This window comes from Artemia sp. Qi Xiang Cuo, chromosome 13 (genome assembly GCF_049724085.1).
Source record: "Artemia sp. Qi Xiang Cuo chromosome 13, ASM4972408v1, whole genome shotgun sequence".
NCBI classification, from domain to species: Eukaryota; Metazoa; Arthropoda; class Branchiopoda; order Anostraca; family Artemiidae; genus Artemia; species Artemia sp. Qi Xiang Cuo.
In genome coordinates, this window is record NC_142806.1 from 36,382,384 (window position 1) to 36,454,472 (window position 72,089).

Sequence of the window (72,089 nt, forward strand, 5' to 3'; positions counted from 1 at the left end):
ATGTTGCTATATCATTATTACTACTACTACTAGCTGTATCGTTAACCAGAATGATGGGGGGGTGACATAGAATTGTCAATAGCACCACGCCTAGTCTGTTCAATTGCATTGGATGGAGGTGGCATGAAATCCTCTACGCCTGTTAGTATGTATTCTAGGGTGTTTGGGGATAGCTGAGCAACCCAGCCTGTATTGTCCTGTGACGGAATTTCTTTATGAGGACCTGGTTCAGATGCACTAGTGCTACTAACAACACCTAAATGCTCTCACATAAATCTATCTGTCCATTCCGGGTCCTCCACCATGTCATTATCACAAGTTAAATCGTCTAGGCTGATCATGTCCCCAAAACAATCATTTAGAAAACCCCTTTGCCCCTCCATATTATCAAAAACTAGTGTAGGCTCATCTTTAAACTCCATTGGTGGTGCGAGGATTGGTTCAGGTCCACTAAAAATTGATGCTTCATGACCTGATGAAGATGCCGATGCTAATTCATTAATCTATAGAAAAAAAGGGTTTATTTTCTATGTGAAAAAACCATTATTTTATAAAGTTTAAAAACCATGTTAATTTTTCACCCCATCCTCAAAACTTAATTCCCCCCCTCCTAGCAATATTTTAACTAAATACTTGCCTCCACCCCTCCCCAGAAAGTTCAGAAAGACGCAATTGTCTAGTTATGCTGAAGCATTTCTAGTCGTATGTTTACCTGCTTATGAAATAAGTACCATTTTTTTTACACCTCCCTCAAAACTTAATTTCCCCCCTCCTAGCTTTATTTAAGTAAATACTTGCCTCCACCCCCTCCCCCAGAAAGTTCAGAAAGAAGCAAAAGAGTGCTTTCTTTGACAATAAAAAAAAATGCATTATATTCAGCTATCTCTGAGGGGAGCAGAGAAATTTAAAACAATGGTTGGGGTGGGGGATTAATATTTTAATATCTCTGACACACACTCTTACAGTGTTGAAAAAATGGCGAAAAGTAAAGACTAAATAAAAGTTGGACAGAAATAGGTAGATATTTCTATAACAGGTAGAAAGTAAAGGTAAAAATGCTACATTTCCAAATTCAGACTGTAGTTGAGTGCCGGATGGTCCTGGCAAAGAATGATGGGGGATAGATGGGACGGTGACATCTGTTTCTTGCATAGATGTAGTGGCGGCTGCAATGTCACTGGCTTGGAGGGTTGGAGCAGCGGGGCTCACCATCATGTGAGCAGTCATCCACTCTCTTTTCAGCTTTCTACCTGGCTGCATAGGGGCTGGCACGGATGGAGCTTGGGCAGGCAGTGCTGGTCTGGAAGGGATGTGGGTGGCTCTCGATGGGCCAGCTACCTCCAGTTGTTGCGTTGGAGTAGCGCCATTAGCCTTAGCTCTCTTTTGAGGGGGAGGCACGCATTCTTCAAAATTGTCCTTAAAAAGAAGACAAAATTTAGTATGGAAAAAAGATTCCCCTTTTTACAGAAGAAAAAATTAGTACCCCCGCTGCATCAAATCCAATACAATAATTTAAAATATAGATCTAAAAATAGTCAGCCATAAATATGGTATAATTAAAAGCTAACCAAACACTAAACTTCAGTGTTGCGTGTCAGAATGACCAAATTAGTTTTCTTGCCAAAGGGTATACGTGTCTGCACAAAGAATCCCACCTCCCCCCTTACTTTTCATGCGAAGAAATAGTTTGTTTTTCACCTTACAACGAAGGTGTTAGAATTGATACATTGCCCCCTTCCCCGCCTTATATTTTTATAAAAACCTCTTAATCATCTATGAAATCCATTTGCTTTCATCAAATACACTTGAAAATAGAATATCTCGTTTAATTTGACAAAAAACAATCTCTTTTTCAAAGTGTCTTGAATTACACAAACGCATGTGGCATTAATCTATTCTGATAAGACAAGCGTGTAAAGTCTGTTTCTGAAACCGTCCTTTTTGTAACAGGATTAAACACAGATGGGTTTATTTAGACCGGAAAAGAAAGCACACTCTATTTTAATAATGGGAAAATGACATTTTTTGAACGAAAGAATTATTTGTAATGAATGAATTAAACAGAGGGGGGGGGGAGGGAAGATGGGGTTTACGTAATGGAAAAAAGAGCGTATTTTACGTTTTCTATCGACTATAATCATCATATTTTAGAGTTTGTATTGTTGGGGGGAGGGGGTGGGGATATGCCTGGAATTTGAATTTACTGGAGGGATGACTATGTAAAATGATTTTATTTGGAAATAAATTAAGAAAATTTAGTAAACTGAACTCACATTATAAATCGATGTAGTCATAGCTTCAAAGTCAATAATATCAAATGTGTTACACATGGTGTGTTAAAACATTATGAAAATTTAATCGTAACGCATGAGCATTATATACAAAATCGCAAGGACGAATGAAAATCACTCCATTTATTTGAATTCAATTAGCAATCAAGTTATCGTATATAGAATAACCTCCACTCTCTCTCTGATTGGCCCTAAAAAAAGGGTGTTGTCTCAAAAACCAGTCTGGTTGTGTTATATAATCGCAATTATACTCTCAAAACATGTTTGACCACTTTATAGGTTTGCCAGCTTTTTAAAATGTCCACGTGAAACTGTACTGTATATTCAGGTGAAATACCATGTAGGTTTGATATATATAGCAATAACCAGTCTGAATGTCTTATACAATCCTGACTGTAGTTTCAAAACGTGTTTGACCCCTTTATAGGTATAAAATGATTGGTCACCTTTTACAATGTGCACGTCAAACTGTAGTGTATATTCATGCCTCAGGCTCGTAATCGTCAATGTAGTCTTCAAATCAGCATATAGATTACTACTTCTGTAGGAAGTAAATTACTTAGTTTGATGATACTTTTCAAACTTATAGATGCTATAGACAAAGTTTTAAGGGAAATCAGTGCGGTTTTAGCATGGTTAGAGGTTGTGTCGACCAAAATTTTACTCTCAGGTTAATAATTGAGATGTGCCCGAGTCATCAAACAGATTTAGTCCTCAGTTTTATATATTATGGACAAAATTTTGATTCAGCTGATAGAAGAGCTTTATCCAAAGTCTTATCCTTGTGTGGTATACCAGTGATTGTGATCATTATAGAGGCATTAGTTTGGTTTCTGTAGGAAGTAAATTATTTAGTTTGATGATACTTTTCAAACTTATATATGCTATAGACAAAGTTTTAAGGGAAAACAGTGCGGTTTTAGCATGGTTAGAGGTTGTGTCGACCAAATTTTCACTGTCAGGTTAATAATTGAGATGTGCCCGAGTCATCAAACATATTTAGTCCTCAATTTTATAGATTATGGACAAGAGTTTGATTCAGCTGATAGAAGAGCTTTAGCCAAAGTCTTATCCTTATGTGGTATACCAGTGATTGTGATCATTATAGAGGCATTAGTTTGGTTTCTGTAGGAAGTAAATTACTTAGTTTGATGATACTTTTCAAACTTATATATGCTATAGACAAAGTTTTAAGGGAAAACAGTGCGGTTTTAGCATGGTTAGAGGTTGTGTCGATCAAATTTTCACTCTCAGGTTAATAATTGAGATGTGCCCGAGTCATCAAACATATTTAGTCCTCAGTTTTATAGATTATGGACAAGAGTTTGATTCAGCTGATAGAAGAGCTTTAGCCAAAGTCTTATCCTTGTGTGGTATACCAAACAAATACATTAAAATGCTATATACAAGAATGACATTGCTGCGGTTAACGTAGGAAGTGAGGTTAGTAACCGGTTTTGTGTTAAATCAGGAGTCAAGCAGTGTTGTATTCTGTGTTTTATCCCCATTTATATGGATTATTTTGATGGAATCTTGTCTTAAAGAGCACATCAAAGACAATTTGAGAACACGGGAGATCAAATGGGAAAGTAAAAGTTTCTTGGACTTGGTTTATGCTGATGATTTAAGCATCCTAGACGAAAGCGTATGTAAAATGAATGAGCTTTTAAGGTTTTGCGAGTTGAAGGTGCTAGAATAGGTTTGAAAATTAATTTGAAGAAGACTAAGTCACTCAAGCTAGAAATAAGTGAAGACGAAAAGGTGACGTTGGGTAACGAAAAGATCGATCAAATAGACACTGGTAGACAGTTGGTGCAGTTATGGTGTTGGAAGTAGAATAGCCAAGGCATGGGGTGTTTTTCACAGTTGAAAAAAGTTAGGAAGAATTGGAAGATAAGTCTGTGAGCCAATATTAGAATATAGGAAGTATCAGAAGTGGTTCTAGATGAAGTAGTTGCGGTAGGAATCTTTAGTAGAAGCAGACGTTGTATGAACTGCCGTGTAAAGGTAATCTTGGGGATATTAGTCATTCAGTAACAGTAGCAGAAGAAGTCGTGATAGAAGTAGCCATTACTAGAAGGACTAATTATGGTAAGAATAGTCACAGTAAGCGTAGTCTTATTAAGAGTATTGGAAGGATTAAATGGTAAATTTGTAAAATGGTAAAATGGCCACGTGCTAGGAAGATAGTAGAAGTAGTTCTGCAGGTTTGGATGAGAGGGGTCATTTGGGATTAGTCATGGTGAGATATCGGCAAAAGATTTCATTTTTGTTACCAGATTTCTCCCAAGTTTTTACAATAATCAATTTTGCAAAATTAGGCTGGTAAAAAAGAACAATAAATTCAACAATAGGAACTAAACAAGAGAGACAATTTGTTCTCTATTTAGTATACGCTATTCCGTAAGTTATGATCAAAAATCTTTTGCCAACTTAAAAAATAAGACAGTTTACATATTTTGAACCTGTAATATTTGCTGATCCTAAACTAATTCCTTAAGCATCTCAAGTGTTTCAAGCGTTTCAAACGTAAAAAGCACGTTTTTCTCAACTTAAACAAAGGAGCAACATTAATAGTTAAAACGAAATGAAGCTTATTGTGTTTCAAAAGCTTCATATCCAATTCAACAGCCCTTGTGTCTCAGCCCGTCACTCTTAAAGAATTGGGACAAACATAAAACTTTAACTGGAAGAGCAGAAGGTCGAGGGAAGGGCTATCCTCCTTTATATATGGAATAACATATGTTATTTTTCAGTTTTGACGTTGTTTCTTTCAGCTGACATTTTTTTATATCATATTTAGTTTTTGATCAATTTTCAAATCATACCCAGGTTTAATCAAGATACGATGTGGGCTACCAGCCCCTCATTTGTTGATGCTAATTTCTATATGTCAATAATTGTAAATTGATTGGTAGCGTCCTGCTTTTTCAATTTTTTCGCTTAAGAATCCTAATTAAAATTTTAGACAAAACTTGGATATTTTGAAATAGTAGGTTTGTTGAATAAGTCCTTATTAATATTTCTACTGGTGAATGTCAAGTGGACGAAGAGGGGTATTATTGTTAGTATAGATGGAAATTCTGCGTACATTTTGATCTTCTACGGGTTTGAAGCTTTTGCAACCCTAAAATAGGGTTCTCTGATCTTTGAAACATTTTATTAATTTTTAATTATTAATTAATTTTTTATTTCAAAATTCAGACATGTAAATGGGATTTTTTCAAAGTCACAAACCTGCGAACCAGATTTTTTTGAAAAAGTTAGAAAAATATGCAAATAAATTTTTTTTTCAAAAATCAGAGACACGTGACCGGTGTTTCAAAAGTGAGAGCCACACGAACCAGATTATTAAAAAAAGTCAAAAATTAAAAGACGTGTGAACGGGATTTTCAAAAGTTAGAGACACGTCAACGGAACTTTCATAAGTCTGAGACACATAATTTCTTATGAGTCAGACACAGATAAATGGGATTTTCCGAAAGTCAGAAAACGCAAAACGAGTTTTTTTCAAAAGTTTTAGAAACATGCAACCAATATTTATTTTCTAAAGTTAGGGATATGCAACCGAATTTTCAAAAGTCTGATTGTTTCAAGAGTCTGAAACAGGTGAATGGGATTTATTCATAGTGGGAAATGTGCAAACCAAATTTTTTAACAAAAGGTTATGAACATACAAACATAATTTTTTTGAAAAGTCGCAGGCAAGGGAACAGCATTTTCAAAAGTTAAAGATACATACACGGGATTTTCTAAAAGTCAAAGACCAGCAAACGGGATTTTTTTCAAAATTCAAAAACGTGCGAGCTAGATTTTTGTGAAAAAGTTGTATTTTTGTGAAACATAGTTATTTTTCAAACATTAGAAACACCTGAACGGGAATTTGCAAGTGTTTGGACGGGAATTTGTTTGTTCATGTGTTTACACATGAAAAAGGTTTTTCAAGAGTCAGAGACTGGTGAATTGGATTTTTCCAAAGTCACACATGTGTGAACCAGATTTTTTTTCAAAAAGTTAGAAAAACATGCAAACCGATTTTTGTCAAAAGTCAGAGATACTTGAACAGGGTTTTCAAAAGTCGGCGACACGCGAACGGGGTTTTTCAAGAGTAGGAGACAGGTGAACGGGATTTTTCCTAAGTCAGAATCGTGCGAACCAGATTTTTTTCCTGAAAGGTTAGTAACATACAAACCAGAATTTTATTGTTCAAAAGTCAGAGACACGTGAACGAGATGTTCATAATACAATGTAAGCTGTTTGATAATATCAGACAAGATTTTGCTAATACCATACCAGATTTTGGTAGTAATTGGAAAGGTTTTGATAATGCCAGACACAGTTTTGATTGCAGCATGCTAGAGTTCGATAATATTAGACAAGTTTTATGTTGTACCACTACTACCAGTCAATATTTTGTTATTACCTTGTATTATTTTATAACACCATGTAAGCTTTTGATATACCGTAAAAGATAATCATAATATTGGGCAAGATTTTGATAATACATATCAGTCTCTAAAGTGTTGTTTTAATGTTCTAAAACTTAAAAATAATAATAGCATAATGCGCAGGAATTTTGTAATGAAATATTGTCACTTACAATGTTAAATATTATTAATAAAATTTAACAACTTTGGATTTTTAAACCCATTCCAAAAAATAATTCATCATATTCTCTCTGGACAAGGCAGTTATTCTATTCTCTTAGTTCGTAGCCAGTACCATATTCTTTATTTCATTTTGGATCATTCACAATTAATATTGTAGTTTCACCTACAAGCTCATTATGTGTTTCATCATTTATATTATTAGGTTCAATGATTTCATCGTCGGATTCAACGAGTGCAACTGTTGGTGCACCCTAGCTCTATTAAAATTTGCAGGTGCTTTACTTTTCACCAATTCGTCTCTACACTCGTTATAGATATTATCCGCCAATGCCCTTTTAATGTTACTTGTGATTTCATTGTCTATTCCTACATTATTTTTACATAGGACACGATTCCGGAACGCAGACAATATAAGGCTTGTGAAGTTGTTACAGCAGCAGCCCTGTCTTAATCTTGCTTTCTTTCGAATGCTAATATTAGAAAGCTAATGATACAATCTAGTAGTCACTAACTTGGTCGACAAGCTCTAACAAGAAGCTTGTTTTTGTTGTCAACCATTAGTCTTAGGCTTGCAGTATCTTTGAACAATAGCTTTTTTGGAAATGTTATTCTTGCATATCTACAATTATGACATTTGAAATTTTTTGGAGCTCCAAAGAAGTTGGTCCTCTCGCTCTCATGACAAAAACGCAAACATTTTCAATGATGTCTCCAGTAGTCCTTTTTTCATAGTTCAGATACTAATTATGATCATTCAATGGTAGGATAACTCTATCATGTACAGAAACTTTTTTGAGGTATCCATCTACACTTTTACAATAAGACATAAGTATTTATTCTACAAAGGGAATAATAGTGCTGATCAAAAACTATAAAATAAACTAACTAGTGCCCTTGACCAAAAGTAATCTTTTACTTCGATTACCCACTGAAGGTGGTTGCCTATTGACTCCTCAGAGAGATGGGGTGGAGTAGTATCATGACAACCATGCATTGTCTTGGAGTACTAGCTTCTCCGGAAACGTTACTCTTGCATAACTACCAGTATAACACTTAAATTCTTTTGACACTCCAAAGGAATTTAATATCTCACTTTTATAACAATGCACATATACGTTTCCCATGATCCCTCCAGTAGTTTCATATTTTCATATTTTCATATGTTTCATATTTTAGATATTCGTGTTTATCGGCATTCAATGCTACTATAATTCCACCATGTGCATATACTTTCTTGATATAATTCAAAACCGTTTTTTAAGTCTAGGTAATTTCCAGCAAATGTACAATGTCATTTAGTTTTGTCTCAATTAGCGCATCAATAAAATGATTAAATGCTTTGGGACCACGATACCTAAGCCTCATAAAATGATCCAAGGCTAGAGAGTTAGGTCCTATGATACTGCAGTCATTCTTTGACTGACTATTCTCTTCTGTACCAACAACCTTTGAAACTGGTCTTTTAGATTCAACCCTTTTTCCAACGTAACAAGATGCTCTGTGATTTTTTGTGTAACCACTCCGTCCGTTTTTTTAAAAAAAGTGTAAAACCACGCATTTCATTCATACTTGAAGAATTTATAAATTAAAAAATCTAACTCCTGAGAAAAAATCGATTTCCTGAAAAAAAATATCCCTAGAAATTTTTTTTTTATAAAAGAAAATATCGCAACTAACATACGTATACCATTTCCATCGCACATCCCCCAAAAATTTCGTAATAAAATCTTTTGTTGCAAGTATACACAATATCTTTTAAAAACGTGAAAAGAAAGTTGACAAAATTTCTAAGTTCAAAAAAGTTGGGGCGGGAATACTGGGCCATGGAGGGCAAAGAAGCTCAGGGAAGCTTGGAGGGGGAGGAAGGGGATGTTGCAGAGGAGTGGGGGTGATTCTTGGAGGACCAGGGGCTATTAAGAGCCATTCACCAACTAGCACTTCATAAAATTTTATACCTTCGCTCAAGGTCAAAGCAATCTGTTGCGTAGTACCAAGTACGTATGTGAAATCTTGTGACCTTCGCTGAAGGTGAAAAAATTCTGTTACGCAACTAGTACACGAGCCAAGTAAGAGGTCATTGACCCCAACAGAGTGTATTGGTACATAGGATCGTCATAATTCATTACGATGCCGGATGTGAAATCGTGTGACCTTCACTGAAGGTCACGAAATCTACAACGAAACTAGTATACGAGCCACTTAAGAGTTCATTGCTCCCAAGAGTGACCTGGGGAGGTGACCTTGGGTATCAGGAACCACTTAATTCATTACGCTATATCTGCTCCTGAAACATAATGCTTTATGTTATTTAGTAAAAGATTGTCTTAATGGGAGGCACACTATTACCACTCACCCCGAACATCAAGAATAAAGGCATAGACCAAAAATATTTCTCGGAATCAAGAGGGATTAGATATTAATTTCTACCCCACCCCCGGCTATCCAAATAATTTTGTATTTATTTGGAGGCGCGATTAAAGTTAGGATAGTTTGGATATTTTGGTATTGAAATGTACTCTTTAAGGCATTTGGACCCTACCCGCCTACAAATTGACCAAACTTGCCTTTCTAATAGTTGATGCACACCAACATATCACTGAATGTAATTTTATGAAATATCGCAGCTAATCAGTTTAGTTGAATTTGTCTGGAATAATATGGGAGGTAACAAACCGCAGCAGCTTTTATCAGGCTCAACCTAAATAAATGGAGGTGGTGATTATTTCCTACACACCCACACCGTTGTCTACATTTAATTGAAGGCTCATGCAAAGTTGGCCAGATCGGGCATTTAAAAGCACTCTTCTAGGCATCTGAAAAACCCAATCTTTTGGTGACTTAAAGGGAGTACTAGAACTTTTAATTTGCATTCCAATGATTCTTCTCCCGATCTTTTAGGACTATCGATTGCATACGATTATCCCTGGGGAAAAAGAATAAAAACGAAAAAATAAACCCACAAACAAACACGCATTCGTGCTCTTTCTTCTGGGAAAAGTTTCAAAATTCCACACTGTTGTAGATAGGAGCTTGAAACCTCTGCAGTGAGGTTTTCTGATATGCAAATTTAATGGTGCAGCTTTTGTTAAGACACTTGCCTTTTGGGGGGTGTTTCTTCCTTTTTTGAAAATCAGGCAGATTTCTTCAGGTTTGTAGTTTTCAAGTGTAACATAAAGACTCGATGAATTTGATATAGTTGTAATCAGCCTAAAAAGACAATTCTTTCGATGTTTGAATTGGTCAACCAAACTTCAATCAAAATTTTTTTAAAGGGTTTGGATAACTATTGGGCCAAGTCACTCCTTACTTATAGTTCGTTACCACGAACTCTTTGACAGAGTGTATTATGCCTCTCAATCAGTTAAATTGAAACACCATAGTACAAAGAATAAAATTTTATTGCAAAGATTTCTATTGGGAAAGGCTACAGCAGGGATAGGGACATTTGCTACAATGATTGTCAGACTTCTTTGAAATACAGCTTCGCTCAATAGTAATACTTTTCTGGCTTACTAGGATGGCCTTGGAATTTTGATTAAAGGCTCCTGTTGAGGCTGTAGACTTCTTCTTTTTTGTCATTATAATCACGGCAGAATTGTACAGAAAAAACAATTTATAGCTGATAGCTCACAATTTTCCATACATCCTTTCGAAATCGTACGTGGAAGTTTCCGCATCGCTTTCAGTTTGGAGATAACAGGGAGTTCGGGGTATGGGCAGTGCATAGATTTAAAATTTCAATGACAGACTTGTTTAAAAATTCCCTGGAAGGATGAGGTCTTCAACGGTGTCATCAATAGGACTGAGGCAAGCCGAAATAAACTTCTCCAGTGTACTGTACAAATGTTTCTTCGACCTCTCAAATGTTTCTGTTTCATCTGGATACACCTGGAAGGTAATTTTTTATATGAATTTCATATTGACCCTCAGTAGTATGTTAACTTATACTTTGCTCGGGGGTATAGCAATTCCCATGTTATTTGGTCACGGGTATAGCAATTCCCATGGCACCTTTCCAAGGCAGATTACCAGATTGGTTATTTGGCAGTGTATAATGTAGTCAAACAGGTTTTTTCTGTTATTAATAAGAATGTACGTCATGAGTTCATGTGCACATTTTTCTTTCTTAAAAAAACCGTTATGATATAAAGTAGTCAAACATGTTTTGGGACCACGCAGGAAATTATGTAACTCAACATCCGTTTTTTATTCGTCCTTGAAAATCTGTATAAAATGTTCATGCACTACAATTTAATTTTCATTATGTATTGGCATATTGAGCATAATACACTGCATATTATTAACTTTGAAAACAATGGATCCGTCAATTGCCAATGTGAGTACAGCTTATTAAAATTTTTAATTTATTTCCAGATAAAAAGCATTTACCAGTAAATTCGAATTTCAGGGGGACTTAGCCCCCTCCCCCCCAACAATACAAAACCTTAAAATATGATGAGTATATTCGATAGAAAACGCTAAGTATGCTTTTCTCTATTATGCAAAACAAAAACCCCCTCCCCCATTGTTTTGTTAGGAGCATACTTCTGTACTTTTACATATCTCGTTCAAAAAGTGGCTTTTCCCAATTGTGTGTGTTTAAGATATTCCGTCTTTTTCCGATCTACCTAAAGGCATTGGTGTCTTATCTTGTTAGCGAGAGTGACAATTTCCAAACAACCTTTTATATGTTCATTATCTAGAATTATAATTATTACCATATGCCAAAGCATAGTGCCAATAATTTCCTTGAGAAAATAGATTCTTGTTGTGGTCAATTAGGCGAGAATGAAGTCTTTGAAATGTGATATGTGAGTGATGTTTGAACAATGTCATCAATTTAAAATAGGGTCTAGCCTTACCGTACACTAAATTCGGAATTGACTTTATAAGGCAAATTATTTTATGGCAAGATGTTTTTTGAAATCTCCCTTCCCCCAAACTCAAAATTTTCCTAAATTTTACTTTAGAACTCTTTTTTTAAATATTTCTAAAGTGCTAATAGATATACACTCCTACAAATATCAGAATCGGCTTTATAGGCCAAATTATTTTACGGCAAGATGTTTTTGAAATCCCCCTTCCCTCCAAACTCAAAATTTTACTTTAGAGCCCTTTTAAAATATTTCTAATGGGCTAATAGATATAGACTCCTACAAATATCAGAATTGACTTTATAGGCCAAATTACATTATGGCAAGATGTTTTTGAAATCTCCCATCCCCCGAAACTCAAAATTTTCCAAAATTTTACTTTAGAACCCTTTTTTTTAAATATTTCTAAAGTTCTTATAGATATGGACTCCTACAAATATCAGAATCGGCTTTATAGGCCAAATTATTTTATGGCAAGATGTTTTTGAAATCCCCCTTCCCCCCAAACTCAAAATTTTACTTTAGAAGCCTTTTAAAATATTTTTAAAGTGCTACTAGATATAGAGTGCTAGAAATATCAGAATCGGCTTTATAGGCCAAATTATTTTATGGCAAGATGGTTTTGAAATCTCCCATCCCCCAAAACTCAAAATTTTCCAAAATTTTACTTTAGAACCCTTTTTTTAAATATTTCTAAAGCGCTAATAGATATAGACTCCTACAAATATCAGAATCAGCTTTATAGGCCAAATTATTTTATGGCAAGATGTTTTTGAAATCCCCCTTCCCCCCAAACTCAAAATTTTACTTTAGAAGCCTTTTTAATTATTTCTAAAGTGCTAATTGATATAGAGTGCTAGAAATATCAGAATTGACTTTATAAGGCAAATTATTTTATGGCAAGATGTTTTTGAAATCCCCCTTCCCCCCAAACTCAAAATTTTATTTTAGAAGCCTTTTTAATTATTTCTAAAGTGCTAATAAATATACAACGCTAGTAATATCAGAATTGACTTTATAGGTCAAATTCTATTATGGGGAGATGTTTTTGAAATCCCCCTTCCCCCCCAAACTAAAAATTTTCCAAAATTTTACTTTAAAAGTTTTTCTTTTTAAATACTTCTAAAGTGCTAATAGTTATAGCACTACAAACATCAGAGTAAACTTTAGAGGGCAATTTAGCTGTAAAAGAGGGCTTATTATTTCCTTACTAAATTTTTCTTCTTTTTTAAGGATGTGGAGGTGGATTCATACAATTACCCTCCCTCCGAAAAGAGACCAAGATGGGGTGATATCACATCAATGCAAGCTGCAAGACCATCAATCATCAGATATGCTAGCTCCATTACAAGTTCTCTGGACCAGCCAGGAGCCTCTCAAGCCAGTGTCAACTCTGCACAAACCTCTATGCAACCTGGCAGGAAATTCAAGAGGGAATGGATAGATTCTCATAATGCATCAGCCTCATCTAGTCAAGATCGGGAGGTCACCCCCTATCAAGCATTGCCGGGCCCTTCATGACCAATGCAAGGCGAGAATGATGTGGCCCTTACAGCTCTCGACATGCAAGCTGCAAATTTAAATGTGAGTTTTCAAATATTATTTCTCGCTAATGATTCTTTTTCCCAAGTCAATTTGAAGGAGTGTGTGAGCGGTACATGTGCCGCTTATTTTTCTGTATATCCGATAATTCATGGAGATAATATAATGCATATTACAAATGCAATAGCGTCGTAATGATTTTCATTATTTTATTGTGTGTTTGTGTGTGTGTGTGTGTGTGTGTATGAGCGTTGCATGCGCCGCGTCTACTCGATAATTCATTGAGATAGTGCAAATTCAATATCGATGTAATGATTGAATGGCATATATTTCCATATCATTATTTTTTATGTTTGATCGGAGCGCTGAAATTTTTTCATTATACATATCAACTGAATTGTATTTTAATGCTGATTTTGAATATCTTTAAATTATTTTGTTTACCTTAATCCATCAAAAGTTATGAGAAAATTAAGAATTTTTGAAGTAGAAATTCAGACGTCGCATAAATTGTTTCCACAGCGCATTTCTATCTGACGCTGTTTCCGCAGCACGTTATAGGCTAATGGAATATAGACTAAGGGGTTAGAAACACAATTTCAACCTGTAAGAATATTTCAGCGTGTGTGTGCGCGTTTGTGTGCGTGTGTGCGTGTGTGTATGTGTGTGTGAGTGTGTGTGTGTGTGTGTGTGTGTGTGTGTGTGTGAGTGTTTGCGCATGTGTGAGTGTTTATGTGTGTTATTAACAAAATTTGTAATTTATTATGCATTGTTTTGTAAATAATGCTATAAGCAAAAATTTTTAATTTATTATGCATTTGTTTGATAAATTCGAATCCAATTAAGAAAAAAAAATTTGAAAAAAAAGTTTGCTATAATTGTGATAAAACTTTCGTCATAGAAAAGAAAACTTAATCCATACATTTTCTAGTTTCAGGGGGAAGCTGTGAAAACTTCTGCCTTCCCTGGCCCGGGACTTCAAAGTATCATGGGAAATTGTCCCCTCTCGCCGGATGATATTAGTGAAGGTATGCCATTTAATATCCCCCTGGATTGTCAATTTATAGCTCAAGAAATGGACAGTTTTATTCAAATTGTTGGACCTAATTTTTCTAGGGAAAGTTTTGACGATAGTTTTATAATTAGTGAATTGGGTCCTGTGCAAATAGGTGCAGGATATGAAGATAGTGTCACGTCCCTGGAATTACGTGAATCTAATTTGTTAGAGTCTGCTCTAGGTCACTTACAAACATATAGGGTAGATTTTAACCCTCCCGAGGAAAACATGATTGACGGGAGCATTATTTTAACAGATGCAGTAAATGTTCTTCATAGCTACATCGACAGAATTCGAGCACAAATTGATATTCAGAGTCAGACATGGGAGAGTCAAGGGGGGATTAAGTCTGTGGTAAATCAAAAAGTTCATGTACGAAAGAAGACATACGAGAAAACTTGGTTTTTTAACTCTTCAACAATCCACCAGATTTCTTACTCTGGTCTAAGTGAACTGGGAGACTAATCTTTCATCTCAATCTATAAACAAATTTTGGATTTGGACACGTTTAACAAGAGGGGAAGTGGGTCCACCATTTTAGACATTGAACACATGGATCTGAATCTCAGTACATTATAAAAAAAATTTATTTTAAGGGGGGCAGAGCCTGGTTGACGAAAAAAATGCCTCCCGGATTTGTTTGCTACAGGAGTGGCTCAGGGCTTTAATTTTGACACGGGGCTGTAACGTTTTAAATACGAATTTTTAGCAGCAGCCCAAAAAACATTAAAAAAAGAGTCAACAATAGAAAATCTCTATAGCTTTGCTCGTAAGAGTAGAAAAAGTTTCCCTAAAGTAAATTTTGATTGTTTAGAAGGAAAGTATCTTGTGTCTTTGAACGAGATAACGTTATTTGGAAAAGCAAATGAAAATCTTGGGTTGGGGGTGGTTGTTCTCCAGTATGACATTGCCTTTGTAGATGGGGGAAAGAAACCAATTAAAAAAGGGGTTTTGTATTCAGTTAGGACACCGATGATAGATAATTTTAAAAAATGGGTTTGGACTATTTATGTACCTCCCAAAGATGTAAATTTCCATGGTCATTTTTTCTCTTTTAAGGCAACACGTCGACTCCTTTCTCTATTCAAGAATAAATGAGATTTTTACTATTGTCCCTAGTGCCTTTCTCCATTTAGATCTGTATGTACAGTTACGGTTTACATGAGGCATTGCAAAATTCATGAGAATCAAAGAATTGAAATGCCTCATGTGGTCTGAGAATGCTCGCTCAGACGTGAATGGGGAAAGGCACATGGGGCGATAGAGATATTCTCCTTTCTTCACGCCTTGGGATAGGGGTCGACTTATTGCTGTAACGGGGAAAAAATGACCATAGGAATTTACATCTTTGGGGGGCTCGTAAATAACCCAAACCCAATTTTAACATTATCCACCATCGGTGTCCTCACTCAATACAAGACCCCTTTTTTATTTGGGTTCATCTCCCAGTCTAAAAATTCCGATTCGTACTTAAGAAGAACCACCCCCAACCAATGATTGTTATTTTCTTTTTCGAATAAGGTTATTTCCTTCAAGGCCATCGGATACTCCACCTCTAAGCAATCAAAATTTATCTTTGGTAAATTTTTCCGACTATTACGTGCAGGGTTATTGAGATTTTTTATTGTCGAATCTTTTTTTAATGACTATTGGGCCACTGATAAAAACACGTATGTTAAACTTTACAACCCTGGTTCAAATTTAAAACCTTGAACTCCTCATATAGCCGAAAAATCTGGGTGGTATTTTATTCGTCGATTACCTCTCCCCAGCCCCCTTAAACTATAGATTTTTTAATTCTACGGAGATTGAGATCCATGTGTTCAATGTATAAAATGGTGGAACCGCTTCCCCTCTCGTTAAACGTGTCCAAAGTCGAAATTAATTTATTCATCCAGTTGAAAAAGTTGCTCTCAAACTCATTTAGACCAGAGTAAAAAGTTTGATTGCCAGTTGATAAATGAAAATAAAAAATTTTCTCGGATGTTCTCATGTGTACATAAAGTTTTTGATTCACCGATACTTTAATCCCCCCTTGGCTCCCCCAATTCTGAATATGAATATCTATTTTTGCTTAAGGTATGTCAAGGTAACTATGACGAGTATTTACTGCGTCTCTTGAAATAATACTCTCTTCAGTCGTTTTTTTTTCGAGAGGAGTAAATTCTAACCTATATGTATGCAAGTGATCTAGAAATTACGCTAACAAAGAAAATTAAAATAATTCCGGGGACGTGACACTATTTTTATGCCCTGCACCTATTTGTACAGGATTACATTCACTCATTATAAATTTATCGTAAACAATGTCCCGGGAACGTTAGGTCCAACAATTTGTATAAGACTGTCCATTTCTTCAGTTGTAAATTGAAAATCAAGGTGGATATTAAATAGATTAGCTTCACTAATATTGTCCGGCGGGAAGGGGCAATTACCCTTGAGACTTTGAAATCTCAGACCAGAGAAGGCAGCAGTTTTCACAGCTTCTCCTTGATACTATAAAAGGAATAGATTAAATTTTTTTTTTCTTTGATGAAAGTTTTATCCCAATTATAACAAACTTTTTTCTTCAATTTTTTTTTCTTAATTGGATTCAAATTTATCAAACAAATGCATAATAAATTACAAATTTTTGCTTATAGCATTATTTACAAAACAATGCATAATAAATTACAAATTTTGTTAATAACACACATACACACGCACACATGCGCACACACTGACAGACACACACACACACACACACACTCACATGCACACACACACACACGCACACACGCACACACACGTACACACACGCTGAAATATTCTTACAGGTTGAAATTATGTTTCTAACCCCTTAGTCTATATTCCTTTAGCCTATAACGCGCTGCGGAAACAGCGTCAGATAGAAATGCGCTGTGGAAACAATTTATACGACGTCTGAATTTCTACTTCAAAAAGTCTTAATTTTCTCATAACTTTTGATGGATTAAGGTAAACGAAATACTTTAAAGATATTCAAAATCAGCATTAAAATACAATTCAGTTGATATGTATATTGAAAAAATTACAGCGCTCGGATCAAACATAAGAAATAATGATATGGAAATATATGCAATTCAATCATTACATCGATATTGAATTTGCACTATCTCAATGAATTATCGAGTAGACGCGGCGCATATAACGCTCACACACACACATACACACACACACACAAACACACAACAAAATAATGAAAATCATTACGACGTTATTGAATTTGCAATATTCATTATACTATCTCCATGAATTATCGGGTAGACAGAAAAATAAGCGGCGCTTGCACCGCTCACACACTCCATCGAATTGATTTGGGAAAAAGAATCATTAGCGAGAAATAATATTTGAAAACTCACATTCAAATTTGCAGCTTCCATGTTGAGAGCTGTAGGGGCCACATCATTCTCGCCTTGCATTGGTTGTGAAGGGCCCAGCAATGCTTGATAGGGGGTGACCTTCCGATCTTGACTAGATGAGGCTGATGCATTATGAGAATCTATCCATTCCCTCTTGAATTTCCTGCCAGGTTGCATAGAGGTTTATGCAGAGTTGACACTGGCTTGAGAGGCTCCTGGCTGGTCCAGAGAACTTGTAATGGAGCTAGCATATCTGATGATTGATGGTCTTGCAGCTTGCATTGATGTGATATCACCCCATCTTGGTCTCTTTTCGGAGGGAGGGTATATGTATGAATCCACCTCCACATCCTTAAAAAAGAAGAAAAATTTAGTAAGGAAATAATTAGCCCTCTTTTACAGATAAATTGCCCTCTAAAGTTTATTCTGATGTTTGTAGTGCTATAACTATTAGCACTTTAGAAATATTCAAAAAGAAAAACTTTTAAAGTAAAATTTTGGAAAATTTTTAGTTTGGGGGGGAAGGGGGATTTCAAAACATCACCTCATAATATAATTTGACCAATAAAGTCAATTCTGATATTTCTAGCACTGTATATCTATTAGCACTTTAGAAATAATTAAAAAGGCTTCTAAAATAAATTTTGAGTTTGGGGGGAAGGAGGATTTCAAAAACATCTTGCCATAATATAATTTAACCTATGAAGTCTATTCTGATATTTTTAATACTATATTTCAAGTAGGACTTAAGATATAATTTGAAGGGATTATAAAGTAAAATTGCGAGTTTGGGGGGAAGGGGAATTTCAAAAACATATAACCATAAGATACTTTGCCACACGAAACCGATTCTTATATGTTTAGTATTATATATCTATTAGAGCCTTAGAAATATTTAAAAAAAAGGGTTCTAAAGTAAAATCTTGGAAAATTTTTAGTTTGGGTGGAAGGGAGATTTCAAAAACATCTTGCCATAAAATAATTTGACCTATAAAGTCAATTCTGATATTTCTAGCACTATATATCTATTAGCACTTTATAAATAATTAAAAAGGCTTTTAAAGTAAAATTTTGAGTTTGGGGGGAAGGGGGATTTCAAAAACATCTTGCAATAAAATAATTTGGCCTATAAAGCCGATGCTGATATTTGTAGGAGTCTATATCTATTAGCGCTTTAGAAATATTTAAAAAAAGGGTTCTAAAGTAAAATTTTGAAAAATTTTGAGTTTGGGGGGAAGGGATATTTCAAAAAACATTTTGCCATAAAATAATTTGGCCCATAAGGCCGATTCCGATTATTCTAGCACTTTATATCTATTAACACTTTAGAAATATTTTAAAAGGCTAATATAGTGAAATTTCGAGTGTGGGGAGACGGGGGATTTGAAAAACATCTTGTCATAAAATAATTTAGCCTATAAAATTGATTCTAATATTTGTAGGAGTCCATATCTATAAGCACTTTACAAATATTAAAGAAAAAAAGTTCTAAAGTAAAATTTTGGAAAATTTTGGGTTTGGGGGGATGGGAGATTTCAAAAACATCTTGCCATAATATAATTTGGCCTATAAAGTCAATTCTGATATTTGTTGGAGTCTATATCTATTAGCACTTTAGAAATATGTTAAAAGGGTTCTAAAGTAAAATTTTGAGTTTGGGGGGAAGGGGGATTTCAAAAACATCTTGTCGTAAAATAATTTGGCCTATTAAGCTGATTCTGATATTTGTAGGAGTCTATATCTATTAGCACTAAGGAAATATTTAAAAAGGCTTCTAAAGTAAAATTTTGGAAAATTTTGAGTTTGGGGGGAAGGAGATTTCAAAAAACATCTTGCCATAAAATAATTTGCCTTATAAAGTCAATTCCGAGTTTAGTGTACGGTAACGCTAGACCCTATTTTAAATTGATGACATTGTTCAAACATCACTCGCATATCACATTTCAAAGACTTCATTCTCGCCTAATTGACCAAAACAAGAATATCGTTTCTCAAGGAAATTATTGGCACTATGCTTTGGCATGTGGTAATAATAATAATTCTAGATAATCAACATATGAAAGGTTGTTTGGAAATTGTCACTCTCACTAACAAGATAAGACACCAATGCCCTTAGGTAGATCGGAAAAGGACGGAAAATCTTACACACATACAAGAGGGAAAAGCCATTTTTCAAACGAAATATATAAAATTACAGAATTATGCGTCTAAAAAAACAATGGGAGGAGGGGGTTTTTGCTTTTCACAATAGAAAAAAACATCCGTAACGTTTTCTATAAAATATACTATTTATATTTTAAGGTTTTTTATTGTTTGTGGGGAGGGGGGCCAAGTCCCCCTGAAATTTGAATTTACTGGTAAATGCTTTTTATTTGGAAATAAATTAAAAAATTTAATAAGCTGTACTCACATTGACAATTGACGAATCCATTGTTTTCAAAGTTAAAAATATGCAGTGTACTATGCTCAATATGTTAAAACATAATGAAAATTAAGTTGTAGTGCATGAACATTTTATACAGTTTTTCAAGGACGAATAAAAAACGGATGTTGAGTTACATAATTTCGTGTGTGCTCCCAAAACATGTTTGACTACTTTATAACATACCAGTTTTTTTAAGAAAAAAAATGTGCACGTGAACTGACGACGTACATTCATTGTGCAATTCTTATCAAAAACAAAAAAAAACCTGTTTGACCACATTATATTATTACGACCATACTCTCAAAACATGTTTAACTACATTATACACTGCCAAATAACCAGTCTGGTAATCTGCCTTGGAAAGGTGTCATGGGAATTGCTATACCCGTGAGCAAATAACATGGGAATTGCTATACCCCCGAGCAAAGTATATGTTAACATACTACTACCCTCAATGACCCAGAAAGACAAAAGACGACAAAATTCAAGTGCTTATAAGTAAGACCCAAGTAGTTCCAAGGCCTTAGCAGGGTTTAATCAGAATTAAGAGACAGCAAAGTAGATAAAGAGAAACCTGATATGACATTGCTTTTTTGAATACTTTTCAAAAACCTATTCATCTGAAACCTATTTATGTAAAGTTAAAATATTTACTAGTTATGAAATAGAAATAGCTTTAGAATGCACACAACAAAACTAATCATTTGTAAAACCCTTGAAACTACAGCTTGTTCTAAATAGTTCTACATGGTCATCTAATCAAAGACGGTATATACGTGGTTTTTTTTATAAAAATCTCATCAATTATTATTATAAGAAACAATTTAATTGGAAATAACATATCAATTAAAATTAATTCAATTTTAATGAAACTAATTTCGATTGGTTTTTGAAACCTATATATAAGTAATGCTGACGTCCAGGTTTTGTTTTAGCAGATGCCGTAGCTTATCTCTGGGGAGGAGTTAAAGTATGAAAGTTCTTTTTTATAGTGATCGCAGAATCAAACCACACATATTTTTACATAAATTTAAATTTTTTATATATGAGGCTGAAATGGGAGGGCGTTCAACCAGGCATTACCACCTAGAAATGACATTGAGCCAGCCACTGTAAAGCAGAGTAACCTCCATAAAAAATTTTGCAGGATAAAGGGGTTTAGTAGGTTTCAGTATCGGAGGGAGTGCAGCAAGGAGAATCGAGACTCTTTGATTAGAGGGATTCAAATTAGGTTTTTAGCCACTGCATAATATCAAATATGCATTTATGCCGTTTAGCCAATCTATAATTTTCCAGATTTGGAAGGGGTCAAATTACATCCCCTTTTACATAAATCACTTCTTAATTTTCAAGAAATCTTTGAAATTGAACATTTTTTCTCTCTTTTGATGACTAATTTAGGAAAACATTTTTCAAAAAAGAAGTTTGTCGAAGAAAATAGCCATGTACTATTTATTTGTTCGTGATAGGATCCAATCATTCATCTAGAGCAGTATCTGTTATCTTTTTGTTTCTTGTGAATAATTCATTTCAATTTCTGGTTGTTTCAGGTTTTATCTATTCGTTGAAGAAGTTCGAATTATCATAGAACTTTATTTCTACCCAAATTGGGCTTGAGTATAGCTCTTTACTTTTCTTTGAAAAACTTTTTATTTCTACCCAAATTAGGCTTGAATATAGCTCTTTTCTTATCTTGGAAAAACTTTTTATTTCTACCCAAATTAGGCTTGAATATAGCTCTTTACTTTTCTTTGAAAAACTTTGTTTTGGAAAACATTACTTGTAATTAATATATGTTTGTTTTAATTGATGTAATTATATAATTGGTTAATGTTATAAACACTTGCTTTTTTTCAGTTTTTATGCTTAAAAATTTTAAATGTTTGATTCTAATTCAAAAATGTGAACGAAATTTCAGCATTCAGTCAAAATTATCGATCAGCAGTAATTTTGGGCTGTAAATTTATAAATAAGAATTTTACTTTAGAATTTTGGATGCATGGAGAAAGGATTAGGATGTAATTGAATTGAAAATCTGCCCAAGTTTTGGTCTCCTATACAGCTAAAGCCATTTTGAATCTAATCATACAGACGTTATAATATAGTGTAACAGTTCATTTGTTTAAATATGTGGATGTCAATATTATTTATTAAGATAAAAAAAGTTCAGTTTTTTCGGTTTAAAAGAAAAACTACTTCACGAATTAGCACAACCAGGTTTAATTTCCTGTTGTCTTTTTGTCTGTCTCAATTAAATTTCTTCTTGTCCTGAAATTTTAGTTGAGATGTTGAAATTGCAGAACATTTTAGAGCAGGTCAGGCCTAAGAAAACTAATTCGTGAATCATGAAAAGACAACTCATGAACTCGCAATAAAAATATATATTATAATATTTTCCTTCCAAAACTTATTGTCCTTGTTAGGGATTGCTTAATAAAGTATGCTTACCCTAAAAGTTCCACATCGATCGGATAAAAACAGGGTTTGGCCCATTTTGTGATTTCACAAACCCTTACTGCCCATCTTTTTCAATATATCTTTTTCCTCTTAGGTTTGTTTAGCCCAGTATACATGCTTTGCAAGTTAATAGCCAATAGGCGACGAAATAAACATGGGCCAATTTTGTGCGTCTTGAATCAACGCAACAATTTTTCTGGTGACATTTGTCTTCATTAAGGTTGCCTTGTCACTGTCTGCTTGCCCTGTAAGTCTAAGCCAACCTAGCTTTAGATTTGATATAAATACAGTCAATCTTCAAAACTTTTTTGTTTTTATTCAGGCCTACTTGGCCTGTGAGCTACCAGCCTATTAAAGACGAAAGAAAAGTTAGACCCATTTTCGGGTTTCACGAACGGATACTGCCTAACTTATTTTCAATTTGTTTATTTCTTCATAAACATTCATCTAGCGAAGGAATTTAGGAACTGTCATTTTTAAGCCAATAAAAGAGACTGAATTTAACGTCCCGTTTCTGTGCGTCTCAAGTATTTTAGTCTTTTGGTCTGGAATCATCAAATATTCAAAGGCAAGCAGCTGGGGCTGAACAAAAGTCTTAATTGAACTTAATTGACTGGGAAAAGTTTGGGCCGTGAAAAAACTTTAATTTTTAAAAGTATTTTTGGTGCATAAAGTCTCCTTTACTCATTAGTCTGCGTATACAAGTTTCAAACTCTTTAGAAGAAACTGTCGGTCCTTTTTCCACGCGATTCAATATTTGGAAGACAAAAATATTTTTCAATTATTTTTCCTTTCCTTACATATAATATTTTGAGCCCAAAATTTTTACTTACAAAATTTTTAGCTCTTTCCCTACCTGCGTCGTTTCAGAAATATTTTACAGGTACGATAGTTTGATAGCCCAAGTGAATGTTCTGTCTTTTGATGTACCTTACTACTTCATCGTGACCAGATTCAATGTTTCACTTGGGCTACAAATGCTGAATTTTTAAGCGGTTCGGAGAATCATATTTTTTAGTCCCCAGTGGCCCTCCTTCCAAACACAAAATATAAAATACCTTTCCTTCTCCTCCTCCAAAGCTTCAAAAGTTACTGATCGGTCCTCACAAATCGTCCCCGACATCATTTTGATAGCCAGTATATATTATTTCTTTCAAGTAACCTTTGCCCCTCAACCAAATTCAAGTCTCGAGGTCATTAGTACCCCTACTCTGCTTTCAAACACACATATAGGAAAATTAACATAGATAAATTAACAAGTGGAGTTCCTAGCCCCTTGCACCTGTTTCTAGCTGGCAATATTCCTGCCCAGGCAAGATTTAGCATGTCCAGGCAAGATTAGGCATGTCCAGGCAAGGATCTCTACGACATCAATAGGGAAAATAGCAATGGATTTCTACGGCATGCCCTCTGACGTCGCACCATCGCACTTGTGCAATTCGATCAGCTGTTCCTAGCCCCTCACAACTGTCTCTAGTTGGCGTGATTCCCGCACAGGCAGGATTTTGCATGTCCGGGCAAGAGTTCAAGGACACACCCTCGTCCCTGTTACTAAGTGAAATCATGTCTTGACACGTTCCCAGTGGTTGAAACTATTGATCGAGGATCAGTTTCTTTCTGGAAGTGGGAAAGTCAACATTGAAATGGATGATTATACACTATTGAATATTGAAAGTGTTGATGAAACGGGACCTAGAGTGCCTAAAGTATCGGTAGAAATTACAAGGGGTTCTCGACCAACCCTAGAATGGGACAAGATGTATAAAGGAAATGTTATAACATTAAACAAATTCAAGTCGGAAGAACAATTGTGTTTCGCGGCTAAAATCTATAGAAAACAGTCTGTGTTTGGCACTGAGGGTGTTAAAATTGGTAGATTTGAAAAATTGGAAATTATCTCCAATATAGTAAAATTAGAAATGTAGCTAGTTTTGGATCACTAACCTCTGAAATTATTCATTGATAGAAAGATATTTTCTATAGAAAGTCATGACGATAATACGTGAACTAATTCCCTTTCTTCGGACTATTGTATGAAGCTTTTTCGTTGAGGTCTCCAAGTGTTTGTTCAATTTACGGGTATTTTAATTGGGACAAAAAAAAATAATATTGTGGTTTTGCCCTTAACCCCTACATAGACGGCCCTTTTGTAACGCTCCTAGGAGACATTTTCTAGTTTGAGAGTCAGTTTGTTTTTGGAAGTAGAGCAATCAACATCGACATTTTTTTTAGACATGCCAATAATGCTTGTATACTTTGGGTAGATGGTCATCCTGGGATAATTGTACTTTTGCTGATGACTGTAATGAAAAGTGTAAATCATGCAATCCATGCAAATTGCATAGAGGATATGCAGTGCAAATTACAGACTGTAATTCTTGTCTTGAAGAGATTTGTTACTCTCATAATAGATGATTCTTATGCTCCAATTGTCACTATGATAAATGTAATCAATTGGAAAATACTTATCCTGGCCTGATTGCGAAAAACCCTAAACGTGAGTTCAGTTTCTTTTTAAGAGACTGGTATGGTCATGGTTTTAAATTATTTTGGGAAGAAGAACCTGGTCTACGCTTCAATTGCTGGAATAATAAAAGAGTCTTGTTCTTACGACATCGCTATGAAGATACTGGCAATTATGATTATCAACCTATAGACTTTTATTTGGCTGTTACAAAAAGTGATTCTTCATATGTGAATTGTGTATGTGACATTGCTTCAAATAAGCAAATTGAAACACTTGAACTTTATAATATGAATCAGAGTAGTATTATTGACTTTACAAAGAGATCTAATATAAATGAAGTTACCCTATATTGTAGAAAATGTGATCCTAACTTTGCACGTCAAGACGAATACAAGTTGAATCCTGACGAGCTGTTACCACTTATCGTTTCTGATGATTACCTATACGTAGAAGAAGAAATCTAAAGGACACAGTGTTTTGTATACAAATTTTATTAATAAACAAATTTATATACATTCTTAAGGCATTTTACTTTTAGGGCACCAAAATTTATATTATAGAGGTAAGAAAGAGTATTTTCAACTAGAAAGTCGTTCAATCTAGGATGTTCACCATAAATCTCGATAAATTCTATGTCAGTGTTTCCACGACTTCGAAAGATAAAGTAAAGTAGGGCATGAAAACCACAGCTTTTCTTTAATAAATCTTTTACCCGCTTCCGATTTTGAATAATAGATTTTCTACTCTGCGCAAGAAAATTATTAATATGAGCTGTGTAGAATGTATACGGCAAGCCAAAAGGATCAAAAAATTCTTTACTGTTCTTGTTTGAAATATGCATAACCAATGCCCTGTCTGTACACTTGATGGCCTACAATTAACAATAATAAGGGTATTGTCAACATGTTCAAGATGCCCCTGAAAACCTGAAGATATACAATAAGACTTGTGTTTCGATATGCGTAGATCTATATTAAATAAATCAATCATTTTTTTCATGCTCTTGGTACCAAGTTTAGCAAAACCCTGACGTCAGGAGTAATTTTTAGAACAGTTTCAAATTCATTTAGTAAGATTAATGCAAAATTTTCCTCCAATGGCTCGGCAAATGTACACTCTAACCGTACATTCCCTGTCCGGACAATACTCATATCTTGAGTACCAGACAATTCCAACACAATGATGCCATGCGTTTTCGCAAACATTTCTTCACTTATACCATTTTCGAACAATTGAGAATCCCGATCTAGGGATTGCATTGTCATTTCATAGAGGATCCTGGAGGATTTATCAAAGAATAAATTCTAGAGTATGATTCCATTTACTTTACATACAAGCGATGAAAGTCCAAATAATTCAAATTTATGCGGGGAATCTGTCCAGGATCCAACAGCACTAGCACTTTTTACAATAGCCAATGCCAGTTTCGAAGGTATTTTGCCATTGATAAATGAAGAATCGGTATAGGTAAGCGTACCTCTAGCAATATGGCGTTGATTCGTGATTGTATGAGGCATGTGCAATTTGATATTACTTCAAAGCAGCTCTTAACTTTTCAATTGCCATGGCAACAGAAGTCATATCTTGTTTTTTTCTTACATGAAGTATAGCCGACGTAAGAGAGACTGATACATCGGGTGCAGCGTCCAGTAATTTTCACATAATATAATTGGACGGTGCAAGTTGTAGTTTTGTATCAATCTTTACATTAGTAGGCAACCATTGAGGTATATTACATATCTCATGATTTAGTTTCCCAACTAAATGTAAATCTTTAGTTGGTGCCTCTCAGAGAATATTGATAGTATCGGTATTTGTTTTATATTCTTATCCAATAGTCATACCCCTCAACTGCTTATAGAACATAAATGTCATCAACATAAATTGTATTTAACTTCCATAATTTTAAAGATTATTGCTCGTGCTTACCAATGTTCCATTTATGTAGACGCTTATTTGTCGAAATAAATTATGTAGTACACAAATTTCGTAAGATAATTTTTCGGCGGCGCTTGGTTTTTCATTGTTTGATTTTTTAACAATGACATTTAAATCTATAAATGTCAAATTCAAATCAATAAAGTAGTCTTCATTGGAATGAATTTGAAAATGGAAATTTTCAGAGAGCGGTTGTTGTGGGTAGAATTGTTCATAGTATCAATGTTTTAAACTGACACCAACAGTTTACGCATTGAAAAGATTTAGAGCTGAGGTGAATGAAGGATGAGAATCTTTATTTGGTAGATATGCCATTTTTTATAGGAAAAAAATCCTTTTTGAATCTTTTTTCTTTCTTTGATGCTTTACGCACCCCGAGCTGGCTTGAGACTGGTGAGTGAGGGGGTATTTCTATTAGTTTTTAAACCTATTCCCCGTTGTTTCAATCGCTCACCGAGGAATCATGCGCTCGACCTGAGATTTTGCGAAACACTTTCTTGAATATCTTTCCCAGAGCCCCAATCATGTAATGTAGAGGATGCAAAAACCACTGCAACCGGTGCAATATATTTTTTAGCCAAGGGTAGTGCAGGGCGAAAAAGCTTAGAAAACCAACTGCCGAGAACGTACCCGGACATTGACGAATGACCTCTATAATAGTTCATTCCACGGCCAAACTGCCGTGGTCCAAGAGTAGCAACATAGCAATCAATATCAGGACATATAAACTGAGTTCTATTAGCCATTCCACTGAATGGGTCGAAAATGAAATGTAATTACAGCCAAAACTTTTGTTATTAATAGTGGATCACCCAATTAACTTCTTAATGTTAACTGACAGAGCTCCAAATACGAAGTGTTGACTGGAATGTATTGATGGTGCTTTATATTGTAGTGGTGAATATGGTCATTAGAGGTTTTTTGTTCAAGAACGCGTAGGAGGGGGACATTGGTTTTACCAGCTCTTGATCTCTCGACAAAGGATGCATAGAGAAATAAAAAACTGTCTGAAGAGAAGGCAGGCGGATACTCTGCGAAAATGACAGGATTCATGCCACTAGGGCTTCCTGCACTATTGCCGTTGATTACATTATGTTAAAAGCAAGCACTTCTCTTAGTTTATCATTGAGAATAACTTTTAATTGTTGATGGGCGAACTAATGTAGATTTTTCCCTCTTCCTTTGAATAATTGAATTGAAAGGCCCCATTTTTACGATATGAAATTTTTTTGTTGATAACATGACACAATTTGTTCATAGTCCCAAACTCGTTATATGATAATGTGGTATAGCGGTATTCAAATGAATTCATGTTTTCAATCACATATTGATCGCTAACAATTGGCCAATCTTGGGGTCTAATTTTTATGTCATATGTACGATCCTTACTTAGGATATCATAGGTATTTTTAAGAATACAATCTACAGAAGCCACTTCATACATTTCCTTAAATTTAATGGCAGGGGAAATATTTTTCCAAAAATCGCTTGTTTTATTCAAATCATTATATCAAGGATCAGATACATTGGACATGAATGTCACATAAAAACCTTCAGACATTATGAACGTCTTCAGCAGTTATCCACGCATCAAAATCAGAGTTGTATCATAGCCAGCAAACAAGCAACTGTCGCTTACCCTGGCGAGTACGAGTCTTTAATACCTTTTCGATCTGATAAATTCCACTATTTCCAACTTTTTGTAATTCATAATCCTAAATACTGCCAAGAATCTCTTCATCTTTCATATCACAAAGCCGATACCTTATAGGCTTAGTGTCCAGGATTTTGACACTTTAAAAAGTTCAGTAGACCAAAAGTAATTTCCCTTTTCAAAAATATTTCTTGTACGATCAAGTCGAACAGTATCACCAAAATTGAATTTTCTCTTTCCTGCCTCTTCATTAGAACATTGTTTAAGGAAATATGTATCGTCACTATGATGAACTTCCTGAGGGCTAGCATTGAACAAGCATCGATGAGGACGTTGATTATAATTCAACATAATTTTATCTAAACCATGAACAAATGCAGCTGTATTTTTCAATTTACAATATCTTGGAATTAAAAGTCGAATGGTTTGTATTTAACGTTCAGCCAATGTCGCTTTTATACGACTATGACTATGGTGGAGCATTGTATTATATTTCAGTAAAACCTTCATTACATTGGGATTAACAAATTAACTTCTAAGGTTTGTTTGAATTTTTTTATATGAATCTTGTTCAAAGACTGGATTCAAGAGCTTTAGGAACTTCATTGCTTCTTTTTGGCAGCAATAGAAGTGCAAACGCATATCGCATAAAAAGACTTATTGCGAGTAAAATATACTTGTAGGGTTTATTATGACGTCTTTGAATCGCGTCTAGAGTTAAAAAATCTGCTTGTAATATATGCCAAGGTTAAACGGCTTTAGTGTCTTCATCGTGACGGCCCCTAGTCTTATGATTTTAATAAAGATTATTACTGAGTCCCTTTTGTAAATACTCTTTTGCTAGCTTCTGCTTAATTCCGGTAACCTGAGCAAGTGTAGTTGGAGAGCTTAAACTTCCTGTTTCTACGATATTGTCATAAACACTTTTCAAAATTTGATCCATTTTGATCGTAACCGTCCGCTGCCCTTTTGTATACTAACGGTTGTATCGATACGTCTTCACTTTTGTCTAGTTACCGGTGTCAATTAGCCACTAGTTGTGCTTTCCAAGAATGATTTAAAATCATGTTCTACCTTTAACTGACCATTTTATTTTAATTTTTTTTAGAATTTGCTTTTTACCGATAAGACTTTTATGAAAATGTGACGACTTTAAAAAACTATATAAACGACAATCAAAAGAATCAACTCTCTTACGAATCGCAATCAGATCAAATGACAAATCAATTAAATTGTAAGGCTCGCCCTGGATTATAACTTCATTCTTTTTCTTATCAATTTGTCTATTTTCAACGAGATACGTGAAGAGTCTTTTACTTTGTTCAGATAGGATTGAGGCAACAAGTCTACAACACTTGTTAATAAACCTTCTTTTCTCAGTTTTTCCAAACTTTCAGAAGATTGATCAATGACATTGACTTTTAGCGGTTATTCGCGATATGGTTTATGTTTGTTAACACGACGAAGGGCATTTTGAAGCAAAACTAATTTTCATCATCGGCAATTGTTTCACTCCTAATAAATTTATCAAGATTATCTTCAAAATGTTCTTTTGGTGAAAGAGCAATTTCAATTGGTGTCAATTTATATTGTTTAGCCATTTCTAGAGAATAGTGTTTACAAATCTGGTGATTATCGGTAGTAACACTGAAATGATACAACCACCCGCTTGAACAAGACGTTTTCTCTTACAATTGGCTTTCTTTTTGCAAGCTAGAGCACGTACAAGTGATTGATGTTGCTTTGTCTGTTGCTTAACAGGATATAACAGTTGAACATTACCTTCCGTTTAATTTAAACAAAGTTCCGACAAGAGATTAATAAATTCCTTGTAAACACCATGCTTGAGTATTGCTTTTCTAAGTCGTGGTTTTGAATTGGCTAGCACGGAAAACAGATGCGGATGCTCGTGTAGCTTCTTCAGTGTTATGATTGGGAATAATAACCTTTTTTACTATTCACGGGTAGATGTACTGTAATTTCATTATAAAAAACATCAGTGACTACACGTAACTCTACTTGTGTGTTTTGACTCAGGTCCAATAATATGTAATCATAAGGTTTATTAGTAACTTGATTGTATGCGGAAAGTAAAAATTTAGGTTTACCAGGGTAGATTTTTTTTGTTTAGAGTTATAAGAGAACTTGAATTGCGAACAATTCTATAGATGATATAGTAGGTACAATTCAAAGCAAGTGTTTGCATATATTTACTCTGATGAAAAAGACTATGGAGAACAATAGTTACAGAACTTTTTTCGTGATGGACCTGACAGTAAACAGTTGTAACAATTCCTGTGACCATTCTTCAATAGATTCACCTAAATCATCAACAATCATCCACGAGTTTGGCACAATAATAGTAAACACGTCAAGTCCTTGTATGAATTTTATGCCTGGATCAATTTTCTTTATTTTATCATAAGATTCTTGCCATATGCTATACCAATAATAGATTTTTTTGGGTTCTCTAAAAAAAATTTATCGCGGTTTTGAATTATTTTTATTGAAAGTGTTGTTTTACCAGACATGAACGGTCAGCAAAGAAACGATCTAAAGGATGTTTTAAATTGATACATACTCTTCTAATGCCAAAATGCAACTAAACTAACCTAACCTCAATCTCTTGACTAAATACTCAAGAAATAGAATACATGGTTTCTTTGATTCACATACAACAAAAAAATATATATTTACAACACTAAGAAATAAGCACTTGAAAGTTTTAAAACACTTGGCGTACACGGCGTCTTGGGGGTGGCACCCTTGGTGGCCAGGGGCCGAGCCGGCACCCTTGGCGGCTAGCGGCCGAACCGCCACCCGTGGTTGGTGGGATACCCAGGTGATAAAAGATAAATAAACACTTGAAAATTACCGCTTCGTGCAATGAAAAAAAATATATAAATAACAAGGCAGTGTCGAAGTGGTGAATAAATTATATATAAATAAATGTAAATATAAATTACTAGATATAAAAAAAAGCAGTGCCAAGCTTTTGACGAAAAAACGGCCCCCTTCCCCCAACAGACGGTCCCCCCTCCCACTACTCTAGTGCTTTATCCAGACCGAGTTGATTCCTATAATTTACACATTCAACTCGGTCTGACGTAAGATAATGGCCATGTGGTAGTACTTTCACACCACCCTCGAGTAAATAGACTTTGTCCGATATGGTGGACATGACACTTTCTATACTCGAACTGTATAGTTTTTATATTTTAAAGAGCAAATGGCCATGACACTCGCTGTTGGAACTAAATTTTACTCTATACAGTTCCTATAAACACTCATGTTGAAATTTTCCGTTACATAGTATGCAGTCACCCATTTGTAGACTTTTTTGGTAGTCTCATAATGCGTTTCTACGTAGTACACCTTCGGACCGGGAAATACACCATGCGGCACCAAGTTACTTCCCTTTTCTGATTTTAATTTTAACAACTGATTTGAGGCCTGGCGTTTCACCATTTCCGGATAGCGGAACTCATCCCAGTTCGTATAATCCATCCGAGAACTAATGTACTCTCCATTTTCCAAATCATCTAATAAATTATCTGTCTTAACTTTTAACAATAATGAATCTGTAACATTGCCAGCGGCAATGTTTAAGATTACATTTCTTTTTTCCTATATAAAAGGACCAAATTCGAGTCTATGATCGTGAATCATCGTGAAGTCTGGATCCGCAATGATTCGGGCACATTCTTTTGAGTCAGTCACAACGTCATAACGACTCCCATTTCGCACACTCTCACACATTTTACCAAAGGCCGAATTTAAAATGAGTCTAAAGGTCTCTTTTTCGACCTTTGTTTTTGCTTGAGACCGTTTGTTAACGAAAGTGTCGACAAACTTATTCATGTATGGTTTCTGATCAAACTGGAGCGCTCTATGAATGCTTGTGACATTGAAACCGTTGGCAAGCATCCACTGCATAAGAACATAGTGTAAAACAATATTCCGTTTCGGCTCCAGATCGGCAATAAGCTTTTATTTTGAATATGTCCAATGCATACCTTTATTCTCTACTAATGATAAATTGTAGGGACTCAAGGAGTCCCTAGCCACCGGTCTAATGATGCAGGGGAAATTAGAGTCTTTTACCGAGTCATGAAGTTCCCAAGGAATTCCACTGTCAATTCCGGAAAACCATCCTTGTGGTCCATTTTCCTCAATAGTGTGAATATAAATAGTGTGAATACCTCAATAGTATTGCTCACACGGCAAATAAAAGTGAGACATTGCCGACGGATAAAGGGAATTTAAATCCAAGAAAACGGCGTCCGAAGTTTAACCAGGGCGTTGTCAAGTCGGGTCGGTTTCAAAGATACATTCCCCTTGGAAAACATACTCTCCCCGCATGGATCTTTCTGCAAACAGGTGCTGATCCACGTCGGTGATCACACTTATTTTTGCTCAACTGATTTTAAGAATTAAATCCATCACCAAATAAGGAGTGGAAAAATAATAACCCAAATCCAACCCAAATTCTTCATAAACTTTGTCCGTGTTTTTACAGACAATATCCAACAAAGTCAAAATATCACTTGTCAGGTACATTTTACAATAATCCAACCCATATTCACTCCCTCCCTTTGTCCAAACCCTCTTGGCAAATACATAATAGGCAGTGGTGCATTGAAAATCGCGAAATGAATCATAAAACTCTGCGATGGGCGGTAATTTTTCCTAGCTTCGAGGCAGAGCTGTAGTACTCATGAGGGCCTTACACGTTAACAAATCATACAGTTCCTCATCTAGAAAGCGCTATTTCATGAAGGTCAAACGTCAGTTTTTTGTACCTGAATCAACTGACTTAGAGGTTTAGGAGAAAACTATAGGAACATAAGAAACGGATTCTATACAAGCACCTTTTACCATTATAATTTGTTTGCCATTTAAATTCTAAGACTAGCAACTTTTCAGATGATTTTGATATGATGTGATATGAATAAGAACCATCTACCCATGCCCCATCCACAACTTTACCTTTCTGCAATCGTGCCAACGCTGGTAATATGAATTTAAAATCACAGTCGGAATTGTGCATGTAAACCGGTAAAAGTATTGTTGCTTAGCATTTAAATTACACGATTTATGTGCGACCCCCCCGAAAGTTACTTCCCCTTGATGAAATCTCTTGCCGTAAATGAACATGATCGCGGGTTTTCACATCCCCTCATAATTTTTTTTCTTACAAACCCAAAAAATGTTGTGATTTAAATAGCCAGCTCGTCTTCTGGTGATAGATTCATTAGATAAGGTGTATGGCGCAGCCGTGAAATTGCCTCATTTACTTTTTAAATGAGAGCAACCATAGCTGTGCCAACACAATCTTCTCCACCCAAAGTCTCACAAAAATCTACCAATTGCATGGCATTACCTGAATCTCTCCGCGCATGTACAAAAGAAATTGCAATGACTTTATGTTTTTATAAACTATTTAAATTTGATAGATCTGCCAAACTAGTGAGTGAAGACTCACCTTCTATCTACATTAGGCAGCTCTACAATAGCGTATTATTAGAGCTTTTGAGCAGAATTGGATCATTTGCCCATGACAATTTCTCCACAGACCGGCGACGATGATGGCTTAAGAGTTTCAAATCATTATTGAAATACAAGTCAGTATTAAATCCAGACACACACATTGGGCAGTAATGACAAGTCTTCCTGTGATTAAAATTTTTACCCTCACTTAAAACCCTGCTAAAATGCGGAATAGCAAAGAAATGTTCAAATGATCTTTGGCAGGTTCGTAAAGAAGCCATACCCTGTGTTCCACTTATTCAATGGACGGTGCCCTTACGGAATAAATTACCCCTTTTTTATCACTTAGTTCCCCATCTTCAAATTCTTCATCAAACTGTAAAACTGTTACCCCAACTTTTAAATTTTCATTTGCCCTTTCAAGAATGTCAATCCCCTCAAGCGTTATTTGATACTGTCCCCTTTAACAAGTAAAGATCTACTTCTGGAAAATCTGATCCCTCTTCCCCATTTACTGCCCATTCGTCCAAATCCGTCTTACTAACGTCCTTTGCCTCGGGCTTATGACCCACGATATGGATAGAATACTTGAAATACTCCAAGCTCGTGTCAAAACGAAAATAATGTACACCCCTAATAGCTTTTAAATTACTATTATATTTCTTAAACTCCCTCTCCCTCCTCTTAGTACAAATTCCCTTTTAAATTTAGTTATATTTCATTCTAATTTTTCAATAAATAATACAGATAACCCGCACCCATTCTCATTATAGCCCTCCATCCTATTAAACATTTCATCCACCCAATCCGAAAACACACCCTCAAAATAATGCAAGTCTGGGTGTAGCGTCTGCATTCTTGTTTGAATATGGTGGTCACGCAAAACAACCAAACCTGCATTAAAAAAATAATTTTAAATGTGATAGATACTTTTAAGGAATCCCGTCCTCCCGCCTCTCGTAGATGTTTTTCGAGAAGTGCCCTAATCATGCTGACGCAGAGGTGTGCGGTTTCTATAGGATCCGTTTGAATAATATCACAGGATAGGGAATTGAACGGGTTACAAAACTTGGCCCTATATACGTGAATGTTGCGAAAAGTTGTATCTGATAAATAAACATCAGGCAACAGTAAGGGCGGGCCAGCTCCACTTTGTCCCATATTACTGTGAGGGGCAGTCTCGACCTCACTTGATGGTAACTGATCTACAAATTCATAGCCCATAACGAGGCTGAGATCTTGTACAAAACTATCTAAATTAAATTGTGGTACACTATCCGGACTCGTCCTTGCACTTAAATATCCCTCGTGTTCACTCTCCGTACATAATTTCGATGGTCCCCGTGTAGGTGATGTGTGAACCTAAAAGAATAATAAGAGCATATTAGCTCTCTTGAAGGTATTGCCCTATGAAAAAGAGAACGGTTATAAAAGGGTACTATACCCTCTTTGAAGAATAGACACCCTACTACTCATTATATTATGAAAGGGTACCATAACCTCTTTGAAGTGTAACCCCCCCCTCCCTACTCATTGAAATGTATCATCGTATTATGAAGGATTACCATGCCCCATTTGGAAATATAACCTCCTTTACTACTCATTGAAATGTATTATTATATAATGAAGCCCTGAGAGGTATCCCCACACTTCTGCTATACATGTTACAAGGATTTAAAGACCCTTTTTGGCTGTATTTAAAAAATTGTCTTGTAAAACTTACTGAGGGGTTGTTTGGTTCCGGACATTTGGCTATAAACTCACCAGCCCAAGCTGAACAATTCCTCGGAGGCCTCCTCTGGGGGTGCCAGTCCTCCCGCAATAGATTGCGCCATGAGCCGTTCAATTTCAGCCTGAAAGAAATAGGTATATGAATGGAACTAGCAGGGGCTCTGTAAATTCTTAGTTATAAAAATGAACACCCCCAGGGTATTCTCATATCTCCTCCCTCTCACGCCCACTACACAACTTTTATCTATTTCCTTTTAAGCATATAACTTGTGCCTTTAATATTTAATCAAAAAGGGTTGAACTAAAGAGTAAGCTCTTAAATGAATAAAAAATTTAGAGTAAAAAGCTGACAATGTGAAAAATTGTCCTAAAAAGTTGAAAAAGAGCCTTATTATGGGAAGGCACAGATGACTACCTCCAAAAACTAGCGAGTTAGTGCTAGAAAAGGGGATAAACAGCCTTATTTCTAAGGGGCTGAATCTTAAAACTAGGGGGTTATGGAGCCTGAAAAAAGAAAAAATACTGAAAAAGCCTTCTAATATCTCTGCAAAAGAAAAAAATTGTTTAAATAAATAAAAAATGGATAGATATTTCCATAGCAAAGGCAAGAAAAATGGGGAAAAAAACTTGAAAATTTGGCTAGTCTAGAAAAAAAGGTATGAATAAAGCTAACAGGGGGGGGGGACACAGATGACTCTCTCCAAAAACTAGCGATTAGTTGTTAGAAAAGGGGATAAACAACCTTATTTTAGTGGTTTCTAAGGGGTTGAGTCTTAAAACTAGGGGATTATGGAGCCTGAAAAAAGACAAAAGTAGCGAAAAAGACAGAAGAAGCCTTTTAATGTCTATGACAAGCAAATAAATGGTTTAAAAAAGTTGAAAAACAGTCTTATTTCTGAGGGGTGGGGAAATTTAAAGCTAGTGGGGAGGGAGCTGGAAAGGTAAGAGTAGCCACTTAAACATTAGAATAAGATAGACTAGAAAAGCTAGAAAAAACTTCTTTAATATATCTGACAAGCTTTTACTGTGTTGAAAATAGTTTCGTTTAGATATTTCCATAACCTGATCCTGGTAGAAATTAGAATAAAAAAATGCTCACCTCTTCAAGTCCTGTCGACTATGCTCTTGTGCAGGCTGCACTTGGGTGCCGGATGGTCCTGGTAGTGCGTGTTGGAGGTCAACCTCTCCAACCGGCTACCTCATGATCTTATGTAGGTGGGGCTGCGGCATTGTGAGCAGCTGCCCACTCTCTTTTCAATTTTCCACCAGGTTGCACAGGGGCTTGAGCTGGTATTGGCGGTCTGGTGCAAGCATGAGAGGCTCCGGGCATTACAAGTTGAGTGGTCAATGGCTGGTCCAGAGCATGCGTAAAGGAACCGGCATACCTTATGATGGAAGGCCTTTCAGCTTGCACCGGTGTGGCCTCGTTCCCTCTTGCTTTCTTTGATGGATAATGGAGGGCTTGGAAATTCTGAAAAGGAAAGAAAATTTAGTATCCCCTACAAAAGTCATAGAAAACAGAAGCTATAAATATTCAAACATTGTAATGCTTTTCAAGAAAGCATAAAATAGTCATCAGATAAGCTAGAGCTCGCCCTCAAAAATATCCCCCCTCCTTTCCAGTAATGTAAAACTTGATAAAAACTTTATTAGAACCCATAGTTTCGTTATTGCCCGAAGAAGCCCCTTTCCTTCTTTAAATAAGTCACTTCTTTTCAAGAAAATTAAAATTTGTGAGAAACCATCCAGTAAGCATAGAAATACCCTTATTTTTAGAAAACATTTAAATACACTCCATGCTAGAAATAAACCCGAAAATCCTATTTTTTACCATTTAGAAGCAATATGAAGCTTAAAAATTAGATTTTTGTCTAGAATGTAAATAAATATTTTTTAATGCCCCCCTCCCTCCTAACACATAATTTCAATGTCATAAGAGGCACCCCTTTTTCGCCTTTAAATAAGTCACTCCTTTTCAAGAAAAGTAAAATTTGTGAGAAACCAGCCAGTATGCATAGAAATACCCTTATTTTTTAGAAAACATTTAAATACACTCCATGCGGGAAACAAACCTATAAAGCATAGAAATCTTATTTTTTAGTATCTAGAAGCAATAAACAGCTTAAAAACTAGATTTTTTGTCTAGAATATAAAAAAGTGTTATTTTTGCTCCCCTTTCTTCTTACACTCAATTTCCAGGCCTAAATGTGACTATTACACATTAATTTGCAGAAAAAATTCAGCCTAGAATTATGTAAATGGATCACCTCCCGTAAGCTTTATTGACAAGAACCCTTTACGAGTGTCATACTAAATATCCCTTTTGAGAGGGTTAAAGCCTTATTCACACATATGTTTTGTTTAGACCGCAAAGCTTGTGAGAAGATTTTGATGGTTTTAAACTCATGAAGGCAAAAGACACTTTTTTGAGTAAATATTTCTTTTTGGAAGAAATAATTGGTGAAGAATGGAGGGGGGGGGGAGGGTTACACAGTGAAAAAGAGTATGTTTTAAATAAGGCAAAGTATAAATATTTTTTTGGTGGAGGGGGGAGGGAAAAGCCTAGAGACAGCAAAAATTCTAATAAATAAAGGCACTTACTTGTTCATAGAAATTATCCATTGTTTAAAGTGTTTGTTGCGTCTTCAATTGGTTAAAAGAGACTGATGAGGAATTGTTCCCATTCCGGTTATTTATAGCATACCTTAAAAGGAAAGTTCTCTATGGCTTTTAATAGAAAAGCAACGCGGGGGAGTCTTGCTAGCTGGGAGGCATGATTTTGTCTAGAAAAGCATCACGGGGGAATTTAACCACCTGGGAACGTGTCTAAACATGATTTTGCGTAGAAACAATGCGAGGGACTTTATCCACATGAGAACGTGCCTAGACATGATTTTGCCTAGAAACAACGCGGGGAAAATCAAGCCCTGGGAACGTGTTTAGACATAATTTCACCTAGTAACAGGGACGAGGGTGTCTCCTTGAACTCTTGCCCGAACAAGCCAAATCTTGCCTGGGTGGAAATGACGCCAACTAGAAACAGGTGCGAGGGGCTAGGAACAGCTGACTGCATTGCACAGGTGCGAGGGTGTGACGTCAGATGGCAGCCTTAGATTTCCATTGCTATTTTCCCAATGGGTGTCGTAGAAATCCTTGCCTGGACATGCCAAATTTTGTCTGGGCGGGAATTTTGCCAGCTAGAAACAGGTGCAAGGGGCTAGGAACTCCACTTTTTAATTTCAGTAGGAAGGCCTCTCTAATTCCAGGACAAAGTGACGCCATTGCTATTTCTAGAACAATCAGAGAGCTACAAAACTAACGGGAGTGACACCAGACCTGACTTCCAGGAATTTTTGCATGAATTGGCGTAATAGGCTAGAGCTTCGACTGTGTAAGAATTCATGACAGAAAAATCAAATGGCTTCATGGGAATTGAAATACATCCGAAAATAGTTGTCATTACACAACGGAAGAGACAGAAATTACTTTTAAGCGATTCATTTTAGGGAATTATTCGGGCGAAAAATATTGAGACATTTTAGAAAATTATTTGTGCGAAGCACATTGAGAGAGATTATTTTGACGAAACATATTGAGACATTTTATGGATTATTTGGACAGGAAAAAGTTAGAACTTCTTGGTTGTGGTAGCTTTAATACACAAGTTCCAATTTTCATTATAAAGGCTCCATTAAGAGTTATAAATGTGTAAGAAAAAATATATCAGAACGTCTTTCAGCCCTCATCTTTTGAGAGTTGGACAAGCGAAAAAATTAAACCTTCAATTCTGATAATTTTTTGCTTAACATTATCAAATATGACAATTTATAATGTTATCCTTTTAAATTTCCCCATGGCCTAAATGATTCCTGATTATGACTTCTTTATTTAATAACCTTAGACATTTCCACTTCAGCTGTTTTTGCAAAAATCCAGGAATAAAATCAATATTAAAAAGAAAATTATCACCATCCTTCAATCACTTCATCTTTAAATCTATTCAATGTAGAAAATGCGATACTGACTGAAGACGCTCGTGAAACGTTGAATCGGTCTTAAATAATGGGCGAACTGTTGCTCAGGAAAGATTTTTTTTCGCAGAGTAAGGTTAATTATTCCTAAATAATGTACGAACTATAGACATAGAAAATAAATTTTAGGTGAATCTACAGGGGATTATTTGGACGAAACAGATTGATGATTTCCTTTTCTTTGAATATTCTCGTTTACATATTTAACCCATTTATAGGACTCATGTATCCAACAATAAAGTTTCAAGATATGTCAAATTTTCACTATTTTATTCCTTTTCAGTTATACATGGAAAGGTAGGGTCTTCTTAGGAATTATCTGTGTATAGACTACAAGTGGTAAAAGACATACTTTATTTTTAAATTATTCTTTTTTGAATTTTGGAAAAAAAATATATTAGCATATTTAACCCTTTATGCGACTCATGTATCCAACAATAAAGCTTCAAGATATGTCGGCTTTTCAGAATTTTATTTCCTCTCTGTTATACATGGAAAGGTAGGGTGTTCTCAGGAATTATCTGTGTATATGCTACAAGTGGTAAAAGACAAACTTTATTTTTAAATTATTCTTTTTGTATTTTGGAAAAAGTACTAGCATATTTAACCCTTTATTATTTCCTTTCAGTTAGACATGGAAGGGTATGGTGTTCTTAGGAATTATCTGTGTACAGGCTAAAAGTGATAAAAGACAAACTTTATTTTTAATTTATTTTTTTTGAATTTTGGAAGATATGTCGGCTTTTCAATGTTTTATTTCCTCTCAGTTATACATGGAAAGGTAGTGTGTTCTCAGGAATGATCTCTGTTTATGCTACAATTAGTAAAAGACAAAATTTATTTTTAAATTATTCTTTTTATATTTTGGAAAAAAATATTAGCATATTTAACCCTTTATTATTTCCTTTCAGTTAGACATGGAAAGGATGGTGTTCTTAAGAATTATTTATGTACAGGCTAAAAGTGGTAAAGGACAAACTTTATTTTTAAATTATTCTTTTTTATTTTGGAAAAAATATTAGCATATTTAAATAATATGTTTTTTTACCTCTAGTTATAGATGGCAGCACACCTACTCAGTCACACAGTCATAGTGAGAGAGACAAGCAAAATGTCAGGTTAATTTACATTCAATTAGAGTGGTGCACCACTCTAAGTGAACCTAAATTAACCCAACTTTTTGCTTGTCTCTCTAATATGTTGTCTCTCTAATATCCCACAAAATATGTTGATAAGGAATGTATTCACTCTGATACTTAGATTTTGTCAATGTTATCCGGTGAATCTGAGCAGAGAAGTTTATGAATAATTCAATCACTCTGTTACTTGGATTTCAATAATAAAGAATATATTTACTCTGATACTTAGATTTCGTCCATGTTATCCATTGTACCTGGCAAAAGATGTCGATAAAGAATTTATTCCATCTGATACTTAGATTTTGTCAATTTTATTCGACTTATCCGACAAAAGATGTTGATAACGAATTTATTTACTCTGATACTTGGATTGTGTCAATGTTATCTGACATATCCGACAAAATATGTTGATAAAGAATATATTCGCTCTGATAGTTAGATTTGTCAATGTTATCTGATGTATCTGACCAAAGATGTTGATGAAGAATTTAATCACTCTGATCCTTAGATTTTGATAATGTTATCCGATGTATTCGATAAAAGGTGTTGATAATGAATTGATTCATTCTCATAGTTAAATTTTGTGAATCTTATCCGACTTATCCACAAAAAGGATGTTGATAAGGAATTTATTTACTCTGATACTTAGATTTTGTCAATCTTATCAGACGTATCTATCAAAAGACATTGATAAGGAATTTATTCACTCTGATGCTTAGATTTTGTGACTGTTATCCAATGTATCCGACAAAAGACGTTGATAAATATTTAATCTCTCTGATACTTAGATTTAGACAATGTTATCTGACATATCTGACACTAGATGTTGATAAAGAATTTATTCACTCTGATACTTATATTTTGTCAATGTTATCCAACGTATCCGTCAAATGATATTGATGAAGAATTTATTAACTCTTATACTTGAATTTATTCACTCTTATACGTGAATGTTATCAAATGTATCTGACAAAGTACCTTGATAAAGAATATATTCGCTTTGATAGTTAGATTTTGTGAATGTTATGTGATGTATCCGACAAAAGATGTTGACAACGGATCTATTCACTCTGATACTTAGATTTTGTCAATGTTATCCTATGTATTCGACAAAGGATGTTGATAAAGAATCTATTCAATCTGATTCTTATATTTCGTCCATTTTACCTGACTTATCTTACAACGGATGTTGATAAATGATATATTCACTCTACTACTTAGATTTTGTCAATGTTATCCGTTGTATCAAACAAAAGACGTTGATAAGGAATTAATCGCTGTGAAACTTAGATTTTGATAATTTTATCAAACGTATCTGACAAAGGACGTTGATAAATAATTTATTCATTCTGATACTTAGATTTTGTGAATGTTATGTGATGTATCCGACAAAAGATGTTGATAACGAATCTATTCACTCTGATACTTAAAAATTAAGTTTGTCTTTTACCACTTGTAGCCTATATACAGATAATTCCTAAGAACACCCTACCTTTCCATGTCTAACTGAAAGGAAATAATAAAGGGTTAAATATGCTAATATTTTTTTCCAAAATACAAAAAGAATAATTTAAAAATAAAGTTTGTCTTTTACCACTTGTAGCATATACACAGATAATTCCTGAGAACACCCTACCTTTCAATGTATAACTGAGAGGAAATAAAATACTGAAAAGCCGACACATCTTGAAGCTTTATTGTTGGATACAAGAGTCCTATAAAAAGTTAAATGTGCTAATATTTTATCCGAAATTTAAAAAAGAATAAATTAAAAATATAGGTTTGTCTTTTACCACTCTTAGCCTATATACAGATAATTCCTAAGAGTACCCTATCTTTCCATGTATATCTGAAAAGAAATAAAATACTGAAAAGCCGACATATCCTGAAGATTTACTGTTGGATACATGAGTCCTATAAAGGGTTAAATATGCTAATATTTTTTTTCCAAAATTCAAAAAAGAATAATTTAAAAATAAAGTTTTTCTTTTACCACCTGTAGCATATACACAGATAATTCCTGAGAACACCCTACCTTTCAATGTATAATTGAGAGGAAATAAAATACTGAAAAGCCGACATATCTTGAAGCTTTATTGTTGGATACAAGAGTCCTATAAAAAGTTAAATATCCTAATATTTTATCCGAAATTCAAAAAAGAATAAATTAAAAATATAGGTTTGTCTTTTACCACTTTTAGCCTATATGCAGATAATTCCTAAGAGTACCCTATCTTTCCATGTATATCTGAAAGGAAATAAAATACTGAAAAGCAGACATATCCTGAAGCTTTACTGTTGGATACATGAGTCCTATAAAGGGTTAAATATGCTAATATTTTTTTTCCAAAATTCAAAAAAGAATAATTTAAAAATAAAGTATGTCTTTTACCACTTGTAGTCTATACACAGATAATTCCTAAGAAGACCCTACCTTTCCATGTATAACTGAAAAGGAATAAAATAGTGAAAAGCAGACGTATCTTGAAGCTTTATTGTTGGAAACATGAGTCCTATAAATGGATTAAATATGTAAACGAGAATATTAAAAGAAAAGAAAATCATCAATCTGTTTCGTCCAAATAATCCCCTGTAGATTCACCTAAAATTTTATTTCTATGTCTATAGTTCGTGCATTATTTTAGAACAATTAACCTCACTCGGCGAAAAAAAAATCTTTCCTCAGCCATACTTCACCCATTATTTAAGAACAATTCAACTTTTCCCGAACGTCTTCAGTCAGTATCGCATTTTCTATATTGATTAGATTTAAAGATGAAGTGACTGAAGGATGTTGATAATTTTCTTTTTAATATTTATTTTATTGCTGGATGTTTGCAAGAACAGCTGAAGTGGAAGTGTCTAAGGTTATTAAATAAAGAAGTCATAATCAGGAAACATTTAGGCCATGGGGAACTTTTAAAATGATAACATTCTAAATTGTCATATTTGATAATGTTAATCAAAAAGGTGTTAGAATTGAACATTTAATTTGTTCGCGTGTCCAACTCTCAAAAGATGAGGTCTGAAAGATGTTCTGATAAACTTTTTTCTTACACATTTATAACTCTTAATGGAGCCTCTATATTGGAAATTGGAACTTGTGTATTAAAGCAACCACAACCTAGAAGTTCTAACTTTTTCCTGTCCAAATAAGGCCTAAAATGTCTCAATCTGTTTCGCCCAAATAGTCCCCTAACATTTCTCAATATGTTTCACCCAAATAGTCCCATAAAATGTCTCAATCTGTTTCGCCCACATAATCTCTCTCAATCTCTCTCAGTCTGCTTCGCACAAATAATCCTCTAAACTGTCTAAATCTGTTTCGCCCGAATAATCCCTAAAATGACTCATTCTGTTTCGCCCAAGTAATCCCCTAAAATATCTCAATCGGTTTCGTCCAAATAATCCTCTAAAATGTCACAATCTGTTTCACCCAAATAATCCCCTAAAAGTAAATTATGTCTCTTCCATTGTGTATAGACAACTATGCTCAGATGTATTTAAATTCCCATGAAGCCTATTGATTTTTCTGTAATAAATTCTTAAACAGTCGAAGCTCTAACCTATTACGCAAATCCATACTAAAAATCCTGGAAGTCAGGTCTGATATCACTCCCGTTAGTATTGTAGCTCTCTGATTAGCCTAGAAATAGGCGTATGGCTGTGACGTCACTTCGTCCTGGATTTAGAGAGGCTTTCTTACTAATTTCACTGTGTTAATTTCCCTATCTCTGCGTTTGAAAGTAGAGTAGGGGTACTACTGAGATCTACTTGGCCTCCAGTGTTCTTTGTAAATATAATCTTTATCCCCCAAGCTTAGGTAATACAGACACGATTCTGTGTTTTGCAACAGAGCATATGTGGATACTTTCGATCAACCTCGCTAGTTCGTCTTGAATACATTTTAGTCCAACAGGGGCTCTTAGTGCAAAAATCCTGGACAGATTGGAGAGAAAAATCTTGAGGCCCCGTCCATATGTCTGTTTCTCCAAGTTAAAGCTTTCACTACAATTTAGAGACCATGAAGGACCAGCCCCGTATACCCTTCCTTCTCAGTCAAAATTTGAAATCTACAACCCCCAAACTCCCTGCGACTTGATCTCCCAAGCCGTTCACAAGATGTTGTAGGTGAGTGATTTTGATAGCCCCGAAAAACATAGTGTCTTTTAATTAGCCTTGCTACTTACCCTTGAATAGACTCCAATTCTGATAAAGGACTTTATTTTAAAAGTGTATATGTGGGATCGAAGGTATAAAATATTTAGCCGTTTCTCCAACACCAAATTCTCCCCATCAGGTCTTCAACTTGATACGCCAAGCCGTTCCCGAGATATTGTAGATATATCATTTTCATGACCTGGCAAAGAATAGTTTTTTTTATTTACCTCGATACTTAACTGTGAATAAATTGTAGGTCCCATAGGAGTATTATTATGTATGAAAATATTTTGACGGATCCCAGAAAAAAACTGTTTATCCCCTTCTCCATTTCCCAACACAAAATTTGAAGTTCATTTGTCCCATATCACATCTTCTCTGTAACAGCACCTGAAAGTTTTAAATTCATCCTCAAAGCCATTCCCGATATATTACAGATAAGCTTATTTCAATGGAATGGAAAAACATAGTGTCGTTTTATCTACATTTCCCCATCTCTCTAAGTCAAATTTCGAAACCTACTTGACCCTCCTCCAAACATTCCTTGAAAGTTCAACTCGTTCCTCCGAATCAATCAAAAAATACTGCAAATAATTTTTAAACTCGTATGCACATAATGTTTTTTTTTATTTAAACATGTAAACATATCGTTTCCAGAACTTACCCTTGGGAAGCTTTGAGAGCGTGGCCTAGCAAATGATTTCTAAAATTTCCTTGCTTATCGGACAACCAAACATGGTCGCTATTTCTGCTAAAAAATATCTATGACCAAAGGGAAGTTAAGATATTTATGGGATATTGCCCTTGAGGCAAAGAAAGTCATATCAGCCTCAGATGCCCACTTGTTAGACCTTTCAACGTTTTTGAGTATATGGCGGTTTTAAAAGTTTGATTCAGCATCATCATTGCCAGGAAGGGTTGGGTAGCAGAAAAGAGGATGACAGGGAGGATTGTTTCCCTCTATTACAAAGCAGCTGCAAAGAAATACATTGCAGGTATTTGGCTCTTTATTCAGGCAGCAATAGAGCGATGCCTCTTAAGGCATTTAATGTGATTAAAAGTAGTAATGTATCTATATATTTGACGAGTGATTTCATTTGACGAGTGATTTCAGGAGTATTATAGTCCATATACACCATATACAGTACAGTTTGACGTGCACATTGCAAAAAGCGACCAATCCTTTTATATTTTAGACATATAAAGTGGTCAAACACGTTTTGAGAGTATAATTGAGATTATATAACGCAACCAGATGGGTTTTTGAAGCACATTAAGCATAGCGTGTTTTATTTTTTTTATTTATTTAATTTTTTAAATCGAAAACTAGAAATTGTCAAATTGCGTATTTAGGAATGATTTTGTAGGAAAAGCTGGTTTTTTTTTGTTTTTTTTTTGGCAATTTACATTTTTTTCTGATAACAAGGAGCATTCATTGTGATCGTAGCTCTATGTTGGCTCGTTTTATATACTTCAGCTTGTATATTCATTTGTGTTCAATAAAAATCTTGAAGCTGGAAAATGAAAAAATAAGTATTTAAACAAAATGTACGATGCTGCTAATTAAAGAATAGTAGGCTACACACAGAATTGTTTGATTGACATATACTGTTAAATCACTTTACGTAAAAAGCTAACTATATTTGCAAAAAGGGATAAGGGATTTGCGAATTGGACTGTACGAACGATCTTATTTCAATAATAGGAAAAAAAAAGCCCCGAACTTAATAATTGGGGTTAAAAATAAAGCTAGGAGGGGAAATTCAGTTTTGAAGGATGTGTAAAAATGCTACTTATTTAATATCCCGTAAACATCTGACTTGATTACTGAATATAATGCTAGGAAGGGGAATTAAGTTTTGAGGGGGTGTAAAAATGGTACGTATTTAGTACCCGCTAAACATGTGACTTGAAATGCTTCATTAGAAAGAGGTTATTTCTAATGATACCTCCTCGACCGATATTTTTTTATTGTATTTTATAGCTATTAGCCAAACGTTGCATTGTGTTTGCCACACCAACTAGTAAATATTTATCGGGCTTTTATTTTTTCTGTTCAATTATTTTCAGTGTAAGCCAATATAATGCTAGGAAGGGAATTTAAGTTTTGAGGGGGTGTGTAAATGATACGTATTTAGTACCCATGGGTAAACATGTGACCTTAAATGCTTCATTAGAAATAGGTTATTGCTAATGATACCTCCTCAACTGATATTTTTTATTGTATTTTATAGCTATTAGCCAAACGTTGCGTTGTGTTTGTCACACCAACTAATAAATATTTATCGGGCTTTTATTTTTTCTGTTCAATTATTTTCAGTGTAAGCCAATATACTGCTAGGGGGAAATTTTTTTGGCAATTGAAATTTTTTTCTGATAACAAGTACCATTCATTGCGATCGTAGTTCTATGTTGGCTCGTTTTATATACTTCAGCTTGTATATTCATTTGTGTTAAATAAAAATCTTGAATCTGGAAAATGAAAAAATAAGTATTTAAACAAAATGTACGATACTGCTAATTAAAGAATAGTAGGCTACACTCAGAATTGTTTGATTGACATATGCTGTTAAATCACTTTACGTAAAAAGCTAACTATATTTGCAGAAAGGGATAAGGGATTCGCGAATTGGACTGTACGAACGATCTTATTTGAATAATAGGAAAAAAAGAGCCCGATCTTAATAATTGGGGTTAAAAATAAAGCTAGGAGGGGGAATTCAGTTTTGAAGGATGTGTAAAAATGCTACTTATTTAATATCCCGTAAAATTCTGACTTGATTATTGAATATAATGCTAAGAAGGGGAATTAAGTTTTGAGGGGGTGTAAAAAAGGTACGTATTTAGTATCCACTAAACATATGACTTGAAATGCTTCATTAGAAATAAGTTATTGCTAATGATACCTCCTCGACAGATATTTTTTTATTGTATTTTATAGCTATAAGCCAAACGTTGCGTTGTGTTTGCCACACCAACTAGTAAATATTTATCGGGCTTTTATTTTTTCTGTTCAATTATTTTCAGTGTAAGCCAATATAATGCTAGGAAGGGGAATTAAGTTTTGAGAAGGTGTAAAAATGGTACGTATTTAGTACCCGCTAAACATGTGACCTGAAATAATGCATTAAAAATTGGTTATTGCTAATGATACCTACTCGACAGATATTTTGTTATTGTATTTTATAGCTATTAGCCAAACTTTGCGTTGTGTTTGTCACACCAACTAGTAAATATTTATCGGGCTTTTATTTTTTCTGTTCAATGATTTTCAGTGTAAGCCAATATAATGCTAGGGGCGAAATTAAGTTTTGAGGTGGGTAAAAATGGTACTTATTTTGTACCCGGTAAACATGTGACTTGAAATGCTTCATTAGTAATAGGTTATTGCTAATGATACCTCCTCGACAGATATTTTATTATTGTATTTTATAGCTATTAGACAAACGTTGCGTTTTGTTTGTCACACAAACTAGTAAATATTTATCGGGCTTTTATTTTTTCTGTTCAATTATTTTCAGTGTAAGCCAATATACTGCTAGGGGGGAAATTAAGTTTTGAGGGGGTAAAAATGGTACTTATTTAGTACCCGGTAAACATGTGACTTGAAATGCCTCATTAGAAATAGGTTATTGCTAATGATACCTCCTCGACAGATATTTTCTTATTGTATTTTATAGCTATTAGCCAAACGTTGCGTTGTGTTTGTCACATCAACTAGTAATTATTTAGAGGGCTTTTACTTTTTCTGTTCAATTATTTTCAGTGTAAGCCAATATATTCCTAGGGGGGAAATTAAGTTTTGAGGGGGGTAAAAATGTTACTTATTTAGTAGCCAGTAAACATGTGACTAGAAAAGACTGAAATTGATTTTTATTTCCAGGACTCAGATATTCAGGCGTCAAGTCAAAAACGAGCAAAGCTCAATCATGAGACTGGCAGCACTGACATGAAATGGATGAGAGAAAGCGTGATTCACTATGCCCCACGAACACTTTGTAGCGAGCTAGCTGTAACTTCTATGGTAAGCACCATTTATCAGATAGCTTAGGGGGTTCAGTTGCACAGGGGGTTCAGTTGTATGTGGGTTCGGTTATACAGGGGTTTGATTATACGGGGAGTTCACTTGAACGGAGGGTCACTTGCACGATGGTTCAGTTACACGGGGGTTAGTTAACGGGGGGGGAGGTGCACAGGGGGTTGAGTCGCATGAGGGTTCAGTTAAAGAGGGCTCAGATGCTTAGGGTTCAGATACACCGGGATTCAGTTACAATGGAACCCGCATAAAAACAATGGAGCACACACAATAGTCAAATTAGGCCAGTGGCCTATGAGAAATCATAAAATACTCAAGATAATGAACAATTCCCAATGGGACAAGTATTTAGTGAACATGATGCTAGGAAGGGGAATTAAGTTTTGAGGGGGTGTAAAAAAATGGTACTTTTTTAATATCCCGGTAAACATACGACTAAAAATGCTTCAGGAAAAATAGACTATTGCTTCTTTCTGAACTAATCACAATTCCTTGACAAATATTTTTTTATTTTTACTTTATTGCTATTAGTCAAAACATTGCATCGTCCTTGCCACACCAAACAAGCGAATATTTATAATGGCTTTTTAGGTGTTCATTTTTTTTTACGTATCTTAAAATGACATAAAATATGCTTATGGCTCTAACAGTTGTGCTCTATGCTTGCACAGAGACATGATGCGGCTTTCCCACCCCCTCCCCCATTTTTTTTTAATTTTTTTTATTGGACTAAATTCTTTTTGAACTTAGAAATTATTCAACTTTTTTTTTACGTATCTTAAAATGACATGAAATATGCTTATAGCTCTAAGAATTTTGCACTATACTTGCCCGGAGACACGATGCGACTTTCCCACTGATACTCTATGGCCGGTTATCGACACTAGCTAGTTTATTGCATGCATTAAATCAGTATTTCTTACACAGTGGAACGATGAACACATAACTAATACCTCTAAAAAGTGAAGATGGAGCATTTTGATAAAGTGTGTTCACATGATAGTGTTATTGTATTATTGAATGCTGACAAGGAGAATTATTTAAACTATGAAGTAAGTACAAGTGGTAACACTATCTGAAACGTATGCGTACATTGTCATGACAGTAAAGAATTGAATTTCTTTGGAGTACCAAAAAAATTCGACTCTTATGATGGTGGATATGCTAGATTGAGATCTCCGGAGATGAGTGCAATCAAAGAGAATGCCAACATAAAAATAATAGTTGATAAAGAGGGGCTTCTTCTTGTTAGTGCTTGTGGTAACATGTTACCCAGTGTTAAGCCATATCGTCAGCTTTCGGGTATTAGCACTAAAATGAAATCAAAGACGAAAAGAAAAGCCTACTCTTCTACTAATATCATAAGCCATATCCTGTCTACGTGTCAAAACTGTTACATGTGTAAAAACAGTTTGATAATAGACGGTGAAATTGCTAGAAAAATAAAAAGGGCATTGGCAGAAAATATCACTAAGGAATATAAAGATGAATCGATGAAAAAAAAAGTACCAGCAAACGTTACTGCCATTGATCAAACAGTCAATGAACCAAATAATACCAAAGACGAAAAGCATATTGAGCCTGTCGATGACACACCTATAAAACTTGTGTATGAGTCAAAATGGAATAATGATTATTCTACTGATTACGAACTAAGAGAAGACAATAGCTATAATATCAAGAGAGAACATGGTGAACCATTTTATGGAGACAGATTCAAAATGTCCAAAGTTTTCATTGATATTAATAATGTATAATAATATATATTTTTTGTATTAATATTTTACATGACATTATTTCATTACACATAGATTATACATTACATTGCTATGTGTTCATTATTTTTAGAGTAAGCCAGTATATCAAACGTTTAGAATGTCTATTAAAACATCGGAGATGTAAGAAAAGGAATTTGTATACATCATATGTCGGATAGATAGGTTAACATAGAGAAAATATAAGTATAAGAATGAGTAAATTCTCTATCAACATCTATTGACATATACATGGGATATTATTGACAAAATCTAAGAGTCAGAGTGAATAAATTCTTTATCAATGTCTTTTGACAGATACGTTTGATAACACTGACATAATTTAGGTATCAAATTGAACAAATTCTTTATTAACATTCTTTATCGATATCATTTGTCGGATACGTCAGATAACATTGACAAAATCTATCTATTAGAATGAATAAATTTTTTATCATCATCCGTTGTCGGATTTGTCATTATGAAAAAATTGTAAGTAAGTAAGTAACAAACTCTTTCTTGAATTCACCTCTTGGATACACAGTACAGAAATTAAAAAAAAAATTTAATTTCCAGACTTCATTTGCATGCAATAGATATCAAAAGTTCTATGACTCCTCCTCGCAATGAATTCTAAGGGTTTTATGACTCCTCCCCACAATGAATTCAGATGTTTTTAGGACTCATCCCTCTAGCCATAACTCCATTCAACCTTGAGCGAAGGTATAAAAGTTTGATGAAGTATTTCTCTACTTAACAACTACATTAATAGCTTCCAAGAAGATAGGACTGCATGACACATATTTATTGGTTTGAAAAAATCATCTTGTGGTGTTATATTTGAATGTCCATTTTTATTATTGTATATAGTACTCGAAGAAATTGACTGTTACCATTGGATAGTGAACTATAATATATTTGAGCATGATAAAAGCTAGTGGTGTACTACATTACGTCGTATAAACAGACTTGGGATTCTACGATAGAGTGATTACACCACTTATTAATAGTGGTCAGGAACTGAGAAATGTTCAGGAGGAAGTCAGTGAAATTTGCAGCCTTTTCGGGGTTGAAGCACTCTACGTAAAGGGTAATCTACCTACAGATAAAGTTTTAATTCAAAAGTGTGACCCTAGGATCCTACTTTTCAATCTAGAAGAATTTAAGTGTCCTAAATTTGAGGGGGCTTATCACCGTCTTGAATACGAGGTTAGGTTCTTCGCGCAGTGGATACCTAAGGACATACCTGATCGTGATAAATGCATAAGACACGGTAAAAACTATTCTATATCATGGGACCATCGTTTCTGGATGTTTAAGAGTGAACTCTAAGTACTATTCTTATGTAAATATATGTTTTTTCTCAAAAAATCTGTTAATATGTTTAAGTAATTAATAGGCTGTCTTTAAGCTTAACCCGTCTTTATTCTTTAGAACAGTTCTATTCATTTCATTAAATTATGAAGAAATTGTAAGTAAGTAACAATCGCTTTCTTGAATTCGCTTCCTGGACACAATACAGGCATTTCATTCAAGAAATTAAAAAAGAATAGTAAGTAAGTAACAAACTCTTTATGGATTTCACCTCTTGGATACACAATACAGATATTTCATTCAAGAAATTATGAAAAAATCACAAGTAAGTAACAAATACTTTCCTGATGTCACCGTTTGATTGCACAATACAGAATTTAATTCAAGAATCTATGAAAAGATTGTAAAAAACTCTGTCTTGAATTCATTTCCTGGACATACAGTACGGTAATTTCGTTCAAGATAATTTGAAAAAAAATTGTAAACAAACTCTTTCTGGATTTCTCCTCTAAGATACGCAATACAGACATTTCATCCAAGAAATTATGAAAAAATTCTAAGTAGGTAATAAACTCTTTCTTGAATTTGCCTCATGGACACACAATACAGAATTTTCATTCAAGAAATTATTAAAAATTGTAAGTAAGTAACAAACTCCTTCTTAAATTCACCTCTTGAATACACATCACAGACATTTCATTCAAGAAATTAAAAAAAATGTAAGTAAGTAACAAACTCTTTCTTGAATTCACCTTGTGGATACACAATACAGACATCTCACTCAAAAACTTACGAAAAAAATTGTAAGTAACTAACAAACTCTTTCTTGAATTTTCCTCCTGGATACACAATACAGATATTCATTCAAGAAATTATAAAAAAAATTGTAAGTAAGTAACAAACTACACACACTCATAGTGGGAGAGATATGCAAAAAGTTGGGTTAATTTAGGTTCACATAGAGTGGCGCCACCACAATAGCTTACACTGAAAATAATTGAGCCGAAAAAATAAAAGCCCGATAAATATTTACTAGTTGATGTGACAAACACAACGCAACGTTTGGCTAATAGCTATAAAATACAATAAAAAAATATCTGTCGAGGAGGTATCATTAGCAATAACCTATTTCTAATGAAGCATTTCAAGTCACATATTTACCGGGTACTAAATAAGTACCATTTTTACCTCCTCAAAACTTAATTTCCCCCTAGTATTATTTGGCTTATACTGAAAATAATTGAACAGAAAAAATAAAAGCCCGATAAATATTTGCTAGTTGGTGTGACAAACACAACGCAACGTTTGGCTAATAGCTATAAAATACAATAAAAAATATCTTTCGAGGAGGTATCATTAGTAATAACCTATTTCTAATGAAGCATTTCAAGTCACATGTTTACCGGGTACTAAATAAGTACCATTTTTAGCCCCTCAAAACTTAATTTCCCCCCTAGTTTTATATTGGCTTACACTGAAAATAATTGAACAGAAAAAATAAAAGCCCGATAAATATTTACTAGTTGGTGTGACACACACAACGCAACGTTTGGCTAATAGCTATAAATTACAATAAAAAATATCTGTCGAGGAGGTATCATTAGCAATAACCTGTTTCTAATGAAGCATTTCAAGTGACATGTTTACCGGGTACTAAATAAATACCATTTTTACCCCCCTCAAAACTTAAATTCCCCCCTAGCATTATATTGGCTTACACCGAAAATAATTGAACAGAAAAAATAAAAGCCCGATAAATATTTACTAGTTGGTGTGACAAACACAACGCAACTTGTGGCTAATAGCTATAAAATGCAATAAAAAAATATCTGTCGAGGAGGTATCATTAGCAATAACCTATTTCTAATGCAGCATTTCAGGTCACATGTTTACCGGGTACTAAATACGTACCATTTTTACACCTCCTCAAAACTTAATTCCCCTTCCTAGCTTTATATTGGCTTACACTGAAAATAATTGAACAGAAAAAATAAAAGCCCGATAAATATTTACTAGTTGGTGTGGCAAACACAACGCAACGTTTGGCTAATAGCTATAAAGTACAATAAAAAAATTCTGTCGAGGAGGTATTATTAGCAATAACCTATTTCTAATGAAGCATTTCAAGTCACATGTTTAGCGGGTACTAAATACGTACCATTTTTACACCCCCTCAAAACTTAACTCCCCTTCCTAGCATTATATTCAATAATCAAGTCAGATGTTTACGGGATATTAAATAAGTAGCATTTTTACACATCCTTCAAAACTGAATTCCCCCTCCTAGCTTTATTTTTAACCCCAATTATTAAGTTCAGGCTCTTTTTTTCCTATTATTCAAATAAGATCGTTCGTACAGTCCAATTCGCGAATCCCTTATCCCTTTTTGCAAATATAGTTAGCTTTTTACGTAAAGTGATTTAACAGCATATGTCAATCAAACAATTCTGAGTGTAGCCTACTATTCTTTAATTAGCAACTTCGTACATTTTGTTTAAATACTTATTTTTTCATTTCCAGATTCCAGATTTTTATTTAACACAAATGAATGGACAAGCTGAAGTATATAAAACGAGCCAACATAGAACTACGATCGCAATGAATGGTACTTGTTATCACAAAAAATGTCAATTGCCCAAAAAAATTGCCCCCTTGCATTATATTGGCTTACACTGAAAATAATTGAACAGAAAAAATAAAAGCCCGATAAATATTTACTAGTTGGTGTGACAAACACAACGCAACGTTTGGCTAATAGCTATAAAATACAATAAAAAAATATCTGTCGAGGAGGTATCATTAGCAATAACCTATTTTTAATCAGGCAAATCAGGTCACATGTTTAACGGGTACTAAATACGTACCATTGTTACACCCCCTCAAAAATTAATTCCCCTTCCTTTCATTATATTGGCTTACACTGAAAAAATAATTGAACAGAAAAAATAAAAGCCCGATAAATATTTACTAGTTGGTGTGACAAACACAACTCAACGTTTGGCTAATAGCTATAAAATACAATAACAAAATATCCGTCGAGGAGGTATCATTAGCAATAACCTATTTCTAATGAAGTATGTCAAGTCACATGTTTAGCGGGTACTAAATACGTACCATTTTTACACCCCCTCAGAACTTAATTCCCCTTAAAAACATTATATTCAATTATCCAGTCAGATGTTTACGGGATATTAAATAAGTAGCATTTTTACACATCCTTCAAAACTGAATTCCCCCTCCTAGCTTTATTTTTAACCCCAATTATTAAGTTCGGGGCTCTTTTTTCCATATTATTCAAATAAGATCGTTCGTACAGTCCAATTTGCGAATCCCTTATCCCTTTTTGCAAATATAGTTAGCTTTTTACGTAAAGTGATTTAACAGCATATGTCAATCAAACAATTCTGAGTGTAGCCTACTATTCTTTAATTAGCAGCATCGTACATTTTGTTTAAATACTTATTTTTTCATTTTCCAAATTCAAGATTTTTATTTAACACAAATGAATATACAAGCGGAAGTATATAAAACGAGCCAACATAGAGCTACGATCGCAATGAAGGCTACTTGTTATCAGAAAAAAATGTCAATTGCCAAAAAAAAACAAAAAAAACTGCTTTTCCTACAAAATCTTTCCTAAATACGCAATTTAACAATTTTTAGTTTTCGATTAAAAAAAAAAATAAATAAAATAAAACACGCTATGCTGAATGTGCTTCAAAAACCCATCTGGTTGCGTTATATAATCTCAATTATACTCTCAAAACGTGTTTGACCACTTTATAGGTCTAAAATATAAAAGGATTGGTCGCTTTTTGCAATGTGCACGTCAAACTGTACTGTATATGGTTTATATGGACTATAACACCCCTGAAATCACTCGTCAAATGAAATCACTCTTCAAATATATAGATACATTACTACTATTAAATAGGTACTTGCCCTCTTTAAAGTAAAACTTGTTTTATATTAATGTACACATACATTTGCTTTTTTTGCAAGAAAAATGGAATAGAAATCATTTGGAATGTATCTTATTTGATGTGATACACAACAACATTGAAATATTGATCACCTCCAAACAGGCTTATTGACAGATATCTTACAGCTAAATTTGATCCTGTAGTGTTGAAATAGCGGTCACTTTAAACGTATAAACCTATTATCAATCCTTAAACCAAAATTCATTAGAATAGCAAACTTTATTTATTTATTAGACGTTTGCTCACCTGATGCTGAAATAATATCCCTTGACTTATAAGGGCCTGAGCGAGAATCATTCCTTGCAAGGAATTTGGTGTCAAACCACTTGTTCCATGAGCAAGAAAGATACTATTGACTCCTTCAAGATTGACAATTTTCTTTGTGATATCAACTTCATCATAGCGCCGATTTGCCAATGAGGAATTCGGCATTCCCAGGTATCTCTCAGAGAAGTAGGATACTGAAAAATGAGTTTCCATGTTAATAGTAATTTTTTCGAAAGAAAACTAGAATCGTTATCAAAATTTCGATTTTAGATCTTCGGTTACTATGAGGCCAAGTCACTTGTCACTTACAATTTGTTACCACGAACTGTTTGATGATATTAGCAACTTTATGGATGTAGCAGACCAAGAAGTCGCATTGGACGACAATATCCGTTCATTACGGCCAAACAGCGCTAATCAGTGAAAAAAGCTTGCATCCTTCTGACTGCTATGTTTGGGGGGGGGGGTAGAAACACTTTTCCCGTTTCTATTAATTCATGCCACTTTTAGTTTTAATCGAAATGCAGAAAAAAAAACGCCATTGAACTACATACCGAAGTCTTTCTGAAGACTCGGTCTGAAGGAATTTGTCGGTCAGTCAAATTGAGGTTGGGTATCAGAGAATTCTTTTTTACAAGGAGAGGCGAGTCTGGATCCCAAAGAGTGCTCTAAAGGTCATTGTTAAACTGTTTTTCAAAAAAAAAAAAAAAAAAAAAAAAAAAACAATGGGTTTTCAGACCTGTCGCGAGGGAAATTAGAACTATATTATATGACTATGGAAATTAGAGAGATTTATTTAAGTACTGTTTTTTCAAGAAAAATGCAAGTCATCAATCTTCAGACTAAACAAGTTCTATATATATATATATATATATATATATATATATATATATATATATATATATATATATATATATATAGAACTTGTTTAGTCTGAAGATTGATGACTTGCATTTTTCTTGAAAAACAGTACTTAAATAAATCTGTCTAAGTCATCAATCTTCAGACTAAACAAGTTCTATGTGTGTTTATGTATATATATATATATATATATATATATATATATATATATATATATATATATATATATATATATATATATGTGTATATATATGTGTATGTGTGTGTGTGTGTGTGTATATGTGTATGTGTATATATATATATACTGATGTATATAAAATCATGTCACTCCCATAAATATTGTTTCCCGAAATTAAGGCTCTTGACGAGTTTTCTCAAAGTTCTCACCTATCTAAATCGTTTTTTTAGGCCAGAATAAACCAGAATCATATATCATAGATCATATATATATATATATATATATATATATATATATATATATATATATATATATATATATATATATATATATATATATATATATATATATATATATATATATATATATATATATATATATATATATATATATATATATATATATATATATATATATATATATTTACTGGTGTATATAAAATCATGTCACTCCCATAAATATTGTTTCCAGAAATTAAGGCTCTTGACGAATTTTGTCAAACTTCTCACCTATCTAAATCGTTTTTTTTTAGGCCAGAATAAACCAGAATGAATGTATCCTTGTCAAAATATATACAAATATTAGTGCAAGTACCAGCTTTTTGCTCTTTACGCAATTTAATGTCTTTTCATAATGTGACTTTTAACAGATATTGGATTTTTAAGCAAGTCCAATTTATAGCAACGATTTCTTCTAAGCTTCTAAATTTTGGTTTTATTTTTTAAGGTTTTTGATTTGTTGTAATCCCTTGTTAAAGTATATACAAATATTTTTGCAATTACCAGTTTTTCTTTTTAAGGCATTTTAATGTCTTTTCATACTGCAGGCTATTCAAAGATATTTGATTATTACAGTTTTTTTTTAAAAAGTTAAGGCTTTCAACGAATTTTTTTTAGACTTTTTGTTTTTTTTTTTTTATGCGAGAGTATCCCACAATACCAATGTTCCCGAAAAAATATGAAGCTGTTTTCGAGAATATATATATTTATTTATATATTTATTTGTATGTATATTTATATATATATATATATATATATATATATATATGTATATATATATATATATATATATATATATATATATATATATATATATATATATATATATATATATATATATATATATATATATATATATATATATATATATATATATATATATATATATATATATATATATATATATATATATATATATATATATATATATACCCTGGATCAAGGTATACCGTAATAGGGCTTTACCATATTCTATATTTATGGTACAATATTTGACGCCAGCGAGGCTTTCCCCTCCAATAAGTGGTGCAACACCATTTCCTAGGGAGAGAACACTTTGTCTCTTTAGTAATAGCTTTATGTGGCAATTTCGTGAAGTTAAATAGGCCCACGACACCTTTGGCAGTAATAGAAAATGCTACCTAGTGACCAAGAATTTGTTTAATCAATACAGAGTAAAATCCATTGACTGCTTGATATTTTTTGAATATAATCGATATCAGTTCTCTTGGTTATCCCAAGTTCATTTCTTATCGTTACAAATAAAAATAAAGTAAAATATTGGGATATGAGAGCAACGTATAATACTAGAATGCGATAAATGTACTGATATTGGCCATTTGTTCTCATTTTTAAAGCTATAGTGCTAAGATATTTGCCATATATATATATATATATATATATATATATATATATATATATATATATATATATATATATATATATATATATATATATATATATATATATATATATATATATATAGATAGATGGATAGATAGATAGATATTTATTGCAATAAAAGCCACTTTGGGCCATGGCAAAAAAAGGAAAATAACACAAAATAATAGCACATGATTATAACACTCATAGCAAAGTATGGTAGCCTACATAACAATAACAACGCAAAATTACAAAACATTACAAAAACATAATAAAGCACACGATACCATTAAACTAACATAAATAGATAGATGTATTTTACATCTATCAAGGGCCATGACTACAAAAATAACAAACAAGAAAACAACTTACACACATACAATAATACTTTCCACACTCACCCCACCCCTTTTTACAAAAATCTATCTCTATGTGACATACCCAATTTTATATACTTTGCTATCATTCTTATTGTCCCATAGTTTTTTGATCACATTACTGAAACCAACCACTCACTTGTCCCCACATTAACAAAAAATAAATCTTTCCTTAGATCCTGTAATTCGGGACAAAGGGCCATGAAGTGAAGCAGATCCTCCCCATTTTCTCCGCACATAGGGCATGAGTAAGGACCCTCCTTTACCCTTACCCTCCCTAAATATTTCCTCCTTTCTCCAAGTGCTAGAAAATTACCCATCCCTGATATATACCACTTAATTTCTTCACTATTTAAACCCGCTTTAAAATAATTATCATATCCCCAGACCTCCTTCCATTGCCGGTAAAGGCCGAGGGACACCGAGGCTGCGACTTCACACTGCCATTTCTGAGTCTCCTGATCTTCAAGCACTCCCTTTACTAGTTTTGCTACATTTCCTACTTCCAGCCCTATCCCCTTCCCTTCATTCCAAACACCTGATAACCCAGAACTATTTAAGATTGATTTCACCTGGGAAGCCCATGAACATTTCCTTCTATCCTGCAACACCTCCAGATAAGCTGCATTTACTAACCTATTATTCTGTAAACCAATCACCTTTTCCCAGTATCCTATCATTCTAACCAATCTTTTTATTCTCAATGAAAACAATCCTAGATCACCCTTTAACACCAGATTATTAAATTTCCCGCTTAGCCCTAATAGTCTCCTGAAATGTCCTAAATAAATTCTCTCTATTTTTTCCCCTTTTTCAAAACCCCAAACTTCCCCACCGTAACTCAATGCTGGGCCTACCTTCGTCTCAAAAACTCTCTTCTGTAGTTTAATATCTGCGGGTCCTAGATGCCTAAGGGGACTCTTCAATAATGCCCATGAAGCCTTCTGACCCTTCCAACTCGCTATTTGCCCCTGATCACTCCATTTCCCTGAACTTGTGAACTTACATCCCAAATAAATATAATCATTAACTTCCTTCATCTCTTTCACTTTAAAATAAAACTTATTCTTTTCCCTTTCATCATTTCCAAAAACTAATATAACTGATTTTTCAATATTTACAACTAATTTTTTACTCTCCAGACAACTATCCAAAATCTCTAACATCTTTTGCAAATCCGGAGCCGATTTCGCAAGCAATACTATGTCATCTGCAAATAATAAACAAAACAGCTCCAGCGACATTAATTTTAACATAGGGGCATTTCTATTTCTAAAATACTGCTCAATATCATTAATAAAAAGAGAAAACAAACGCGGTGATAGAGTGCATCCCTGTTTGAGGCTTACATTACTTAAAACTGGCCTAGAATAAGAAATACCTACCTTCACTACTACTTTAACCACCTCATACATTTTCATTATAACTTCTACTAACCTAATTGGCAATCCTAATTTCACCAACACCGCTTTCAACAAACTCCTTGAAACTTCGTCAAATGCTCCCCTAGTGTCCAAAAACGCCGTATATAGACTATTTTTCCTATGCCTCTTATATTTACTTGCTAAAGCCTGTAAACAAAATATTTGGTCAGTTGTACTATAATTTTCCCTAAACCTTGTCTGACATTCAATTAAATATGCCATTATAATGCAACCATTTATCCATCCTACTAGACAGGACTCTACAAAATAGCTTACTGATAGAACTTCCTAAACTTATCCCCCTATAATTCTTGTGCAGGTTTCTTTCTCCTTTCTTAAATAATGGGATCATAATCGATATCTGCCAATTTCTTGGCCATAGAGGTGTACTTAGAATTGCCGAGAATATCAATGCAAGCACTGGCAGTATCCACGCTCTTGACCATTTCAGCAGCTTAGTTGGTACTCCGTCGATGCCCGGAGCTGAATTCCCTCTCATGCTTTTCAAGGCGTGCCATATTTCCTCCTGTCCAACCGGTTCCAGTCGTTTAGCGTCCTCTGAATCCAACTCAAAATCGGCTGTTTCTTCTAAGCTATTCATCTCCTCATCTTCTCTCTCTTCGTCCTCTTCGGTGTATATCTCTTTATATTTTTGTTCTAAGTATTCTGGCCAGGTATCGGCGTGAGGGACTGAATCAGTCAACTTTCTATTTTCTGTTGATTTCCTAATTAACTTCCAGAACTCCGTTGCATCATTCACGCTAAATTTCTCCCGTATTTTTAGGCTCTCTTCCTCTTCAGAACGTCTCTTCTTCAACTTAAGTAGCCTTTTATATCCCCTTCGCTTGTCCCTAAAAACCTGCAAATTATTTTCCAGATCAACTGTACAACTAGTCTTTAGCAATCTAAAAGCTACTAAAACCTCCTTCTTCTTTTCTTCACACTCCTTATCAAAAAAACCCATCAGACAAATACTGCTACAATTTTTCCTCCTACATGCTACCTTAGTTCCAATCTTGTACAAAACCCCCGACAAAAAAACCACCGAACCAGATAGAGCCCCTACACTTGCCATATCCTCACTCTTTTGAATAAATGAATCCAGCCCTCTGTCCTCAACTAGTACCTTTTTCAACTTCTACTCACTATCATTCTCAGACCTTACACCGCACCTTTAATCAAGCTCACTATCCATCTTTCACTTAGCCCCAAACTTCTTTGTTCGGCTATCAGCCACTCCTCCCCCTCCTAATTCTACCCTGCAAGTCATGACGCCCAACCCTGCCAGCACCCACACCTCAAAATCAACACAACCAGAAAGACTTTCCCGACTAACAACCCCATAATCTATAACACTTGGATATCTACCCTAACAACATGTAAAATCCCCCACTCCTTTATCCTTTCCTGTCCTCCCATTCAAAATAACCAAATTCTGCTTACCACAAAAATCCAATAATTTTTCCCCCCAATTAGTCTTTCTCCGATGACCGTCCTTACTCGTCCTCCTCCTAACCAACGGCTCAATCATATCAAATCCCTTAGTTTTTCCTAGTTCGAGTCCCACCTCCTCCTCACGGGCTCCTTCGTCCTCCCCTGTATATCCGTGAAAATCCCCTAGAAAAACAAAATAATCGGACGGAAACTGTTCTAAAAAACGATCCATATCATTTTCTAATATCCCCCAGGTATCCTCATCACTAAAAGTGCTAGTTTCCGGCGGTAAATACACTGAACAAAAGATAAACGAATTACTACCTAAAGGTACTCGCACCCATACTAGATTACATGAAACACTTTTCAACCGAGATAAATTTCGCCATCTATTCGTTATCAATAATGCCAATCCTCCATAAGTTCTACCGTTCTGCGATCGCTTTCTTTGTGATCCAAAATAATAAAAACCTTCTATTCTCTCCCCTTTTTCCAGCCACGTTTCTACTAATGATACAACTGAAAAATCACAACATTTAAGAAGACACTCTAATTTAAGATACGAAAAGCCCTGAACATTCCAATGCGCTAAACGACACTCGTAATTTGCGCCATGGCCCTGCTTATCCTATCCACTACTTGAGCCAATGTGTTGTGACGAGTTAAATAGCCGCCTAGGCTCCATTTTATTAGGGTCGTCAGCTCTAACCGACTTGCTCTTCTGTCTTAGGTGGTCATCTGGGCTAATAATTTGTTGGCTGTTATGTTTGGGAGCCCCCACAGGCCCGACAAAAATTGATGTGGAGCCTTTTTTAATAACAGGAGTCTCACTGTTCACCCCATTTATTTCGTTATCACTACTAAGCTCCTCCACTACACTAAAGAAAGATTGAATTGAGGATGAAGATCCAGAACGCGATCTTAAATTGCAAGGTTCTTCCAGGTTAAACCAATTATTTTCAGAAACCAAACTCTTTGCTAAACTTCTTTGTGGCACTGATAAAGACCCAGGTTCACGGTGAAACTTTTGCCCAAAATTTTCCTTAAAATGGGTCATGGTACTCGCTGATGACTTTATATTAGGGGCATTCGTAACCTCAACTACAGACTGCTTATCAAAGCTATACGTAAAACACTGTTGACCAATATATAACTTTGTCCCTCTTAGTCTTGCTTCTCTATTTTCTCCTCTAGCCCGTTCAAAAAAAGGCTTTAGGTGGTTACGAATAGACAATTCACGCTTTGTATAATCGGGACTAACACCAAGACCCGCCCTTTTCAGGTGCGCACTTGAACGCAATATAGTATCACGAATGTAACCACTTGTAAACTTAACCAGCACCGGTCGCGTGCCTTGTTTAGCGTTTAGCCAAAAAATGTCTCTAATGTCCATCATTTTCAGCCCTAAATTTGGCACATGTAAGTTGAGTGCTCTCATTACATCTTCTCGTAACGAAGAACCTTTGTTTGTAGGATCAAAATTATACAGGACCAAATTACACTTTTTAGACTCATTTTCTAGTCTTTGCAATTTTACGTTAGTAGCCGACAATTCAGCTTGCAAACTTAGGTAATCTTTCTTCAATTGTGACGTATGCTCCGAGAACTTGTCTACTGTCGAATCAATTCGCGACGAAATAGCAGATAGGTCGTTTCTCAATTCTTGAACCTGCGATGAAACTATTTCTATTGCGTTCAATTTTTGATTAATTTCTTGTAGAGTTTCAGAAAAATTAACAGAAGTCATAATTAATCCGGAAATATAGTTATAATAATTAGAAAGATTACTTATGTTTCTTTGAGGGCCGAGCCTCACAAATGCATCCGAGTGACTATTCCAGTGCCTGTAATTATTCAAACAAAATTTCTGCTTAACATAGCAAGTCTTATAAAGTAAGATTTCCACTTAACATGACAATTCTTGTCAATGGGAACTGGTTTTTAAAGTTATTTCACAGCCTGTGTACTTAGATATAAGCGGAATGAATGCTGATGAAAACTGGGTCAAGTTCAAAAAACTAGATTTCAATTTATAATCCTCTTCGCTAACTAGGTGTTATCTCTTTGAACGATATATATATATATATATATATATACATCGTTATATATATATATATATATATATATATATATATATATATATATATATATATATATATATATATATATATATATATATATATATATATATATATATATATATATATATATATATATATATATATATATATATATATATATATATATATATATATATATATATATATATATATATATATATATATATATATCGCGTGACAAATTTTCCACGGGGCAAATTTTCCATGGGACAAGATTTCCGAGGAAATTTTGTTCGAGAGGACGATTTGTGGGGAAAAATTTCCACGTAAGGGGGATTTCCGGCATGGCTTGAAAAACGATTATAAATTGAAATCTTTTTCAAATGAAAGTATGCTAAGAAGAATTTTTGAGGCGGAATCTTACGCAAGACATTTTACGGGAAAAAAATTCAGCGACAATGGATTTGCCTAGAGAGGTTTTTCCAAGGGAGGGGCTATTTTACGTGGGAGGAAATTCAACGGAGGAGTATTCCGTAAAGGGCAGGAAATTTTAAATGGAAGCGGAGTTAGATTTCCCGGTATTATTTGAAAAACGATTAGAAATGAAATTAATTTTTTTAAGTAAAGAGCAAAAATTAAAACGAATAGAAATTGTTCCGTGTATTGGGGGATATCCCCTCCTTAATACTTCGCTCTTTGCGCTAAAGTTTGACTGACTGTCCAGATTTTTTAAAGAACGACCGCTGCAACACAAGGGCCGTTTAATTAGAATAAGAAACTTTTTTACAAGTATTACAAATCTTTAGCGTGAAGAACAAGATATTGAGAAGGGGGGAGATAACCCCCTCAGATACGGAATGATATCTCTTCATTTTAAGTTTTAATGTTGTTTATTACTTTCTATTGAAAAAAATTTTTCCTTTTTTTTTAGTCACAGTCATATGGGACCACAGTCTTTACACCGACTTATAATATTCTAATATTAGTTCGAAGATTTAACTTCCTATTCTTCTAAACTTTCTTCAACTGTGAAGAAACAACCTGCAGTCTGACGATTTTACTTTTTATGCCTCCACTACTTCATCCCTTTTCTTTACTTATAATATTTGTGGCTAATTCATTGTTTTTTATTGTCATTTAGTCGGATAACACACTGTGATTGTTTTTATATAATGCGGGTTTTATTTTACCGTCGCCTGCAGTAGGGTAGAGAAAATTTTCAGAACTCATTGGTGCATTCAGGATGTATGATTCTCACGTTTGGTCGTAGTATTCCGAGGTATGAAGGATACCAGAGAACTACCATGTACATTTTCAGCGGGATCACGTTCCCCAATATAAATTTTCGCTTGGTTGAACCCACATACAGACGCCACCGTCCTAGCCGTATCGGGAGTAAACGGGAGTAATGTCGGGAGTAGTATTTGTAACATTTTTTAACCTTGCTTATCATAATAGGTGTGTGCTACGTTTACTTGCACTTTAACACTTTTAAAGGTAAGGCTGGTGGCCTAGCGCTTACAGGGGGGGGGGGAGACAAATTTTCTGCTGGGAGTTTTCCACGGGAAAATTTTCCTTGGGGAGGGAAGTTTCCAGGAAGTGAACTTGTTAGGGGCAATTATACACTTGGGGACTTTGCTAGAATTCTTATACAACATTCTTTTTATATGTCTTGCTTTCTCTTTTCCGTCTCAATTTTACGCGCGGAGTGGTTAAGAGTAATTGTCAGGGGCAAGTTTCCACCGGGATTGAATTGTCTTAAGGATATTTCCGTGGGGAGTGGGTTTCTCCGTGGAGTTGGGGCCAGATTTCCTTGAATTATTTAAAAAACGATCAGAAATTAAATTAAAAAAAACAAGTTTTTTCAACTGAAAATAAGGAGCAAGCGTTTCAAAAATATTTGAAACGCTTAAAATTTGTGCACCAGTTTATGAATTTTTCTTCCTTTTCTCTAATATAATGACAGCAGTGTCGAATAACCTCCAGGACTAAAAAAATGGAATTTAAAGTAAGTATATCATAAGCTTTATAAGGATAGTATAACGCAGAAAAAAATTAATCATTGTTTGGCGGTATTGGATTTTGGACTAGCATGCATTACGAAATATTTGTTCTAGATAAGACACGCTTCTCTACTGGTTTCCAGATAACACTCCATTGTAAAGTTTACTTTGTCAACCATTAAAGCAAAATATTTCCAAACAATTCAAAATTTCAAATATTTGTTTATCGTAGAATAGGACGTGGTTTGTTGTTTATCGTAATAACATTCACGGGGGCAGAAAAGTGGGGGAGGGGGGGGGTGTAATAGCATGTCAGTTTTCATTAATGTTTTCTTTAATTCGTGGAAAATATTACATTCCGTAGGTGATTATTCTTTGTCTACCCGTGAAAAGATCAAATGCCGCTTATGTTTATACGTTCTCTGGAGCACTCGCACCTCGGTCCGGGTTTTTATAATGGGTGAGATAGGGAAAGATCATACTGCTAATTATATAAACTGTGCTACAGGCCCGCTACCCCCAAACTAGTCCTATAAGAATTTTGATATAGTCATTTTGTGTAACATAGTTCAAAGGTCCAAGATATATGGTTTTGATGATGATATGACCCTCCATAGTCCCTGAGGAAGGGCTGTATGTGGTATCGGGCGTACCGATATCGCGCGTATCGGTATCGGGCGTATTGGTATCACATGTATCGTATCGGGAATATTGGTATTGGTATCCGCTGGGTTTTTTTAAGTCATTTTCTAGGCTCATTTTTTTAAAGCTTTTGCCGTCTAGGTATCATGGTTGCGGCGGCAGCTGCGACCTAGCAAAGAGCGAACCACAAACCATAGTAGCCAAAAGTTTAAAAAAATGTTTTGAAAAAAACTGCCAAGTGAAACAAATTTTTATCTGACACTGACACAGGAATGTTAACTATTGTTTTAGTTCGTCTTAAAAGTAAAAGTTTATTGCGAAAAGAAATTTATGGTGATTTCGAAAAAAGCCTCACACCCCTCGAAAATGGCGTCACATAAAAATAAAAAGTGTACCATTGGAATGAACATGGTCAAAACCTTGTACAGGGAAGTTACAGTCCCCCTCCCTGAACAACAAGGAAAATCACTTGCATCGGTAGCACCACTGATCTGCCTCCCGTTTTTTTTTCTTTTTTTTTCAACAGGTCTAGCGGGCTACAAGAACATCATAGAGAAATGCTTAATGGCTCATTCAAAAGCTATTTCTCATATTTACGTGCTTTTTATAAAATCTGCCATTTGCAAGTGCCATATGGCACTAAAATGGCATTTCTTGTGCTATTTCTCAAAGGGTGGCACTAGTAGGCTACCAGAACATAGCTCACATAAAAGATATTGCACATATTTACGTATTTCATATAAATTCCACAATCATCAAGTTCAAATGGCACTAAAAACGGCACTTTTGCTGTCGTGTCTCAAGTGGAAAAGCTGCACTGTAAAAATAAATAAATATGTTGTTTCCAACGAAATGTTTCGCTCGAATTCAAACAAGTCAAAAAAAAAATCCAATTTTTCTGTTAGAATTGTGACTTGCTTATTGAATTCAAACAAGTCACAAAAAATCCAATTTTTCTGTTGGAATTTTTAACTTTCTTATTGAATTCCAACAAATTATTGAAATTATTAAGATTTATGTACTTTTCAGTAAAAAAAAATGTAGTTTTCACCGTAAATAGGTTACATCAATCAACACGGTTTGAACTTCAACAGTAGTTTGAAGTTTCTTGAATATCATTTTAAATTTGACTATAGGACCATTGAAAGTAATATGTTCAGTATAAGTTCAATTCAAATATTCAAGTTATAGCAGAAAAGAGGGATGCTAATTGAATTTTGATTATTAAAAGATAATTATAAAAAAAGGAAACATATTTTTACTTTGAAATAAGTTGAGTTTACTTGTCTGCAATATGGACACACAGAAATCTATGTACAAAAATTATGTTTTAACTTTTACAATCGCTTCGCTGTTTTAAATAGATTTTTTGTAAGTTTTTGTAGATAGAAAATTTCTTAAGAGGCTACCTTAATCTTAACAGTACTAGCGGTGAAAATATATTGCTTTCTGAATTCAATTTTTCTAATTAATAACGAAAAATCTTTTGTGGGAACAACTTATGTTTTTGCGATGAACGTCATTTTTGTAATGAGACCCAAAAAGCTTAAAAAAAAAATTCTTCCCTGGATTTGCCATAAATTTGCTGCTTCCGCTGTAATAACCAAGAAAGCAAATATATCGGAGAAAAGAAGACGCCTGTTAATTATACAGACGCCTGATACTTTCTTAAGATGCTACCCTAATTGTAACAGTACTAACGGTGAAAATATATTGCTTTCTGAATTCAATTTTTTCTAATTAATAACGAAAATCCTTTTGTGAGAACAACTTATGTTTTTGCGACGAACGTCAGTTTTGTATTGAGACCCAAAAAGCGTTTCCAAAAAAATTCTTCCCTGGATTTGCCATAAATTTGCTGCTTACGCTGAACAACCAAGTAAGCAAATATATCGAATAAAAGAAAACGACTGTAAGGGTATTTCAGTACACGTAAAGGAACCAAAAGCTTCCCCAAAAAAGATAATTTTCTAAAATGGTACACATTCCAACTTGACTCAGAAACACTACACTTTAATAGCATGAATCGTACTTCAAAAACTGCGGTTTGCTACATAATTAATTAAAAAATAGGACGTTAGCCCAATAAGTTTTATCAAAGAGTTCATTGTGTTAAACTGTAATTAAGGAACGACTCAGCTCAATTGTAACCGAAACCCAAAAATGGAATTCAGATAACAATTGATAAGAATTGGGTTTTTATGTAGATTGCAAATATATAAATTTCATTATGTTTAATATTGTGCATGTAACTGAACCACAAGCAACTAAACCCCTGTAACTGAACAACCGTGTAACTGAACCACCGTGTAACTAAACCACCGTGCAACTGAACCCCCGTATAACCGAACCCCCGTGAAACTTAACGCTCGTGTAACTGAACCTTCGGGCAACTGAACCCCATTTAACTAAACCCTCGTGTAACTAAACCCCCGTGTAACTCAACCCCCGTGCAACTGAACCATTGTACAACTGAACCACCGTGCAACTGAACCACCGTGCGACTGAACCACCGTGCGACTGAACCACTGTGCAACTGAACCACCGTGAAACTGGACCACCATGTAACTGAACCATCGTTCAACTGAACCCTCGTGTAACTGAACTATCGTGCAACTGAACCACTGCACCGAAGCAGGTAATTAACCTTTTCCCAATCAAATTCTAGACAACCACGATCTTATAAAATACCAAAAGCAGAAAGTAACAAAACAAGGAAGGGGGTAAAAAAAATTACAGTATGTAAACGGTGGAGGCCACTGTTTACCCCCCCCCCCCGAAAAAACATCCCTTAAAGAAAATACCCCGCGGAAAATAACACCTCACGGAATATACTCCCCTCGCAGAAAATACCTACCCGTGGAAAATCCCCCCCCCCCCAAAAAAAAAAATACTTCTTGCGGTTTGTTAGTCTCCAATTACTTTCGGCTTATAAAAAAAAGACTAGAAATGCCTGCGGATTATCAAACAATTTCTTCCTCCATCCTCCTGTTGTCTCTCCCTTAGAGCTAATTAATTCTGTATTTATTTGAAAATTCAATGAGAGCTGAGATGTTTCGGCATCAAAATGCACCCTTTGAGATATCTCCCTCCCTTCCTAGCTACAAAAGAATCAGATGGCCCCACTGCATAAGTTTAAGTTTCTTTTTAAGCTTTTTGATTTGTCTTTTGATTAAAAAGACTATTTGTCATTGGGAAACATACGGAACTTTTTTGTGTGGGGGTTTTCTGGAGAATCTTTCATGAGAAGAAAGTACTTGCACGGAGGGGGGCAAGATTTACACATAAATTCACCTTTTCCACTTCCCTTAGAACTTCTCAATTAAAAAAAAAATATAACACGACTCAAAGAAGATTTTTAAATTTTGAAAACCATAATTTCTGCGAAGGGGGTATTTTCCAGGTGATGAGGTTTCCGGGGGTGGAGGAGGAGAAATTTTCTGCGGGGAGAGGGGTAAAGGCTTAGACCCGTAAAAAGTCACAGGGTGATGGGAACCCCCATTAACAGACATAAAAAAGAGAAGTAAATCTAGATTTAAGAGTTTATGACGTCCGATTTTCTTGTTTTTGTGACAACAAAACAAAGCATTTCTATAAATCATCTTGACAGTAATTTATATAAAAACGTAAAAAAGCAAACAAATCCAACAAGGTTGAACATGTAAAGATTCTAACTTGTGTGTTACTTGGTATAGGTAAGGCGATTAATTTGCAAGAGAGTTCAGTTATACGAGAGTTCGGTTGCACGTTGGTTGAGTTGCATGGGGGTTTATTTGTATGACGGTCCAGTTGATTAGGGGTTCAGTTGTGAGGTGACTCAGTTGAACGGGGGTTCAGTTACATGGTGGTTCAGTTACACGGGGGTTTAGTTAAATTGGGTTGAGTTGCACGGGGGTTGATTTGCACGAGGTTTCAGTTAAAGGGGGTTCAGTTGCATGAGGGTTCAGTAGCACGAGGGTTCAGGTGCAGGGGGGTTCAGTTCCACGGGGGTTCAGTTGCACGGTGGTTCAGTTGCACGGTGGTTCAATTGTACGGTGGTTCAGTTGTAAGGTGGTTCAGTTGCACGGTGGTTCAGTTGCACCGTGGTTCAGTTGCACGATGGTTTAGTTACAGGGGTTCAGTTGCTTTGGGTTCAGTTACACGGTGGTTCAGTTACAATGGAACCACGTTTAATATCTACCCACCAAAGGCTCCAAGCCTCAGAAGAAAAATGGGATTTTGATGGAATAAGGGATTTTGAAAACAGGGAGCCTGATTTTCGAAAAAGGGAGAACCACCCCCCGAAAAGTCAACAAATCTTAATGTAACTCAGACCTTCAGATTCAGAGTATCAGAAAATGTTATTGTGGGGGTTATGATCTCCTATCTGCACAAATGTGGAATTGTATGTTTTTGCCAGAAGACTGATCACGGATGCGTTTCTATTGTTTGTTTTTTTGTTCTAGTGTCCTTTTTAAGAGACCATAAAGATTAGAGGGTAACTAAACCTCCTCCCATGACCTTATTTGCCTCTTATTTTGTTTTCAAATTTTATGAATTGAGATCAATTTTACAAAAAAAAATCATTGCCTTCAACTACTTACAAACGTATAATACAAAAGTAGATTTAATGTTAAGACCTTTAAACGACGAAGTGACGATTTTGCCTAGGGGGCATTTATTTCAGAGAGAGAAGACATTCTGATCCAGAGAGATCAGAAAGGGAAGACAATCTGATTCTAATGTTAAGTATTAAGTTTAGTTTGTTAATATTTATAACTTGTGGCTTATATTTCCGAAATTTTTTAAGGTGGTATATTTTTATAAATTACAAAGAGTTTGGTAAAATTCTACGGTACTGTTCTATTA

General features: G+C 34.6%; 1 protein-coding gene across 1 annotated transcript; it reads right to left on the reverse strand.

The window, feature by feature from the left end:
* Positions 1-10,198: 10,198 nt before the first annotated feature.
* LOC148945237 (venom dipeptidyl peptidase 4-like) lies at positions 10,199-56,790 on the reverse strand. The gene is made up of 2 exons (XM_089099325.1): positions 56,581-56,790; positions 10,199-10,789 (listed from the first exon to the last, which is right to left on the reverse strand). The coding sequence occupies exons 1-2, from the start codon at positions 56,764-56,766 to the stop codon at positions 10,655-10,657; spliced, it is 321 nt and encodes a 106-aa protein (XP_088955451.1). The 5' UTR covers positions 56,767-56,790; the 3' UTR covers positions 10,199-10,654.
* Positions 56,791-72,089: the final 15,299 nt, after the last annotated feature.

Excerpts from the sequence above, each read along its gene's own strand:
- LOC148945237 (XM_089099325.1), bottom strand. The coding sequence starts at position 56,766 with ATGCCGAATTCCTCATTGGCAAATCGGCGCTATGATGAAGTTGATATC. Across the intron at positions 10,790-56,580 it reads GGATATTATTTCAGCATCAG|GTGTATCCAGATGAAACAGA; the intron begins GTGAGCAAACGT and ends ATTACCTTCCAG.